Genomic DNA, 72,089 nt, shown 5'->3' with positions numbered 1-72,089 from the left:
CCTTTACTAGAACTAAGAGGCTCAAACCTGTTCCAGCATGACAATGCTCCTGTGCACAAAGCGAGCTCCACGGATAAATGGGGCAGTGGTGGCTTGGCGGTTAAGACTCTGGGCTACTGCTTAGAAGGTTGGGGGTCCAAGCCCCAGCACTGCCAAGCTGCCGTTGTTGGGCCCTTAACCCTCTCTGCTCCAGGGGCGCTGTATCATGGCTGACCTTGTGCTCTGAACCCAATTTCTAACATGCAAAGAAAAGAATTTCACTGTAATGTATATGTGACCAATAAAGACTCATTAAACGGTGTGTTTTGGTTGGACCTGAACTCAACCCCACTTTGGGATAAACTGGAATTTGAGTCTCCTCACCCAATATCAGCGCTTGACCTCAACCTCACTAATGCTCTTGTAACCACACTCCATAATCTAGTGGAAAGACTTCCCAGAAGCATGGGAGTTTGTTATAACAGCAAAGGGGGACTGAATCTACAATATAATGAGATGTTCAACAAGCACATACGGGTGTGACTGGTGAGGTGTCCACAAACGTTTGGCCATATAGAGTGTTCCTGGAAACGCATGTCTAATCTTGGTCAGTAATTCTGTAAAGAGATGAAAGCTAAATGTACTGGTGGACGTCCATTCTTACAAAAAAAAGGTTCTTCAGTGGTTCTTTTAGGGACGATTAGATCGTTAAGTATTTTAGACTCCTGGAAGGGTTTTTCTTGGAACCCTGTATGATAAGGAAACTGATAAGCTTCCATAAAGTCAATTGAAGGCAGAGTTTAGTTATCCTTTGGTCATGCAGCTTTCTCTTAAATGGGATTTACGAGAAGGATTTAACCATTTCTCCAAGTGAGCCACCTGTTGAGTTTCTCCTCATATTCAGATTTGACTTCAGTTACTCATTCCTGGTAGGTCTCTACAGCTGATCCAAATATAATAGCTTAAAAGTTTCCCCCCAGTGGCTTCCTGCATTAGATTTAAAACCCTAGCAATTGCTTATAAACCAAAAACGGACCAACCTTGGCCATACCTAATAGCAATGGCCAAATCCGGGGACTCTATGTGGTATTTTGTTTAACATCACTTTTATAAATTCCATGAATGTGAATGTAAGGTTGAATGGGGCAACATTGTGGCTTCATCAGTTATACACCATGTAGATTATAGTATTGGAACAGACCAAAGCAGATATTTCTAAAACCTCTAAACCAGGATTTTATAGCCACCCCTCCCACCAGTGTACTGGAACAGTGCCAGATGCTTCCTAGCATTGTGCTTATGTAATACCATTAAAAAGCCACCATCATTTAAATATGAAAGCCTCCCCTCCCTCCGCTCCCTCCTCTCCCTACTTAAATACAGAGTAATTTGATGAATTAGCTCTGCGGTCTCTATGTCTGTTGAAAGATCTGTGGAGAGGTAATGAGCAGGAACATTTCTAAAAAATAAAAATCATCTATCACTTCTGTCTCTTGTTTGTCTCTGCTGGGATCATGCTGAGTGATGTGCAGCCAGGAAAGGATAAAATGCTGCGTGTCTGACAGAATGACAAAGACCTTAACTGATGGTATTTTGGTTTGTGTGTGTTCTAAGGGCATATCTAATTCATAATTATTGCTGCTTTTAAGCAGAAAGGCATTTACATTTTCATTTATGGCATTTTGGTAGACAGCCTTATCCAGAGTGACAAATATCTCATTTTTATACAACTGAGCAGTTGAGGGTTAAGGGCCTTGCTTGCTCAAGGGCCCAATAATGGTAGTTTGGTAGTGCTGGGATTTGAACTCACGACCTTCCGATCCGTCCAACATCTTAACCACTGAGCTTCCACTTCCATTCTGAATCATGATCTGAATTTTTGTATGAAATATTACTTGATCAGATCTGTCTTTCTGCCCAGCTTTTAAAAGCAGTATACAAGAATCTTTTGTGGACATTTCTCAAACCACCCCTCCTTTTACTTCATACTCTGCTAGAACACTATCAAACATTACATCATCTTCCATCCTTGGTGGGAGTGTTGCAAACCATAAGCAGTATTAACTATATAGCTAATCTGATTGGTCAGAGGACTCCTTCATTGATATTCATGGATATTTCATATGTAGCAGATTCGAGGGCCTAGTCAAAGAGGTGGTCATGGGCCTAGACAAAGAGGTCAGAATGGGCCTAGTCAAAGAGGTAGGCATGGGCCTAGACAAAGAGGTAGGCATGGGCCTAGTCAAAGAGGTAGGCATGGGCCTAGACAAAGAGGTAGGCATGGGCCTAGTCAAAGAGGCGGTCATGGGCCTAGACAAAGAGGTCAGAATGGGCCTAGTCAAAGAGGTAGGCATGTGCCTAGACAAAGAGGTCGGAATGGGCCTAGTCAAAGAGGTCGGAATGGGCCTAGTCAAAGAGGTGGGCATGGGCCTAGTCAAAGAGGTAGGCATGGGCCTAGACAAAGAGGTAGGCATGGGCCTAGTCAAAGAGGCGGTCATGGGCCTAGACAAAGAGGTCAGAATGGGCCTAGTCAAAGAGGTAGGCATGGGCCTAGACAAAGAGGTAGGCATGGGCCTAGTCAAAGAGGCGGTCATGTGCCTAGACAAAGAGGTCGGAATGGGCCTAGTCAAAGAGGTCGGAATGGGCCTAGTCAAAGAGGTGGGCATGGGCCTAGACAAAGAGGTTAGGATGGGCCTAGTCAAAGAGGTGAGCATGGGCCTAGACAAAGAGGTCAGAATGGGCCTAGTCAAAGAGGTAGGCATGGGCCTAGACAAAGAGGTAGGCATGGGCCTAGTCAAAGAGGTAGGCATGGGCCTAGACAAAGAGGTAGGCATGGGCCTAGTCAAAGAGGCGGTCATGGGCCTAGACAAAGAGGTCAGAATGGGCCTAGTCAAAGAGGTAGGCATGTGCCTAGACAAAGAGGTGGTCAAAGAGCCTAGACAAAGAGGTCGGAATGGGCCTAGTCAAAGAGGTGGGCATGGGCCTAGACAAAGAGGTTAGGATGGGCCTAGTCAAAGAGGTGGGCATGGGCCTAGACAAAGAGGTTAGGATGGGCCTAGTCAAAGAGGTAGGCATGAGCCTAGTCAAAGAGGTAGGCATGAGCCTAGTCAAAGAGGTGGGCATGGGCCTAGACAAAGAGGTGGGCATGGGCCTAGACAAAGAGGTGGGCATGGGCCTAGTAAAAGAGGTGGGCATGTGTCTAGACAAAGGGGTGGGCATCAGAAGAATGTAAGCAGAATGCAATGTACTGTCATTTCAAATGAAATCCAGGCCATCATTGTTGACCATGTGGTTAACACAGGCCTTACCATGGCAGAGTCTGCCAGGTTAGTTCACCCTAACTTACCAAGGTCAACTGTCAGCTCCATCAACTGTCAAGCTCCATCTTCAAGAAAACCGATAAGTCTGCTAACTATTCACTATACTATTATGGTACAGTAAATTGCATTACTGTATAGAATAGTGAACAAAATGTAATTATCACACATTTTTAATGGTTTACAGTAGTAAAATATTAACAGCATAGACACGAGTTTTCTGTGGTGGAAATAGTCAGCGCATGGAATGGCATAAGGCAGTCTGAAATAAAGCCAGTTATTGAGGAGAGCAATGACACCTTTGCCAATGTGGCATCAATCAGCCTTCCAACTATTGCCTGCCTTTTAAAGAAGCACCAGGTTTCTATGAAACAAATTTACCTGGTGCCTTTTGAGAGAAATAATGCCCGGGTGAAACGACTGCGTGCAGAATATGTTCAGGTACAGCGCTATGTGGTACTGTACTACAGACCAACAATGTCAACTGTTCTTGGTAAAGAGCTAACCAAATGATGTTTTTAGAGGGCGATTGAGCTAGATGTTGAATGCTAGATGCTGTTGTTCATGGTGCATAAACAGTGAGGATATTCACTGTGATGATGATGAAAATGTATGACGAAATGTTGAAGACAGGCTTGATGTTAAGTAATTGGAGATCATGTCCATTTACAGTAAATTGTTTACATTTATTTTTTTTCACATTGCAGCCACAGTACTGTTGTAAAAAATACTGTAAAATAAAATATTTTCCCTGCACAAATGACTTTTGATGTGTTCTTAGGTCATAATTTATTTGCTGTATAAAGGTTTTTATTATGGCTTTTGTCAGTTTTTCAGATAATGTAAGTGTAATATCTATTGTGATGACTGCGTATACTGTAACATTCATTCAGAACCAAGGGTGAGTCGAAATGTATATCTTGCATTGTTTTCTGTTGAATTAACTGATTGTTAAAAGTACTAAATTGAAGGAAGATTCTGTTCTGTTTTTTGATTACACTAAGGGGCTTTTTTCCCAGACGGGGATTAAATTAAGTCAAAACTAGGCTAATTCTACTTAAATGAATCCAGATTTGAAAAAAAATGGCTTTTTGAGACTTGAGATTGATTACTTCTACACAAGAGAGTCACAGACTAAGGTAAATAAGGACTAATCAGCTGCTCTTTGTGAAGCCTGATTAGTTTAATGATGTGCACATAGTGCTGACATGAGGACACTTGAAAAACCCTAACAAACAGTATCGTTGTGTGGAACTGGAGTAAATCATCCAACCAAACAACGGACAAAGGTAAAAGAAAACATTCAAAGAATGTCTGTGAAAAAAATCTCTTGAAGCAAATTGTTGCAAACCACCCGAATATTGAGAACAAACAGCATGACTCATCAACTGAAAACAAGAAAAAGAATGCCTGGAGTAAAATCTGCAATGAATTCAACTCAAATGAAAAAGTAAACAAAAGGACAGTCCAGCAACTTCAGGTAAGATACTGTATTCATCAAGTTGGCCCACTTTACAAATCAGTTACCTTGAAAAGTTTGTTTTGTGTAACGCAACATGACGGGACCTAAATATATTTGTGATCCAGAAATATAACAAACAGTATAATACTGTACATACTAACATCATTTCAAAACTGCCATCTTCTTAAGATCCTCTGGAAAAACATTTAAAAATACAGTTAAAGAAGATAAACGCTGTTGCTCGCAGGGAGTGTTTCAAGACTGGTGGTGGACCTCCAGGAAGACCAGAGACTGATGACCTAGGAGACTTGTTGACTGTGCTCATCAATATTCCAGCAATCCCTGGAAGGTTTCGCAGATGATGACCATCTGGACAGTTCAGATGGGGTGCCGATCCAGTCCTCATTTGTTAGGCAACATTCATTCAACATGTGCCATCCTCACACTTCAGGGAATATATAATGCTCTCCATTATCTCGTTTTCTCACATAGCAAAAATATGTAATAAAAACAACTTAAATATTGTTAATGCATCAATACAATGATTTCTAGTTGATCACCAGAGCTTGGGTGGCCTGAGACAGGATGCGGGTCAGGAGGGAACATGTTGACCATACATGAGAAACTGGACATGGAACTTCATGAGCGCAAATAAAAAAAGTATTTAAAAGAAGAACATGTATTGAAGATGAAATTACTTCATGTTGAGCTAGCTATGATGGAGGAGGAGGTGAGAAACATGAAGCAGCACCAGTGTCGCACTGGCATGTCCGTTTCTGAAAAAAATAAAAAGAAATTTAAAAAAAAATTCTTGTTTGAGATTCTTTGTGATAAATGCTGCAAAGCAAAAGCATCTCTGCAGGCAAGTTCATATGTCTTTGTTGGCCTCAACTACAGGAATCTCTGGATCATTGTCATCTTCTACTTCAGAATCTGGCCAGCCACGCTGTTTGATATAATCGTGAAGCACTGCTGTTGCAATTATCATAGTACACCATCTTCTTGGTTCAAAGTGCGAGGTGTTTCTGAGACATTGGAAGCGGCTCTTCCGTACACCAAACGTGTGCTCCACTAGACCTCCGTGCACTTGGTTGTACCGCTGTTGCTCAGGTGTGACTGCATGGAGATAGGGGGTGAACAAGACGTTGGTCTGTGCATACCCACTGTCCCCAAGTATGGTTCCATTATGTTGGTCTCCTTCCAACTGAGCATACAAAGAGGAGTTTTGGGAAAATCCTCGAGTCATGAGTTGTACCTTTCCACCATGCAACATTGTTGGAAAACTGCATAGTTTTTAGGATTTCTGTACTCTTCAGCATCTGTTGTAGAGGCACACTTTATGGGAACATGGCAACCGTCAATACAGCCAGTGACTCCAGGGAAGTTAGCATAGTCATAGAACTCCGCCTTGTAGATGGCTTGGGCAGCAGCGTCAGGGAACTTGATGTATAGCACTTCAGACTTTTTGCACACAGTGGGTTCACTTATGCCACGCAAATCTGCTGTTTCATGATGGAATGTTCCACATGCCAAGTACCTCAAGGTGATCAGTACTTGCAGGAAAGAAAGAATAGGCCTTCCCCTGAAAGACTGAGATGAAAGCTTTGGCTCAAGCAAACAAATTCTGTCAGCTGCATTTTGTTTGTACGTATGAAAACGGTCACGGAAGTTTATTTCATCAAAACGCATTCAGTGGGTTGTTCCTGTCTATAATTGCCCTTCTGTCTGGTCTTGGTGGTGCTCTTTCATCATCAGTTAATCTTGAGTTATTCCTTCACTTAAACCTAGATTAGCTCTGATCCTCCTTCTGGAAATCTGGAAGAGATTAAAATTTAAGATCAGGGAAACTCTGAGACTATTTTAAACCATGTCTGAGAAAGGCTTTTTTTCAATGAGTCCACATTAAATGTGCTTTTTTTTTTTTTTTTTTTTTTTCTAAGACGAATGTTAATCCCTGTACTAAATGTTTTCATTACATGTTACAATAATCTTGTGTTTTGAAACAGTTATTTTGTGGAAAGAAAATACCACTTACTTGTGAAAATAGTGCCAAAGCAAACAAACAGAACTGTACTATCATCAGTCCACTGGGAATGAGTCCCAAACCACACACCCTCCTTAGGATATAGGGAACATTAAATCATCAGATAACTTTTTGCAATCAATGTAGACGTGTTCCAAACCAGACAACCTGCACACTATATAGGCCACATAATCTTATGGAATAATTCCCTAAAATCAATGTGGACGTGTTCCAAACCACACACCCTATTCACTATATATGGCACAAAACCACCAGCAGATAACTCAAAATCAGTGTGGACATGTCCCAAACCACACATCCTAATCAGTTGACTTGTGGGCATGTCCCAATCTACACAAGGCACTCACTATATAGGCCACATAAACATAATCAAATAACTTACTGTGGCTCTGTCCCAAAGCACACACTCTGTTCAACATATGGGCTACACAAAGACAATCAGATAACTCGCAGCAATCAGTCCAATGTGGACATGTCCCAAATGATGCATGATATTCACTATACAGTCCACATACATACCATAATCAGTTCGTAACCATTCATAACCTCATTAGTATATATCTTTTTAACTGTACAGTCTATTTGAATATCATTAAAAGTCTCAGTTTTATCAGCTTCCTGTGGTCGTGTACCAAACCACACAAACTATTCACACAAACTCATCACAAACTCCTCATTACTAGCAATGGCACGTTTTAGCTGTATGATAAATATGGATATAAAATGTAATAAAGCTCTTTATATTTATCGCTATACTGAGAGTTATCTCTGTTTCTCTCGGCCACTCTGGGCATTGCATCAGTCGCTCCTGTTGTCTTATTGACTCAGCTGGTGTACAGTCCTCTGTGTGTTCTTATCGCCCCTGTTTAAATTAGACAAGAATGATGGATCTTTGCTGAGAAATATAATGTGACAGAATATTTGACAGTTTCATTCACTCTGCAGATTTCCACACTATCTTCAAAAAACAGCTGAACACTGAGGATGCGAATGCTGACGCTGAAACATCTGAATGCAGAGGACACGAATACTGATGCTGAAACACCTGAACTCTGAGGACGTGACTACTGACACTGAAACACCTGAACTCCGAGGACGTGAATACTGACGCTGAAACACCTGAACTCCGAGGACGTGAGTACTGACACTGAAACACCTGAACTCCGAGGACGTGAGTACTGACGCTGAAACACCTGAACTCTGAGGACGTGACTACTGACGCTGAAACACCTGAACTCTGAGGACGTGACTACTGACGCTGAAACACCTGAACTCCGAGGACGTGAGTACTGACGCTGAAACACCTGAACTCCGAGGACGTGAATACTGACGCTGAAACATCTGAACTCTGAGGACGTGAGTACTGACGCTGAAACACCTGAACTCCGAGGACGTGAATACTGACGCTGAAACACCTGAACTCCGAGGACGTGAGTACTGACGCTGAAACACCTGAACTCTGAGGACGTGAATACTGACGCTGAAACACCTGAACTCTGAGGACGTGACTACTGACGCTGAAACACCTGAACTCCGAGGACGTGAGTACTGACGCTGAAACACCTGAACTCCGAGGACGTGAATACTGACGCTGAAACATCTGAACTCTGAGGACGTGAGTACTGACGCTGAAACACCTGAACTCCGAGGACGTCAGTACTGACGCTGAAACACCTGAACTCCGAGGACGTGAGTACTGACGCTGAAACACCTGAACTCCGAGGACGTGAATACTGACGCTGAAACACCTGAACTCTGAGGACGTGAATACTGACGCTGAAACACCTGAACTCCGAGGATGTGAGCACTGACGCTGAAACACCTGAATTCTGAGGACGTGAGTACTGACGCTGAAACACCTGAACTCTGAGGACGTGACTACTGACGCTGAAACACCTGAACTCCGAGGACGTGAATACTGACGCTGAAACATCTGAACTCTGAGGACGTGAGTACTGACGCTGAAACACCTGAACTCCGAGGACGTGAGTACTGACGCTGAAACACCTGAACTCTGAGGACGTCAGTACTGACGCTGAAACACCTGAACTCCGAGGACGTGAATACTGACGATGAAACATCTGAACTCTGAGGACGTGAGCACTGACGCTGAAACACCTGAATTCTGAGGACGTGACTACTGACGCTGAAACACCTGAACTCCGAGGACGTGAGTACTGACGCTGAAACATCTGAACTCCGAGGACGTGACTACTGACGCTGAAACATCTGAACTCTGAGGACGTGAGCACTGACGCTGAAACACCTGAACTCTGAGGACGTGACTACTGACGCTGAAACACCTGAACTCCGAGGACGTGAATACTGACGCTGAAACATCTGAACTCTGAGGACGTGAATACTGACGCTGAAACATCTGAACTCCGAGGACGTGAATACTGACACTGAAACATCTGAACTCCGAGGACGTGAGCACTGACGCTGAAACACCTGAACTCCGAGGACGTGACTACTGACGCTGAAACACCTGAACTCCGAGGACGTGAGTACTGACGCTGAAACACCTGAACTCCGAGGACGTGAGTACTGACGCTGAAACACCTGAACTCTGAGGACGTGAATACTGACACTGAAACATCTGAACTCCGAGGACGTGAATACTGACACTGAAACATCTGAACTCTGAGGACGTGAATACTGACGCTGAAACACCTGAACTCCGAGGACGTGAGTACTGACGCTGAAACACCTGAACTCCGAGGACGTGAATACTGACGCTGAAACATCTGAACTCTGAGGACGTGAGTACTGACGCTGAAACACCTGAACTCTGAGGACGTGAATACTGACGCTGAAACACCTGAACTCCGAGGACGTGAGTACTGACGCTGAAACACCTGAACTCCGAGGACGTGAATACTGACGCTGAAACACCTGAACTCCGAGGACGTGAGTACTGACGCTGAAACACCTGAACTCTGAGGACGTGAGCACTGACGCTGAAACACCTGAACTCCGAGGATGTGAGCACTGACGCTGAAACACCTGAATTCTGAGGACGTGAGTACTGACGCTGAAACACCTGAACTCTGAGGACGTGACTACTGACGCTGAAACACCTGAACTCCGAGGACGTGAGTACTGACGCTGAAACACCTGAACTCCGAGGACGTGAGTACTGACGCTGAAACACCTGAACTCCGAGGACGTCAGTACTGACGCTGAAACACCTGAACTCCGAGGACGTGAGTACTGACGCTGAAACACCTGAACTCCGAGGACGTGAATACTGACGATGAAACATCTGAACTCTGAGGACGTGAGCACTGACGCTGAAACACCTGAACTCTGAGGACGTGACTACTGACGCTGAAACACCTGAACTCCGAGGACGTGAATACTGACGCTGAAACATCTGAACTCTGAGGACGTGAGCACTGACGCTGAAACACCTGAACTCCGAGGACGTGAGCACTGACGCTGAAACACCTGAACTCTGAGGACGTGATTACTGACGCTGAAACACCTGAACTCTGAGGACGTGAATACTGACACTGAAACATCTGAACTCCGAGGACGTGAATACTGACGCTGAAACATCTGAACTCTGAGGACGTGAATACTGACACTGAAACATCTGAACTCCGAGGACGTGAATACTGACGCTGAAACACCTGAACTCCGAGGACGTGAGCACTGACGCTGAAACACCTGAACTCTGAGGACGTGATTACTGACGCTGAAACACCTGAACTCTGAGGACGTGAATACTGACGCTGAAACATCTGAACTCTGAGGACGTGAATACTGACACTGAAACATCTGAACTCTGAGGACGTGAATACTGACACTGAAACATCTGAACTCCGAGGACGTGAATACTGACACTGAAACATCTGAACTCTGAGGACGTGAATACTGACGCTGAAACACCTGAACTCCGAGGACGTGAATACTGACGCTGAAACATCTGAACTCTGAGGACGTGAATACTGACACTGAAACATCTGAACTCTGAGGACGTGAATACTGACACTGAAACATCTGAACTCCGAGGACGTGAATACTGACGCTGAAACACCTGAACTCCGAGGACGTGAGCACTGACGCTGAAACACCTGAACTCCGAGGACGTGAGTACTGACGCTGAAACACCTGAACTCTGAGGACGTGAATACTGACACTGAAACATCTGAACTCCGAGGACGTGAATACTGACACTGAAACATCTGAACTCCGAGGACGTGAATACTGACGCTGAAACACCTGAACTCCGAGGACGTGAGCACTGACGCTGAAACACCTGAACTCCGAGGACGTGAGCACTGACGCTGAAACACCTGAACTCCGAGGACGTGAGCACTGACGCTGAAACACCTGAACTCCGAGGACGTGAGCACTGACGCTGAAACACCTGAACTCCGAGGACGTGAGCACTGACGCTGAAACACCTGAACTCTGAGGACGTGATTACTGACGCTGAAACACCTGAACTTTGAGGACGTGAATACTGACGCTGAAACACCTGAACTCTGAGGACGTGACTACTGACGCTGAAACACCTGAACTCCGAGGACGTGAGTACTGACGCTGAAACACCTGAACTCCGAGGACGTGAGTACTGACGCTGAAACACCTGAACTCTGAGGACGTGATTACTGACGCTGAAACACCTGAACTCTGAGGACGTGAATACTGACGCTGAAACACCTGAACTCTGAGGACGTGACTACTGACGCTGAAACACCTGAACTCCGAGGACGTGAGTACTGACGCTGAAACACCTGAACTCCGAGGACGTGAGCACTGACGCTGAAACACCTGAACTCGGAGGACGTGAGCACTGACGCTGAAACACCTGAACTCTGAGGACGTGAGCACTGACGCTGAAACACCTGAACTCTGAGGACGTGAGTACTGACGCTGAAACACCTGAACTCCGAGGACGTGACTACTGACGCTGAAACATCTGAACTCCGAGGACGTGAGTACTGACGCTGAAACACCTGAACTCTGAGGACGTGAGTACTGACGCTGAAACATCTGAACTCCGAGGACGTGAGTACTGACGCTGAAACACCTGAACTCCGAGGACGTGAGTACTGATGCTGAAACACCTGAACTCTGAGGACGTGAGTACTGACGCTGAAACACCTGAACTCTGAGGACGGGAGTATTGACGCTGAAACATCTGAACTCTGAGGACGTGAGTACTGACGCTGAAACACCTGAACTCCGAGGACGTGAGCACTGACGCTGAAACACCTGAACTCTGAGGACGTGAGTACTGACGCTGAAACACCTGAACTCTGAGGACGTCAGTACTGACGCTGAAACACCTGAACTCCGAGGACGTGAGTACTGACGTGAATACTAACAGTCTCTGAACTAAAACACACACTTTACTCCATTAGTGTCAGTTGATCAAGGTTGTATTAACAGATGGTATTACTGTATTGGTTTTACTGTCACTGCTAGCAGCGGCGTTTAGGCCCGTCAGTTAAACGTTTCCTCTGACAGATGGATCCTGTGTCTCCTGTACTGTACGTCACTTTGCATGAAAGCACCCGGCAGATGAATAACGTGTGTAGGTGCTGCGCTGATCTCACAGCCATATCTCAATTCCACAGCCTTCAAGCTCTTGACCTAGTTTACTTCCCACACACGGCAATCCGTCTGCTCGACTGACGAACTGTGCAAGCTAATATTTCATCATAAATGTCAATTAAGCCTAAAATGGCTGATGTAAATTAAGATGTATGAGCTTCATTCGCTTCCATACTCGACCGAGTCGTACTTAATGACCAAATCTCTCAGTTAGAGGACGTTACAACAACCGCACATGCTGTCCATCAGCCAAGACACGTCTGCTTCTCACGCCTTGCACCGACGCTCCAAAGTCTTTTGTAAATAGTCTTTCGGAGACTCAATTTAATCTCAAAGTCTTTCAGGGACTTCATTTAATCTCTGTTGTCTTTCCATGTTTGTGTGAAATTCATATGAAAATGACTTCTCTGTTCATTCAGAGACAGATTATCGGTCCGGAGTCCTGATTCCTGTCCAAAGATTTCCCAGACTTCTTGTTTTAACACCGTGGCGTCAGTCAGAACTCCGATATCGCTACAGCGGCCGAGAAACTGAAACGGAGCTCCGGATAATAAGGAGTCCCGGTTATTGATATGGAAATCAGTGGCACCTTTTCCAACACTAAAGAAAACCTTGCTGTTGATCTGCCCTCCAATTACTCCTGGCTTCGTCTGGCCCTGAGTGTTTTTATTTATGCGGGGAAATAATTAGGCCTCGTTCAGAGAAGAGCACGCGTACACTCCACATCAATCGTGTGAAAATATCGAGCTCTGTAGTTTACGCTTTATGAGGCTTAGCCCGCTCTTTGTGTTGGATTTCATTAGGATGCGCTGACATTTTAATTTATTAGGCACACAATCACGGGGCTGCGTCTACAGTCAGGATCGTTTGTTAGCTTTTTAATTTGGCTGTGAGGTCGTGTAGGAAAATGAATTTAAACATGAAAGCAATGCGCACACATGGTCGTTAAGGTAAAAGAGCGATTTTTTTTCTTCTTCTATAGCTGGAGCCGAAAGATGTTCCCTTTATTCATTTCTTAAACATTCAGGGGAAGATAACTCCACTGACTGACAATTACATGCCACTAAGGCTTAGTTGAATTCAGGTCATTTCTTGGACAATGTAGTTTCTGTGTGTGTGTGTGTGTGTGTGTGTGTGTGTGTGTGTGTGTGTGTGTGTGTGTGTGGGGCAGAGATATTCAACAAAGGCTTTAGTAGAAAGGAAGAGACGTGGAGAAATTTCCATTTTATTTCTCCAGAGGTGAGAGCCACCTCGCTGCAGAGCCGAAAGATAAAATGTTTATTACATTAGGGCTTTAGGGAACAGAGACCAGATTTAAAGAACGATTGTATTTTAACCAGAGAATCTGGCCTCCTTTTATTTTATTATTTATTATATTTTTTTTGCTATCGATTTTGACTTAGACAGCATTTAAAGTTCGATCTGAGCCTCAATCTGGCGTATCGGAATAATCCCTACCTTATCAAGTTTTCTAAAGTTAACTGTCACTTTAGAATAAAGTCACACAAACGCCGCCTGACATTTCGCTTCGGTGGGCCATATTCGGGGTGGAGTCGGGATTTAATGCTGAAATTCGGACCTCGGATGTGAGTACAGACGTAAAGGTTATTCGGGAGTTATGTGAGAGATACACACGGGGTGGAAAATTCTGAACAGCACTTGAAGTTCAGCAGATGAGCGCTCAGTCAGCGTATGTATGTGATATGACGTCATGTAACAGGATGTTATTTTGAGATGTGCTCAAGTGCTATTCTATTCTATTCTATTCTATATGATGCTGAATAATGACTGTGGAAGCCATTTTGTTAAGTTTGCAATGATAAAGCTGACGATTACAGCTAGGACTGTTCTTGCAGTAATACACTAGTGATATACTAGACTCCTATTAGTATTTTTTTCAACACTCGGCATCTTCTTATTCATATATAAAGATATTAGTCTTTTATAAATAGTGTTTACTGGTATCTTTAAAGGCGGTGGTTTAGACACTAGGGAAAAACTCCATCTTCTGGAGCACAGAACATTGCCTTAAGCATCTACTGACCCCGACTCTGAATACGAAGAACTTTCCCAATGTAAACACTGCACTGATGTTTACGATGTTTAGATCATACACTATGGACTTGACTGTTAGCACGGTGTTAACTCCTTGACACATGTGCTCTGAATATGGCCCGTAGTGCCTGGTGTTACACAGTTAATCTGACGCTTTTATTCCTCCAGCTCTACCCTGAACACACTGCAGGATGGGTTTGTTTTTGTTTGTTTGTTTGTTTGTTTTTGCAGCTGTTTCTTCTTATTTGTTTTATTCGTACCCATTAGGCTATGGTTTTTACACCAGCTTGCGGTGGCGTCTTGCTAGTGCTAATCCTCTGTTCTAAGCCATGCTAATTTGTGTCTTTCAGATTCCTAGGTTGTTCCTTATCCTTAGTGTCTGCTAGTTCTGTTGTTATGTTTGATATTGATATTGATGTCCAGTATTTTGCACGTGTTTTGGATTGGCGAACAGACCGTAGATTTGCATTTGATTAGCTCAGGGGTTCCTGGGCAAACGATCCTAAATGGACATTATGAATCTGCGCAACCCCAAGCCTTGACCACCCTACGTGTTTTGATTCTAGATTTGATCATTTAGGACTACTGTAACATTTGAATTTCATACTTCAGCTCACATGTGAACAATAAATGAAAAGAAAAAAAAAACATTATTTACCGTCAAACGTGTACATTCATATTTAATAAATGTTTGTTTAACACGATCACGTTTGTTTTCTCGACTTCAGCGGTTGCACCGAGTCAGAGTCACTCTGCTGTGTTGAGGAGCTAGCAGCGCAGGAGATAAAGAAAAAGACTGAAATAGCACGTACACGCTTCATTTAAATATGACTCCCAGTCACGTCTCAAAATAGTAGCACATGAAATTCCTCCTTATCGTATAGAACGATATCTGTAGTGTAAATTTGTAAATAAATAAATTGAGTAAAACAAAATAGGAGATTGAGAGCTTCTCTCATGACCTCATTTGTAAACGGAGCGACTCCACACGGCACGGCGTCATGGCCGCTAGTTTAGGATCAGCCTGTCTCTGTGTGTTTATCCTTTTTTAATGAACCACATACACGAATCAACAGTCAATAAAGAGACTTTCTGTCAAGTATGCATGTGCAGGGTGTTTATTTAAAATCACCAGGCGATCAAGCAGACCGGGACAAACCCGGAACCTTGACTGAAACCGCGTGAGCTTCAAATAGACGATCTTCACATCGTGTACATAGGATGGGTCGGAGAACATGAAGAACATTAACAGAGCTCAAGATCTTGGAATCAGGAACTAGAAATGTTACAGGGACAAGAACAAAAAAAGAAATAAATTTCCATTGTATGTTACCGAAAATTTCAACACAATCACTCTAAATTGTTCCAGAGGGAAAACGTTCTTTTCTAAACAGGTTAATTACAACATTTTGCCCGTTCCAGTGTGATTTCAAGAAAAGGATAGCCTAAACCAAACCAAACATTTTCCCAGTAGGCCTAAAGACGTCCCGTCCAGATTTCATCACTTCCTGCCTGGCTACCGAGGATCTCGTGTTAGACAGCCACGTTAGCCAGGTTTATGTAGAAGGACCATCTGTGTAGAAAGTATGTTTCCTGCAAGAAAATACTGTCCTGCAGTATGGAAATAAATGTAATGCTCATTCTCAGACAGAGCAAACAGAAAACACATACAGTTGTAAATATCAATACTCGGAGGGAAAGAAATGATGGAGCGCTCACGGCTGCTTTCCTTTTTTTTTTTTTCCCTTCACCGTGGGGTTTTATTGCTGTCTGTGGAATTGAAAATGAGAACCAGGAGTGCTGTTTGATTTGTTCGCGGCTTCCAGTATTTCCCACTAACTGCTTCTGAAGCAGCTGTCACGTCACTGCAGGAAAGAGAAAATTCGCAGCTCCATCTGCAAAAGTAGCAGTTAGGAAACCAATCAGGACAGCTACGCGTCGATTTTTACACACGCCTGAAAATATAGCTTAGTATTACCGAGTGAACTCGTGACCTCGCGTGATTGCTTGATTAGATTCGTGAGTCGGGCCTTGAGAAGGAAAAAGGGGAACCGGTGTGGGTGTGGTTATGAAACAATCGAGTATGATTGGTGGGGAAAATGATGACGAACCAAATACTTTAACCGGCTATAAAACGTATAACAAACGCAGGAGATAACTAGAAGGTAATTAAGCTCGTGTAAGTGTGTGTGTGTGTGTGTGTGTGTGAAGGCCATTAGTATGTGATAGCACAGGTGTGATGGAGGCATAAACAAAATCCCGGAGGTGCTGCCATTTCCTCCCGCTGATCTGCTGGGCAGCATTTAAATTCCCTTTGTGCTGGCAGACAGAGGATCTTGACACTGACATGAGAGGAAGAAATTGCAGTTAAGGGACTCCAATCATTGCTGCTCCTCTGCCTTTCATGTTGATTGAAATTGCAGCAGAGCCGCACTCAAAGTCATCAAAGGAAACGTGGGACAATTCCCGATTTCAGAGAGCCGGCCTGTCACAAGACTCAGCAAAAAAGAAAAAGAAAATTGTTCTTATTTTATAACCTTCATCATTTCCACTTTATCCGTCACACACTCTTCCGGATGCCCCTGACCACTTCATGTATACTAAAATACGTAACGGATAACCATCTCACTGGGCCGTTAGTGTATTTCATATAAACAATTAATTCTGACAGACATGAAGAAGGATACAATTCACATTGGGTTGATATTTAGAAGGTCGTGAGGCTTTATACGAAGGAATACCTAATCAGTTTCTTGCTAAATAGGACTGACTTGGTTATTAAAACATATTCCACAAGACAGCTGTTTTCTTTTTAACACTCGGACAATAATAAATTACAATGAACGAAAAAGGTCAACGTTCATGCAGGGAAAAGAAAAACAAAAAAAAAAAGCTTTCTGAAACCTAATAACTGCACAAAACTAAAGGGTGCGAGGTAAGGCGTGGTCATCAGTGTCGAGAACTGAAAGAATTCAACATTCCTTTTGCCTTTCATTCATTCATTATGGCCGTTCTTGTCCGTATATTCACCAAAACATTACGTCCTTTTATCGCTCGTTGTCAAATAAAAAAAGGCAATGACTCCCATTTATCGTTCTGTTTATCGCTTCTTATCCACCACGTTCCTCGGGCTCCGTTTCTTCTTCTTCAGATTTAATGAGAATGTGGTTTAAGATGACTTGATGGGTCTAAAAGGATAATGAAGTCACGTTGTGAAGGATGTAAGCTGAGTCGATCGGTTATCCGTTTGGATGACGGTGGTTATTGTTCCTGGAGAACATGAAACTCATGCTGCAGTGGCCTGACTCCTCCCTGTATTTAGAATTTGTCTGTCTGGATCATCCACAGTTTACATGAAGTGGTAGAGTGTGACGCTGAAGATGACATGCTCTGTTGCTCTAAATCAGGGGTATTCAACTTACCTTTTAAAGCTTAACCATTATCGATTAGTTCCTAGTCACTTCGCTAATTAGACCAGAGAGGATGAATAAAATAAAAATCTGTGAAAAACGCTCTCCTTTCTGAGCTAATGTCCCTCAGCTTGTAGATAGTCTCCAGTCATATGAGCTGCTTTCAGCTAAATCATTCGCATAAATGCATGCAACTAGTCACTATATATATATATATATATATATATATATATATATATATATATATATATATAATATAAATTTTAGAAACCTGGAGTCCACGGCTTATTTTATTTCTGCATCTGGACCATGGTCTGCCGGTTGATGACCCCTGATCTAGGTGAACAACAAAATCATGGAGCTAAAAACTTCAGTCTTCAGTTGAAATGATGTGGAGGAGTGTAAATTGGTGCCCTGCAATGGACTGGAAGTCCACCCAGGGTGTATTCCTGCCCCACACCCAGTGTTTCTGAATGAAATAGCGTGACTGCTGAAGTTTGAGAAGCTGCAGTCAGTTTCGATGATGAGGCAGAGTGAGAAAATGGTGTCATAGCCACTGGACTCTTCAAGAATCATGCTCATTTTAGATGACGTGGTAGGCGGTGACATTGAAGACCTGGTGGCTGTAGTTCCAGGTGAACAAGAAAAGCCTGCGATAGCCACTGGACTCTTCTTCTCTGTGTTTATAAATCCGTTTTCTATGCTGTCCTTGGTTTTTTGATGAGCAAGTTTGAAAATGGCCCTAAGAAAATTATGTCCTAGCCACTGGCCTCTTCGTCTGTTGTGTTGATTCTGATAATGTGGTAGCGCATGATGTTGAAGATGACCTGGTGGATCCTGTTCCAGGCAAATAAGAGCATTGTGTTGTAGCCCTGCAGCACCTCCACCCTATCCTTACCACTTGTCTCTTTATGAATAACATGGTAGAACATGACATTGAAGATGGCCATCATTCCAGGCAAATAGGAAAAATCTGGCACTGAGATTCTCTGTTGTGTTTTTATGAATCGTCTTCAGTTTTGATGACATGGTAGAGCGTGACATTGAAGATAACCTGGTGGCCATTGTTCCAGGCATAGAGCGCTCTCTCCCGAGCGTTGTAGTCGAGCATGGAGATGTGGAAGTATGGGTTGTGAAAGGGGATGTCCACATACTCGTAGCTGGACGTTTTTGTGTCATAGGAGTAGTAGACCTTTGCCCCAGTAAGGTGTGAGTTGGTAACATAGAGTGTTCCACAGATCATGAACGACTCGCCAGCGTTGCGTTTGGAGTACTCTGTGTTCCAAGTGCTAAGCGGCTCCAGCGTCTCAGCCTCCAAGCGAGAAATCACTACATTGCCTGCATTCTGGTTAGTGGCATAGACAGCCCACAGCCCCATCTCATCAGCCATTAGATCAATGTCTGAGAAGCCTCCCCAGGTGTACGGGTAGACGTTGTGGAAGCCAGCGTACTCGAGTGCCCGCTGAGCCAGCACACGGCCTGTCTCAAAGCTGTATCTGACCACAATGTTGCTTTGCTCTTTGTTGTAGTATAGCGATCCATTATACACAACGTGATTGGTCCCCGCCCACTTAAATGGAAGGTAGTACGTTCGAGACTCTTGACCCGAGACAAAATCTGCCATGGATTTGTACTCTCGCACCACCTTGCTGTTGGTGTATGTGTCCATGTACCAGACCTGCATGAAACACAAAAGAAGAGATTGTATAAATTCGGGCAGTGGTATCAAATACCTGCATTGCATAATAGTCCTTGAGCAACACATTGTCTGCTCATCTACTCAGCTTGATGCTTAAATTGGATTCTATCCTTAGAAATTGGTTTATTACCGCACTTGAACAACAGCAGCAACCAAAAGACCAATGGTAACTTTGAAGTCGCTGGAGAGGTCCACAGCTCAGATGTTCACAGCACAACCACAGCCCAAACACTCCACAACGCCAGGATTTATGGAAGAGTGTCAAACCATATAAAAAGAGCTGTTTTCAATCAACTCTCCAATTTTCTCACCCAGAACAACCTCCTGGATACCAAGCAATCAGGCTTCGAAAGCAGTCACTCCACAGAGACTGCTCTGCTTTCCGTCACTGAAGCCTTACGACTATCAAGATCAACCTTCAATCCTACTCGACCTCTCTGCTGCTTTCGACACTGAATCATCAGATCTTCCTGTCAACTCTCTCCAGCCTGGGCATTGGGTATTGGTCTCCACTTGATAGATCGCTTTGCATGTATTTCCTCATTTGTAAGTCGCTTTGGATAAAAGCGTCTGCTAAATGAATAAATGTCAATGAAATCCTGTTTGGAGTTTGCCAGTAGATTAAAATGGAACTTTTTGGGCTTGACACAAAATGCTGTAGTGGCTAAAAACCCAACACTGCTCATCACCCTGAAAATAACATCTACCTGTACACTGTGGAGCATGGTGGTGTTTGCATAATGATTAATACACTCTTCACACACTCACTGAATTTTGGTGGATGGTCTCCTCTAGGCGTGTTTTAATAATGTATTTAATGTCGCTTCATGAGATGTTCCATGAGAAGTGTGAAAAATGTCTTTTTATAACCAAACCCTGATTTCCAGAACCGTACCCCAGCCTTGTTTTGATAGCTCTTTTGTTTTGCTGATGCTCTCATCGTCTTTGTTTTGATGATGCTCTCATCGTCTTTGTTTAGATATGATCTCTGAGCTTTTCCAAGAACAGGTGTATTTATATTAATATCACAATTCAATGACGATTCAAGAGACCAAGGAGACCATACTGTATTTAACTAAGACTTCAACCATGGGTTTCTACCCCTGCTCCACCTTGCTGGTGTTCGGCATGTCCAGCACAGCGAATGTTGTGTAAGCTGGTCAGCTGAAATCCTGAAAAGCCATCAAACAATGTGTTTTTATTTTCTTTCCTCCTTTTTCTCCCCAATTTGATTTGGCTAATTCACATCCACTAGCTAACTCTCCCCTATCACATGACATCTACAAGCCAGGAAAGGTGGGGCAAACACATACATCCTCTGAGACGTATGACACCGACCTATGGTACCTACAAATGCTAGCAGGCAATCCACCAGGCCTAGGAAAAAAACCTTATCTTTTTTTTTATTCATTTCCATGGCAGTGTGTTGAGAGAAAGAAACAGTCTACATTAACAAACTGACCATCACTCTTTAGCCAAATGCCTCTAATTTCATCACTCCTGCTCAAACCACAACACAGCAGCAATGCTCTAATGACAGCAATGAGCCCAGGATGACCTCAGAAACAGACTAAAATATCAAACATTTTGGATTTGTTGAACACTTTTTGGTCACTATATAATTCCACGTTTTATTTCGTAGTGTTCATATCCTCATTATTATTCTAAAATAGAAAAGAGTCCAAATGAAGACCTTTGATATGCAGGGGTGTACAAACATTTGACTGGTAGAGTACATAGTGTGTACAGGACAGCTCCAAAGCCCAGGTTTGCCTCATGAAGGTAGTATAATGAAGGAGTCATTGAGCTGCTCAAATTAAATCAGTTAATTCGCTAGCCTGAACAGCAGAACACTTTAATCATAATGCATTATTGATTTGTTGATGCTGACATTTAAACAGATAGCTCTATTATATTGTTTTGAAAGATAGCCATCTACACAGGAAGTGAGTGTTTATGTACCGCATGACCACAATTACCACACCATACAAGAGTAGGTCTTATTCATTCCACCAATTATCTCAGATCCCACTGCTCCAAACCATTAGGGACACAAAAGAAAGAAAAGTGACTCACTCTGTTGTTTCTTGGAGATGCCATTGGGTCGGTCATCCATGCACCGAACCGCGTGCCTGACGTTTTTATGGTCACGGGTCCTGTGATTTTCATTAATTTGCCGCACGCTGCGAAAGAATGGAACACACCGATAAGATGTAGGCCTCCTAACTAGATTCCTGAAGCCAATTTCATGGCGGTGCTGATAATGTGTGTTGCTGTGTTCTGCATATTAAAACAGAAATATGAAACCACTTTAACACATTTAAACCCCTAGACCAGGGCATGATTAGCACAGCTATCAATAATGCATTGAAACATCTGTTGGATGTGCTTTAAGTAGTTTCTTAATGCTGGATACATTTTTAGGAAATGTTATATTCTGTATATTTATTAAGGCTATTTGGCGGAATGACTATTAGTATATTTATGAGTGTTATGATGGCTAGTCTAATGGAAGAGCAGTGATGCATGATTGCAGTGATATTAAAATGACAAAGGTAAATTAAAGGTACTTTACAACAACCTATGTGCACGTTTCAGATAAACAGCTTCCGAGGATTGCCTGTCCCAGCCCACTATAACTACACCTTAAAATGTAATCAATAAAATACTTCAAATGCCTTACTGTTTTTGCATTAACGTTTGCAGATTTAACATCACATGGCCTGAAACATCCTTTTCCATTAGTCATATATTATAGGTTATGCAAAAACATGCTGTACACTATATGGCCGAAATTATGTGGGCTTCTCCAAAACCCAAAAAACACACAGGAGTTTACTGTAGAATGTCTTTGTATGCTATAGCATCAGGATCTCTTTTTCTCACGGAACTAAGTGATCTACACGGAACCCGTTCCAGCATGACGATCCCCCTGTACACAAAGCGAGCTCCATGAAGACATGATGTGTTAAGTTTGGAGTAGAAGAACTCGCGTGTCCTGCACAGAGCCCTGACCTCAACCCCACTGAACATCTTTGGGATGAACTGGAACACCAATCTCATGCCAGAGCTTCTTACCAGACATCAGTGCCCACAACCTCTTGTGCTCTTGTGACTGAACGGACAAATCCCCATAGCCACGCTGTTGTAGCAGCAGAGCAAGAACGACGCCATGTTAATGCCCATGGTTTTGGAATGGGATGTTCAGCGGTCAGGTGTCCAAATACTTTTGGCTGTATAGTGTATGGTTTATTTCATATCACTCAACCCTGTTACCTACACACATTCAGCCCCATGAATTATTTGGAATATTCAACAGAACGTTGCATCATACAAACTTCCTGGAGATCACAGGAAGAAGAAAAAAGTACGCTGTTTTTTTCTCTATTTTCAGTGATATTTTGATATCGACTGAAGGGTAACTTTGAAAGTACAAACCTTTAACACAAATGATATACTGAAAGTTAAAGTATTAATTTAATAATAATAATAATTTTGAAGCAACTATCATGTACCCAATGACACTGTACAATTAGAAGAAAAAAATACAGAAAATTAAACAGTGATAAAAGTAAGTGAAGCTTAAACATTTAACATTTAAATGACACAGTTAATAATGAAGGTAAATAAACGAATATAAAAGGGCAAAAATGCATATATGTACATAAATCTCCGACAAAAATTTAGCAGTCATTGGGGTGTGAGCAAATGCATGGTGGAAACGATGAGTTTTTACAACGTTGATAGAGAGGGGGAGAATTCCACAGATTACGAGCAGCGACACTAAAAGCCCTGTCTCCTACAGCTGGGAGCAGGAGAGTGTCAGAGGATCTAAGCATGTGTGCAGGTGTGTATGGTAGGAGGAGGATAGATAAGTAGGTTGGGCGAAAAGCATGCAGAACGTTAAAGCCCAGAAGAACTATCTTGCACTGTATATGGAAGAGAATTAGGAGGCTGTGTAACTTTTGGAGTATGGGTGTTCTCGTGGTCTTGTAGCAACTGAGTTTTGCACATACTGAAGTGTGTTAAGACCCTGCACTTCAGTAGTCAAGCCTGGAGGTCAGCTTGACTAGCTGAAAGCTGAAATTTCTTCACTGTAGAGCAAAATAAAAATTGCCTTTGATTTTCCAATACTTTCACAGGGGACTGTATTTATGATGAATAACAACAGGCCAAGAACTAATACTTGAGGAACACCATGGGATAGGCGAGTCCTAAACTGATAAGTCCAAAACCTATCAATTAAAACATTTTTTGTCTGTCAGAGAGATATGATCTAAACCAGGAAAGGTCAGTAGCAGTAAGGCCAACCATTTTTTTTTCAAGTCTGTGCAAAAGTATGTTGTGGCATACTGTGTCAAAAGCATATACAGCGACCCCCCTGACCAACGCAGCTAGCATGTAATTTATAGCCTTGACGATGGCAGTTTCAGTACCGTGGTTCTGCCTAAACCCTATAGACTATAATATAAACTATAATACATCAAACATGTCGTTGGAGGTGATGTGACCTTTAAAGTGAGCTCCTACAGTAATCTCAAGTATCTTTCCAAGAAAATGCAGGTTATAAATTGGTCTGTAGTTCCGGGGCACCACAGGGTCAAGTCCAGGCTTTGTAGGAACTGGTGTAATTGAAAATTGGTGGGAACAGAGCCAGATCCATGCATAGCATTGACAGCCTTGTTTATTCACCGGTATAATGAAGGAAGACATGTTTCCGTCTGTAATTTATTTATTCATTTTCATGAGATTCATATTCAAGTGATACATTTTCATGTGATTCATTTACGTATGATTCATTTACATGTGATTCATTTACTCATTTGCTTCTCTTTAAATCCAGTTTTAGACTGTGATATTACAAAGGTCTTTCCAGATTATTACTTGCTACACTGTATGAGATAACCCCAGTAAAATTGCTTGAATTCTATAATATAATTTGTTCACCATGTTAGGTTTAAATCCTCTAAAAACAGATTCGCAATTAAATAACATTACATCCTTCAAAGCATTGGCATGTTCTGCTTACTCTCACAATCCTCCAAACTCCCACACACCCAAAGTCTCCATAAACAAATAAGACAGCAGTGTATCCTACAGAAACCGAACGCTGTCCACAATGTGAAAACAACTCAGAGAGTAAAGCTGAACTAACCAACAAAATTACCAAGACTGATAAACAGTCTGCACACAATAATAAATATAATGTCCTTACCTTTTAAAGACTTGTAACAAATAATATAACAGCGTAGCACGTAAAGCCGAGGAGATAACACTAATAAAATTAAATAAACAGAAACTCTAACCGGTCAGAGCATCAAAACAGAGAAGCACATTAATACAGAAGTAAATTTAAGAGGAATAAGTACACAAAATCTAGGTGGAGTAATGCAACGACAATATCTTCAATAAGAATCCGAATTCTGTAGAACTGGAAGGCCGAGTGCAAAAAATAAAAATAAAAGAAGAGCGAAAAAGACTCTGCTGTGTAGGTGACGCGGTTTACCCCAATATCACGAGTTTAATGTAGTCTCCTGCTTCCTCCGCTGAAATAAAGTCCTTCTGGACACCGTTATATTTAATGCGAAGCCAAGCTGGATGAGGTATTCCATAGCGAGCACCCTCAATACCACGAAGTTGACGCCGAACCTCGTTAAACGCGGCCCAGGCCCGGGCTGTCTTGGCTGTGTAGTCAGGGAAAACCGAGATGATCAAATCCCTCACTTTAATCCGCTGGAGCTCTCTCACGGCGTAAAATGTCAACACAGTCACTGTGATAGTGGAATCTGCACACAATAGCTCGTGGTCGTTCACCAGGCTTGGGCTTCGGCTGAAGGGTCTGGTGGGACCGGTCCAAAACCGGCTCCTTCTCCAGACCAAACGCCTCTTTTAACAAGGCCACTACAGCAGCGGTTGTACAGGTGTCAGCGCCCTCTGGAACTCCCACTATCCTAACGTTATTGCGCCATGACCTCGACTCCAAATCCTCACATTTATTCTCTAATTGAGTCACGGTCGCAGTGAGGGACTCGATAGTAGTCTTCATATGAACTATGTCATCGGTGCAACCGGAGAGCGTGTGCCCCATTTCCCCAACAGTACCTTTCAGTGTTGATAGGGTAGCCTCGGTAACGACTTTATCACTAGCCAGCTGTGTTTTCACGGCCTGCACGTCAAGCTGGATAGTGGACAGCGCATCCCTGAGAGTCTCCTGGAGCTCCTGTTTAAAAATATCGGCGATGTCCTTCCTCAGTAAAGCCAGCAGCTCGAGCCTGAGTGCGGCGAAGTCAGAGACACCGCTCGGCGACGCGGATACAGGGGGAGAAGGGGACTCGCTCACCGCGCGCACACTTGGCCTCAGTCGTGTCTGAATGCTACCACGGGTTTTCGTGTCCTTTCCAGACATTTTAACGTACCACAAAGTTAAAATTGCAAACAAGGAAACAGAGTAGAATATGTCAAAATATATTGTATGACCGAAAAACGCAAATTAATTACAATTTTCAAGGAAGACATGTTTTAACCAAGGCAGTTCACAACAGGTCCAGGTTACCGGTGGTAGCTTTAGCTGCCTTAATCGGCTTAGCGATGTAACTCTCCTCAACAGGTGTAAAATCATAGAATATCCTTGGGACAGGCTCATTTGCTGGGAAGGAAGATTGCAGGAACTGGAGATACATATATGTTCTATTTTAACATATGTTCTATTTTAACAGAGCTCTGGAGAAAGTGTGAGAAAGAAAACTTAGCATTTCACAACAGTTTGTTGAGGGTTGTTCTGGCTTTTGGTCCCTGAGCACTGGACGTTGGAGTGGTAGTCCATCTTGGCTTTCTAAAGTGTTTCTTTGTACTTTGTAACTTGGTTTCTGTAGGCGAATGCATGGACTCTCAGGCCTGTCTTCCTGCTGAGGTGTTCTAGTTGGCAACCTGCTGCTTTCATACAGTGGAACTCAGAGTGAACCAGGGAGAAGGATGAGTGAAGGTCACTGCACGTGTTCTGAGGGGACCTAGTCGATCAAGGGTAGCGGAGACAATGTTGTTACTGTTTAGCGGATGTCCAGAGCATCTGGTGATGGAGTGGAAAACGGAGAAATAGGAAACCGCTTGAGCATGTTATTTATGACTGAGGGGCGAGTGTGTACGTTTCCAAAAGTGATATTGTGGTGTTTTAGGTGTTTGCGTGATAGAGACGGAATAGACAGGTCACACAGAACAGCCTTGTAATGCTAGATGGCAAAATCCATGTGACTCAGGTTAAGAGGTGTGAACACGCAATATTCATGAGAAGTGTGATCTTAGTGTGATATAGTGTTAGCTGTATTGATGTAAATATGAAAGTCTCCTAAAGCAATACTGCAGGGTACATAGAGTGTACTCAGTGAGGTAAGGAGCGTAGATATAAAACCAGGTGACTTTTTTGGTGGGCAGTAAACTAAAACAACCAGCAGTGACATTCAAAGCAAGGCAGTCAAATGATGTTACATGGATATCGGTACAGATTTGACCTTATAACAAGAGCAGAGCAAAACAGAACAGAACAGAAAGCCTGCCTCCATGATCAGTAGTGTGTGATTTATCCAGATACCGATATTCTGGGGGTGTGGCTTGGTTTAATGCAATAAAGTTGTTCGTTTTTATCAGGTTCAGGGCTGGAGGGTTATATTAAACTCCAACATCAAAGTGTAATTCATCTTTGTAGAATGATTGAAGCATCCACGTAGAAGATCAGAGATCTTAATGGAGTAATGGCATGGAAGCAATTAAAAAAGAAATGCTAAGACAAATACTAACGACAATCAAATAAAATAATGGTACAACCAACAAAATGGCTAAAAAAAAAAAAAAAGAAATGGACAAGCAGTGACTATAAGACACGCCATCGTCTGCTTAACCGGAGTGATCTTACGGTAAATTCTTACAATGTCCTTAATGTCCTCATGACATTAGCATGTATGCTAGTTAATCACATTTTGTGTATTCTATGCTAAAACCCTCAAACCTGTTACTTTCACCTGTTAATCTCTGAAAATCTGAAACCTAAGATATGACTAGGTGCCAAGGCTTCAGTGACCTCTGACCTACTGTACTGTAGTAAAATCAGCCTGGAATACAGCAACAGTTCCTATGTTTTCTGAGAGGTGTGAAGCGTTAGCCATAGATGTAGGTGTGTTATTCATCCCGGTAATGATATTTAGCAGTACAATGCTTATTGGTGATGTAAACAGAAGGGAAATGATAATGATGATGACATAATGACAGTAATAAGAGAAATGACAGTAATATCAATGATGTTTTGCGGTCTGTTTGCAGCGTCGGTAATGATGATGGTTGTGTTTATAGTAATGACTGCTGCTGCGAATCCAGGCCACACCCTCAAATAAATGAAGAGTGATTGTGACGCTATATAAATGGAGAGATCTCTGAGAATTTGAGCGGAGGTTCTGGGCTTCTGACTTGCACTAAATGGCCACGCCCTCTAATAAAAACTCTTCTGTAGGAGCTGAACAGTGTGGAGGGGACAGGAATGTGGTAGTGTACAAACTAAGAATTTAACTAGGAAGAAGGTGAAGCTTCAGACGTGGTCTTCCTCCCAAACCGTCAGAACTCTATTCATTGGCTGTCAGTTTTGATGACAGGTGTTCCAGTGAAAAATAAGAGTGGTGTTTGAATATGGGAGCTCTAAAGGATGGTTTTGTGGTTAATGTAATAAATTTAAAGTAAAACAGGACAACATGCTAATGAAAGAAATTGAAACCAAGTCCCCCAGGGAGGATTTTTCCTGTCACTGTGCATATAAATGACAGTGCTCGTGGTAATGACTATATTACGTTTACACAAAGTGACATGACTTACTAAGTTTACTCATGCAGCTGCGCAGACGGCTCTCGAGGCTCATCACTCGGTGGTAAAGCTCGTCATAATCATACGCCCCCAGCTCGTCCTGGATCCCCGTCAGCACCGCCGACAGGTTCCTGATCTCCTCTTTGAACTGCGAGATGAGCTTAGTGTCTGTTTTGTATTGCTCCAGCACAGGGATCAGAGGTTGCAGCTCATCCATTCGATCCTTCAGCTCCTACACACACACAAACACGCAGATTTGTATTAATATCTTGAACAACTGCTAAATGCCTACACCGAACACTAACCCTAACATCCGTACCAAAAAGGAACTGCTTTGGCTTTTTTAAAAAAAATTTATTTATTTATTTTTTAAACACAACCTGTACTTTGTTTTAAAAACACCCCAACCAAATGTCCGTAAAAAATGAAAACTGTCCCTTATTTCCAATACCATTCGTTGTGTCATTAGATTTTCTTTTTAAAAAATCTGAATTTGTTCTCTGAAAGCCAGACAAAAATAAATCTTAAATCTAAAAAGGTGTTCCACACAGCTCAGGTCTGGGTCCATTTCTGTTTGTAATTTATATTAATGCTATTGTTTTTTCTATAAAATACTGGTATGTAAATCTGTACCCAGACAATCCTGTACTGGAAAACACTTTACCTTCTGCTGTGAAAAGAAGTACAATGTAAAACATAAAACTACATAAAATCACATGAAACTATATGAAACTAATCATTCATGAATGTCTGAATAAGCAACTAATGTGACCGAATGGTGTCAAAACATCTTCCGAGTACTTGGTTCAGTCTGCTGAAATACATACTAGTCCATGCAGCATTTCATGGTGTTTTTTGTGTGTTTGATTTTGCCGAGGCTTTTTTCAAATTTTTTGCGTGGATTTTTTATTTATTTATTTTTTTAGTTTTTTTTTTTGCATGGAAAACTACTTGAACTGGCGAATTTGCAGTTGCACGAAATAATTTCGCACGCTCTTTCACAGTGATGTTTGATGGTAAATGAGACCTTTTAGCTGTACTCATGTTCGGCGCACGTGAATCGAAGAGGGCTTTGGCTGAAGGCGCATTGTGATGATGGCACGTCACGCGTCTTGGCCCAAATCTGCAGAAAATCTGCGGTATGTTGAGAAACTGCAAGCCCCTATGGATTTTTGCGGCGTTTCCTTGATTTTGAGTTCATTTCTGCTATCGCAAAATCGCTGAATCCTGGAGGGAATGACTTTGCTGGGTCTGCATCCAGACTGCAGTCAGCCAGGTGATGACCTCTGCTCTAAGCATTGAAAACCACAGAATTAAATTCATTTCAAATGCAAATGAAATCCAGATTTATTTCTGTGGATGAAATGGACTATAATACTCTAAATATCTACCCTAACTACCAGCACTGAAAGAGTGACAGGAAACACATTGCCTGAATATGAGGCAGTATATTTGATCTCATGAACGTATTGATTTCCTTTACAGAAACAAAACAATAGTTTCCTTCTGTTACAGCAGGAGGATGATAGTGGAGACATCTGTCCTCTGAGCTCTTATTATGGCGATGTGCTCCACAGGCATGCTTTCATTACCACTCTAAAATCTGTGGATTCCGTTTATCACTCAGAGCTCTGATTTATCACCACAATACGCATCGGTGCATGCTGCATGCTAAAGTCAGCTGCACCACTCTGGCGGCCTAAATTAGTTTCTGTTTATTTACGAGGCTCTTATTGGTTTACATCTGGATTGACCTTGAACAGTGGAGTTGACCAAACTCACGCTGGTGGCTGGAGCATTCTTCATGTCTCAATATGATCTGCGAACACTCAACTCACTTGCATAAGTTGGTGTATTTAAAGAGGCATCGTTTCAAATCAGTTCTAATATCCATTGAAAATTATTATTATTGACTCTATTACTTAGTCTATTGGTCCATTATGTCTATAATTTCATATCATCCATCCATCCATCCATCTCCTACCGCTTACTCCTTTTCAGGGTCACGGGGAACCTGGAGTCTATCCCAGGGAGCATCAGGCACAAGGCGGGGTACACCCTGGACAGGGTGGCAGAATTTCACATCATTCTTTTTTTAATTAATTTGTGGGTTTTTTAAATAATTTTTTATTATATATATATTTATATATGTATTTATTTATTTATTTTTTTACATTTTTTTATTATTTATATTCTAGATTTGCTTTCTATCATTTCTCTTTTGTTATACTTAACTGTGTTGCAAATGAGGTTTAAAAAAGTTTGTAATTGAATTGAACTTGTATTGGGCTCATCAGAGCATAATTGACTCTTTTGGCACGTTTTCATTCAACTGAATCAGTTTCCGCAGTCGAGTCGATTCACTTTCTCACTAGAGTTCACTTGGAAGTGGACCAAGACCACCTCCCTCAGATGCTTTTGCTACCAAGACCATTTATAGCCATTCACATCTTCCACCGTGATTCCCCAGACACGTTGTTTCATACCACTGTAAACATTTATATGAAGAAAACTGCTAATTTACGATAAAGTTTACCTTGAAGTTTCTGGCCATGACGGTCTTGCGGTCTTCCTCGATCTGTCTGAACTTTGTCCTGAGCCCCTTCATCTGGTTCTCCATCTTCATGACGTACTGGAAATCCCGCTGAGTGCGCAGATTCAGCACTTCAATCGACTGCGACATGTTCTGGACCTGCACCATCCGTCACTGTATGTTAGCACGTAGCACCACTTATCAATTCCCATCAGTCCTCTGGTACTCTATTTCTTACTCTAAGGCACTAATTCATCAAGGAAAGCTGAATCAGGCGTGTCACAGCCGAGAAAATACCGCTATGCAATACGGAGTACTGCTCTGCTGTTACACAGGTTAATATCCTCCAACACAACTCGTTCAGTTTGTCACACATTTATCCTGAAATGGTCAATATGGAAAAATAAACGACCAGGATGTGGCTTGAACAACAGGCAGTTAAGATGTTGGTTATGACTAGATATAAAATGAATATTTACCTCTTTAAAACTAGCTCTAGCAATATCTTAGTATGTTAGCTTAGCTAGCAACCTGAATACTGAAAATGCATTGTTGCCTTATTAGAACATTTAAAACAACAACAACAACAACAACAAAAAAAAAACTTTTATGTAGAATATATTTTTTTCCTCCAAAGGCCATTTCACAATGGAAAAATTTGGTGATAAAGCAGATTTCCTGTTCCTACTCTAAAGCAGATTATTTTCCTACCACCTCTCCTGACATTTTTATTCCTTATACACCACAGCAATTTGACAATGATTATTTTTTATTCATTAAAGAACGACACATTGTACTTTTTATTCTGTTATACATTCACATTGAATGTTGTGAAACACCCACAAAACAAAACTTAGTGTCATCTCACGGCAAACCAGTGACTCCATTTCCCAGGATGCACCACGAACTACAAACATGGCCGATGACTACAACTCCCAAACTCATCAGACACACCTGTTCCCAATTACAATACAATCAGACACCACACACACAAAAGTATATGCTCAGTTATGTTTTGTCTCTGCCGTTACCAAACCTTGATACCTTGTTTGTTTATTCTGGTTTTCAGTTTGTTTTTGACCTTGTTTTTTTTTGCTTGATCTCTGCCTGTCTTTGTTTATTGATTACTATCTGAACCCTTGGACTTGTTTTTATTAAACTGCCATATCTGCACTTGCTTCCATCCTAACCCTCATTGCATGACCTTTAGTTCCTTTTGTGATATAGCAGCTATAAGCAGTTATTTCCTCACCAGCCTGTTTTTTTCTCTTCCCTGAAGCTATCAAAACGAAAAGAAAGTGTAAACTCCTCTGTCCTGAAGATGTCGGAAAATGGTACCGAGGTGTTATTTAATGTGTTGAGATTGGAGACTTCTGGAGACTCCTTCCGTAATATTAAATAAACATCTACAATCTGTAGATTGATATGCATGGAGGCATTTGTACGCAGGAGACCAGAAACTTTATTAAACGCCCCATAGCAATTGCACAAACACGTCTAACAGGAAGTCCAAAAAACAGCAACCGAGCTTGACCCCAGTTGACACGCCCACAGTATGTCACGATTGGCTGCAGGATAAAATCAATTATCTACATACCCATGTGATGCAAAAGCTAAAAGTGAGTAACCAATTATTCTTCACATTAACACATCTCCAAATTCACAACACACATTAGTTTTTTATTTACTAGAACATCATTTAAACAACATACATACAGAAACAGCAACAGGTTCAGTTAGGATGTTCTGCTCAGCATGCACTACACTTTCAGGCACAGTGTCATTGTCTGGCTTGGCTCCTGGATCTGATGGTGGATCCTCAAGTTCAGTTTGTGTTTGAAGTGGAGGAGGTTCTTCTACATGAAGAAGATGTTAGTGATTCTTCCTGTATTCGTTACTTTAAGACTCCACAGTGTAAGATCTGGGCTCTGCAAAGGTGCTTATTATTACTCCAATCTTGTCATGGCCTTTTGATGTTTGCAGCCAGACCACTTCAGAGTCGTGCAGTGGTGAGAGAGTGATTTGCTCCTTTTGTCGTAAAACACTTGTTGCGTTCGTCTCTTCTTGGAGAGCTGGGCTTTGACTGTCACTGTGTTCTTTGATTTTGGTATGTTGGTGCAAGTTACCCTGGACAGTCTCTGTGCGGGTGAACCTAGTATCTTGTCCGAGAATGTTGTGGATGTTCAGACACTTCCCTTTTTGTGGTTTGGAGGAAGCGTTATGCACTACGGACTGCCCTTTCTGCAAGACCGTTCACTTGGGGATATTCAGGACTGCTAGTGGTGTGACAGAATCCCATGAATGTGCAAAGTCTCTGAAAGCCTGACTTGTGAATCTGGTTGCCATTGTTGGGGATCAGATTTTGAGGTATGCCATGCAAAGAAAAGTGTATTTTGAGTGGGTGTTGAGTGGGTTCATTTCAAACCACCTAGAGTAAGAATCCACTAACACTAGGTACTGTTGGTTGTTCCAATCAAATATGTCTACAGACCATGGCAGTTTTGGGATGTCAAGGCGGTGCAGTGGTTCGTTCTGTTGATGAGGTGTCAGGGAATTGCATGTGCTGCCAGACTGCACAGTGTTGTCAATGCCGTGTGCTCTATGCTTAGTTGCTCTAGCTCCTGGATGGCCTTTGTGCAGTATTTGTAAGTACTCAGTCTGTAAGGTTTCAAGGCCCTTGTTCCTTTCATGATGATTCCATTATTAATGGAAAGTTCATCTCTGAAAGGGAAGAAAGGTTTCAGTGACGCTGACACACTCAAATTCATCCTCTTTAGTGAAGTGTTATGTTGTTATTTTCCTGGGAGCACATAGAGCTGCTTTCCTCTTTTGTAGGTGCGTGTCAGGTTAAATTTGTGCAATGTCAGTATCATTTGTTGTAAACGTGCTGGAGCGGTGTGCAGGGTTTTTTTTATTTATTTATTTATTTTTTATACAGAATAGTAAGTAACAAGGGGTTAATTGTCCATCTCTACCATGAGCGGTTTTCCACAGATGTAGTTGTAGAACTTCGATTTTGGCATATCTCATTTCCATTTCAGTGAGGGTATGTGAAGCGACAGTAACTTACAGGCTCACCGTTCTTTAAGCATGCTGCTCCTTAGCCATACTATGACACGTGATAGTGACAGGTTTGCTCACGTCTAAATACCGGTGGTCGTGTGACGCATTGTTTCAGCATGTCAAATACTTTCTGCTGTTGCTGTGTCCAACACCAAACTACATCTCTGTGTAGTATTGTCTGATAACTCACTGAAATTTGGAATGAATTTGGCAAGGTAATTAGCCGTAGCTAAGAAATGCTGCAGGGTGGCTTTATCATCTGGCAGAGGCATCTCTGTAATAGCCTGTAGCTTGGCTGGGTCAGGGTTTATTCCATGTTCCATGATCCACATAACTGACTTCTTTGAGCCTGAATGTGCATTTGTGTGGGTTCGGTTTCAGTTTGACCTGCCGTGCTCTGTTTAGGACATTTTTTAAAAATATTCACCATGTTCCTTTGCTACCTTTGCTACTCATTTGCTACCTTAATGGGCGGCTGTGGCTCAGGTGGTAGAGCGGGTCGTCCACTAATCGTAGGGTTGGCGGTTTGATTCCCGGCCCACGTGACTCCACATGCCGAAGTGTCCTTGGGCAAGACACTGACCCAAGTTGCTCCCGATGGCAAGTTAGCGCCTTGCATGGCAGCTCTGCTACCACTTGTGTGTGTGAATGGGTGAATGAGACTTTGGATAAAAGCGCTATATATGTGTAGACCATTTACCTTTCCACCAACGATTATGTCATCAACAATGGCACATGGGTAACCTGCAAAGATTCGCTCCATTGCTTGCTGGAACACTTCTGATGACGAATTAATGCTGAAAGCTAATCAAAAGAAATGATATCTTCCAAAAGGCGTGGAAAAAATGGCGCGTACGGAAGATGCATGGTCTAACCTGATTTGCCAGAATGAGCTTTTAGCATCTAGCACAAAAAATAAAACAACACAGTAGTGTCAGACGTTGGTCAGACACTGCAACAACACAGTTCCCTTTGTTTTCATCACAGTGACTCCATAAGCCACTAATGTTGCTGTTGACTTGACATGAATGGTCCCCCTGTTTCTCACTACTTAACATGTGTCAAATAAGATGACACTACACATTGCTCCTGTGTCAACTTTGAGCTCCAGTGGTTTGCCATTTACTGTCACACTACAGTGAATTACTTTTGTTTGTTAATTATGCTGTGCTGATTAAAGGTGTCAATTTCACTAGCGCCAAGATGCAGTCCATCAATATGGAATGATTCATCAGTGCTGCCTGTGCTCATTATCTTTTGATGTGGATCTGCACTGGGACTTGAAACGGTTAAACTTTTTGCAATGGTGGCACTGTTGTCCAAAGGCTCGGCACTGTCCCTTCTCTGATGGGTGCTGGGTGATTCCCACTGCAGTTTCTGCAGTATGGTGGACTTCATCAGCACTCGTGGGCATGCTCCGTGGCGTGGCCAGCGCAGTCTGTCTCTGATCAGTTTGTCTTGTATCAATAATGTCCCAAAGTTACATGGTTTTGCTTTGTTTCTCAGGCTACTCACATACAGTATGCCTTGATGGTCTCTCCAGGTTTTGATTTCTGGTATTAAATGAATGCCTATCCATTGTGACGTCTGGCTCTGGGTTGCATACGTCTCTGCATTTTCCTTTCAAACATTTCGGATCCTCTTGTGTATGACCAAAAATCCTGTCTATATAACAGCCGGAATCAACAGCGCATATGTGAACAAACGCTGTCTTTCCATTGCCTCTGCTCCCGTAGGATCAAGCAGTACGTAGACTTCAGATTTATCTGGCTTGTCACCGTGAGCCGCAGCAACGAGTATATCTTATTCTTGTTCAAATTTCCGCCAATTCTTTGCTATACTGCCATCAAAGATCAGAGGATCCGGTCGAGAAAATGGTTTAGCCATTATGCTTTACGGTCCCTTTTCTTTGTTCTGAAACCGTGTAGACTGATATGCACAGAGGCATTTGTATGCAGGAGACCATTACTAACAGCCGCAGAGCAACTGCACAAACGCATCTAAACAGGACGTCCAAAAAACAGCAACTGAGCTTGACCATAACTGACACCTATACGTTTTACATTTATTCATTTAGCAGACGCTTTCATCTAAAGTGACTTACAAATGAGGAAATACAGGCAAAGCGATATATCAAGCGGAGAAGTACAATACAGGTAGACACACCCAGAGTGTGTCGCTATTGGCTGCACAATAAATCATCAGTTATCTTACCGAAAAGTTCACCTCGTCAAGGATTGGATATTCTTCTTTGTTAAATAATACGTTTTTAAAATCCATTTGAGATTAGACTTAGCGTCCAACACACACGTTCTTGTGAATGAGCTGCTACTGTAGATGTGATAACATATCGGAGCGAGCGCATTAATATCAACCTGTGATTCTTGCTTTATTGAATAATAAACAGCAGTAGAATATTTAGTAGAAAACAATTATAGGTAGCATACTCAGACGGTGAAATTACCATCAAAACCGAGTTTTGTGGTAACTATCCGAGTGACGTGGAGGTTAATGCGGAAACGCAGGACGTCAATTCAACTCTCAGAAAGATCTAGAACAAGATCTGTGGCCTTTGTGTAAAATAAAATGAATCAGCCACAATAACCAGCTTTTATTTCTATAACCAACCTGTACATTTGATTTAAACTCTCAGGCATTTGTCTTCATGTTGAACATCTTTTATAATCATGCTGTAGTTTTTGTGAGAAATTGCGTCTTCCTCTGCCTAATACACCCAAGCCAGCACTTCTTTTCCAGTCTTGCGGTAATGAATGTTTAAACATCTGGTGTGATGAACTGCCTTTGGACATCTTGAGTGTTTCCTCCTTATCTTACACCAGGCCTGGCCTCTCAGGTGGCAACATAGAGAATCCATCAATCAGAAGCAAGGGCTCATTCAAAGGCAATAAATAATATGGAAATGTTTATAAAAGTCGGTGCTAATATTAGCATATTGTGCAGATCCACTGAATGAAGTACATGCTATTAATCATAAACGTAGCTATTAAGAACTCTGTCTAGAATGAGTCTGATACTGTGGAACAAACTCCACTGACCAGGCAGCATGGTCATTCTGTGCTGGCCGGTCCCTGTATAGGGGGTGTGGCCTCTGCGCTGGCCAATCCCAGTGAAGGTGGCGTGTACACTATGCCTGCCAGTCCCGGTGATGGAGTTATGCAGATAATGCATTGTGTTCTTATTATAATACATAAACAGAGGACTTGTAGCAGTAATATCAGCAATACACCAACACCATGAATCCCCAAGCTGAGAAGAAGAAGACCCAAAAATGCTCTTTCAAGTGAAATGTATAGCAACACAACACGGTTTGAATCCGACTGAACTCACCGAAGTTTATTCAATTCAAAACATATTCGTGTAACGCCAGAAGTGCTTCTTATGAAAGACAGTGTGCAATTAATTCATTATTATAATTTTAATCTTATCAAAACTTTCACCAGCCAGCATTATACCTACGCCAGCCTTACATGATTACACCATAGTCCTTTATCAAAGATATAAATCCTGTAATGTCTCATCAACCTTTTACACGTTTAAAACTGAGTGTTTAATAGAAACATCCTTCATTCTGAATCATAATCCATACCTTCACTTTTCAATCATCCCACATGATCTATTTCAATCATTTACACACGTCGGGCCTCGTATCATTTAGTGAGGCTGTGTGTAAATGGTTTTGTAGGTCCACAACCGAATTAAACATTCATGCCACTTACAAAGGATTTGGTAAAAGTGATGTTGATAAAAACTAATCAGCCATAAATGATCAAACAGGCTTCCTTTCAGCCGTTCCCACTAACTAGACGAAACCGTGAAAGAGAACCCCCCCAGCACAGCATGCACTAAATCTTCCAGTAACGCAGCTCAGCCTTTCCAGTCCGTACTTTCAAATTCAAACGCTTCCACACTACAACTGCGTGTGTGTTTTTGATAACTGATGAAATAAAGACTTGCTCGGGGTCTTTCTTGTTTAGTGATGAATCAAACACCAAAAATTCAGTGATATAATTGGCGTTTTCACTTGGCCGACAGCCATTACACCTGCACACTCTGAGCGAAGCACACGTTGTGTTTTTGTCTGGTTCCTCTGCGATCCGTGTTGTCGTACTCGTACAGTAATGTGTGGGTTTTTTTTTTTTTTTTTTTTTCCCAGCTCTGTTCAGTTTCATACCAAGTTGTCACTTGCTCTATTGTGTTGTGTGTCAACAATTTCTGCACTTCACCTGATCCTCTTCTGATGAGTGTGTGTTGGCTGGCTGGCAGCTGCTGGCTTCCAATACCGTGTAGTTGAATTCTGACACTCACCAGGCTGTAGCTGTGAAAGTGATTTGTCTGACCTGTCATAGCATTACTTCTGGCATCGCTGATGTTCTGCTCTTCTCACGTCCATGTATGCTCGTGGTTGACAGCTGTAGAACGTGCAGGTGATTTGAAATTGTCGACAGTGACGTTGCGATATTCCAGAAGACTCGGATATGAAATCTTGTGAGCCACTGTCGCCGTTTTGCGGTAGGAATTTAAAGATCTTTGTTGCTTATGTTGATATCCCATTACTTTGTGGATAGTCTGGACTGTGCTCTGGTGATATGAGACGTGACATAGCAAAGATCTGAAAAGCCTTTGTATTTGTATTGAGGTCCATTGTTGGATATGGTTGTTTTGGGTATGCACTGCCTGGGGAAACCTGTGCTCTCCGCTTGTGTATTACGCTTACGATTGAAGTTTACAAAGTAAAACATCGAGCATGGCAGTCAACACTGATGTGATCATATAGCCAGTACTGTTCTAGGTGGACAGATCTGTGGTGACCACCTGCCATGGCCAGTTTTTGGATTTTGTGCCTGAGCATTGGCTCTTTGGTATCTGACGGTCTGTGTTCGAGGAAAATGGAGTTTCTTGCACATGCTAATAGCTAGCCAGAAAATATCTTGAACTTTGTTTCTGAAGAAAAAACTATTTTCTCAATCAAAACTATTTTTGCATCTACGTCCTCTTATTTACTGTTAACGCATGACAACAGCACCACCAATGGTCGTAAGTAAAGATACACATAATGTATGAAGAAGCAAGGCTGGGGGTGTTTTTGTGCTTTTTATTTTTATTTTTTGAATTGCCTTCGCACGTATTAGTTTTGCACAGTGATGCTTGTTGGTAAAGGAGATCTTTTAGCTGCACTCACATGTGACACGTGTGACACGTGTGAATCGAAGACGGCTTTGGCTGAACGTGCATCGTGATGACGTCACATGACGTGTCTCAGCCCAAATTTGTGGAAAACATGCTGTTATGTTGAAAAATCGCAAGCTCCTGCGAATGTTGTGGAGTTTCCTTGATTTTGCAGAACCTGCAGTCATCTGTGTTTGCTATTTAGAAGAGACACGGATAATGTTTTCTATATGATTTTTCGATTACTGTGTTTCTGTGTATGCAGAATAGTTTTGATGAGACCCCCTGCTATAAGGCTCAACCAATCAATAACGCTTTCCTAAGCGTGATGGCAAGTTTCTGATAGGTTGTAGTTTTGTTTGGGGTTTTTTCGGTCGTCCAATAACCAGTGTGAATACATGATAGAATTTCTGCTCTTAGTGAGGTGGGAATTATGATCATTTCACCCTGAAAATAATACCATGCATTTCTGACCGTTTGCAGAACTCCATGCAGCTTTAGAGGCATTTACTGTGTATCTTTCCTAAGGCCTTTAATGCGTTCCCCCCAAGTCAACTGCATGGCTTTCGCAATCTCCTTCTGGATCTCAGCCAGTTTAGCATGACTGCACTTTGATATCCATGCTTTCGCTGAAGCTGTCCCCTTGGTCTGACAGTGATATTTCTGGAAACTGTATCTGCAACAAATATTGCCTTACTGGGTTTGTGGATGATTGTGAGATCATATCAGTGGAGCTGGAGTATCATCTTCTATAGTCAGGGAGGTGAAGATGAGCAGTTTGCACATAATTGCCTCGAGCAGCTTGTGGTCACTGGCTAAGGCTGTGTGCATATCGAAACAAAGGCATATACAGTAGCTCCATCGTTATCATGGTGTAATTGTTCTTGCTGTCTGTGAGGGATAGGGTAGTGGTGAGCAGTGCTTAAGGCTTTGGGCTTCTGATTAGAAGGTCGCGAGTTCAAATCCTTGTATTGCCGAGGTGCCACTGCTGGGTTCTTGAGCAGGGCTTTAACGCTCATCTGCTCAGTTGTATCCTGTCTCAGTTGTAAGTCATGAGCAAATGTAAATTTGAATGCAGAGCCAGTGGACTTGCTTTCTTGCGAAGAAGGCCATATTTCAACGCATCAGCTTGTGGGCAGAGCTCTTAGCTGGAGTCATATGAGCCCTAGAACTTTTGATATGATGACATCTTTAAACTTTTTGAGTCATGTTCTTCATCCCAGATGATTCCTTGATTCCTTCAGGTGATATATAATTGACCAATGTCGATGTGAACAGATGCCTTCTCGCCGCGATGAATTGTATTTTGCTGTCACTTCGTCAGTAATCTATGTTTGCGTCCTCTGTGCTGTTTTGGTTGGAATTACAGATTCTCGTGACGTTTTAACATTTTGAAAATGTCCCCTTCACTGAACACGACTCATGCTGAAGCTCACTCTGAAGCACACTCCCCCAGCCCACACAAAACTTTTGATGAATGGATTCCAAGAAAAACAATAGGGTCCCTCACCATTTCTTCCCAGCTAGTGTAGCTACAGTATTTCATAAGCAAGTGCAATTCACTCACAGGAGATCCTAGCACCTTGCACGCCAGATGTTTCAAATTGATTACAACACATTTGCATTAACTTTGCTTCCCGTCCCCATGTGTTGTACATGTTTTAGTTTTTTTTTTTTTTCTTTCTTTTCACCAATCCAAAGTAGCCGGAAACTGCATTTATTTCATTCCCACTTTTTTAAACCCCACAAATCTTAAATATTTAGCATCCGATGTATTCATGATCTCATAACTCCTGCAGTATCCTTATTTTTTTTTATTATTTTTTTTTATTTCTTTTTTTTTTTAAATCTCCTAACAGCATTGTGTGTACAGTACGTGAGTGTAAAGTGTGTGTTGCGGTACCTTCTCCAGTAGCTGGCGTAACTGTCTACTCTTGGCATCTCTGGAACAGAGGTTCTGCTCCGGAGCCACTACAGTGCAGATACAGCGACCGTCTGCATCCTGAGCTGAACTGTACACCTGCCAGCCCTCCTTCGGCCCGATCGTCTGCAAACACACACGACGTATATACGGTACGTTACGCTTACACACTAGTGACAATGTGTATCTATTTCTTCATTGTAATTTCCGATTATATGCGTTTGAACGTTGTGCACCACAGCGTTAAACTAGCACAAATTTCAGCTATATCCCAGCATTTGAACTTTATATACTCTAGCTTGATTCTAGCTCAAATAAATTGTATATATGCTACATGCTCACCTGTACACGAGACATTTTAGCATTGTTTCATGCACTGTATCGAGTAATTGTTAGACATCAGATAGGTGTGCATCGTACATGTCGGACTTTGCATGATTTTTCCTCCTGGGACAAAACAGGTGTTTCAACTTGTTTTTAGCGAGAGAAAAGTTGTCCAGAAAACCAAAGGTACAGTCATAAAACGCTACTATAACTGGGCATGTCCAATATGTTTAGTGTTTCACTGTCAGGAAGCACGCTAAGGAAGGGAAAACCCATTAAAATGATTATTACAATTGCATACAAAGTTCAAGTCGGGATAGCGAGAGATCAAACAAAATCTTTTGGAGAAAGAAATGCTTTTGATTTTCATAGACAGAGCGGTACCTAGGCTGAAAGGAAGAAATTGTTCTCTCTTCTTTCTCTGGAAAGCGTGCAGTTTTTATACATGCCGTTTAAATGCCGTTTTATCATTAGCAATCACATAACATGACTTCGCCACAAAACATACAGTGTTCAATAAGTATGAACGTCTACTCTCTGACGACATCCAGGCCATTTTTATGCAATATAAATGCAGGTCCATAAGTATTTGGACAGCGACACGATTATCGTAATTTTTGCCTCTGTGCACCACTACAACATATCTGAATTGAAGCAATCAACAAGTGACTGAAGTGTAAACTTTCCGCTTTAAATTAAGGGGGGTTAACAAAACTATTGCATTAACGGTTAACGATTAACCGTTTAGGAATTACAGCCATTTTTTTTTTGAAGCGTCCATCCATTTTCACAGGCTCAGAAGTAATTGGACAAGCTAACATAATCATAAATATTAGGACTCATTTTAATACTCCGATGCAAATCCTTTGCGGTCAATGACTGAATGAAATCTGGAGCCCGTGGACATCACCAAATACTGCGTTTCCTCCCTTGAGATGCTTTGCCAGGTCTTTACTGCAGCTACTTCAGTTGCTGCTTGTTTGTGGGTCTTTGTGCCTTCAGTAAGTGAAAAGCATGTTCTACTGGGTTGAGGTAATCAGACATTTAAGAATGTTTCATTTGTTTGCTTTAAGAAGCTCTTGGGTTGCTTTCGCAGTATGTATCGGGTCATTATCCATCTGTACTGCGAAGCAGCGTCCTATCCATTCTTCATAGAAAGATTTCTAATGAAAGTTAAGCGGGAATTTTCCTTGCCTCTATTTGAGGCCTTTTTGATTGCTCGATCCTCCTCCTTCAGCCTGTGACATATAAATCAACGTTAGCCGTCATTTGGTAATTTATTTTTAAAGAGTGTGATTTTAGTTAGAAATCATGTGTACGATGAAGAAGAACTCATCAACCGTGACGATCCATCAACTATTTACAAGGAGTAAGGTTACCATAAACGCTAATAATAACAACTTGTGCTTTTGTTTGCTTTTGTACAGAAGAGTATACATTTAATAATGAGAATCATATGAAGAGTCCGTGTGTTGCACGATGTATTGGTTTCATTGACTGCCACGTGTTCATCATCTCATTACTGCTGCTGCAGTGTTAGCATCCCGTTGGGAATACCATAAAGTTCATCATGATTTCCATTTCTCTGAATTCTTTTTTTTTTTGTCCAAATTCTTATGGATAACCAGTGAAAGCTGCGATGTTGCAGATGTGGCCATGTGACGTGGAACCTGTGCATCGTTCTCTTGCACGTAAAGCAAGTAGTGTTGCTTATGGCCTCAAGATGAGACAGGAGCATTTATTGTGTTGGCTGATGAAATGTTTGGGAGGAAATATCTCATACACATGGTACAGTGTTTCTCTTTCTCTCTCTCTCTCACTCTCTCTCACTCTCTCTCTCTCTCACTCTCCCACTCTCTCTTTATCTCTCTCTTGCTCTCTCTCGCTCTCTCTCTCTCTCTCTCTCTCTCTCTCTCTCTCTCTCTCTCTGTATGTTTCAGTCTCTTTTACTTCAGTGTAGCTTAATCGGCTGAGTCATGAACTGAGTCATTGACTCTGTTCACACCTGTTTTATTTTAGATTTTATTTATTAGATTTTACCCACAGACCAATACATGTATAGTACAACGTGTTGATCTTTCAAACTATTATGCTGCATTTTTTTTTTTAGGTTTATTATGCTTTTGTTTTGCTTTTTTAATTCAGTTCTGTTTCCAAATTTCAGATTTTCTTTATTTGATACTGATTTTTAAAAGTAGAGTTTCAATCTTATGATTTATTTTTTTGTTGTTTCGGTTGGTTTTCTTCTGAATTGTTTAAGGTGGGTCCTGTTTTAACCCTAACCGTGGAAACTGAAGTGACATCTTTCCTGCTCGTTCAGCCTTGATCTAAACTCCATCTAGCTATTTCATGCAGTAGTTAGCATGTGGGCATGCTAAGTTCTGGGCTGCAGTGAGGAAATCTCAGTCTTTAGCAGTTGCACTGGATGTGTTTATCAGGTGCTGTAGAAAGTAGGAGTGATAGGTCAAAGTTAAACGTGGGGAAAAGTATATTAATCAATGATAGACGCTCTACTTCGGTACCTCTGCGATATGATCCTATGCTAATGAGTGTATTTTTTTAGCTGGAGTCAAGCCCACACAAGGCCGCCTTGAGTGTCAAACTTTCCTGCCATCTACAAAAGCACCAGAGACTCTGAAAGTGAGCAGGTGCTGTGTGGAAGATCAATACCAAGACAAATTCTCATTCTAACCCTACATTCAGAGTAAGCAAGCAACAAAGCACAAAGACGATTTTCTTTGCATTTCTTTTCTACATGGGAGCTGTGATTTCAGTCAGTTACTGAAAGATTAGATTATTTTCTGAATTCTATTGGGTAAAGCACACAAAATCCAAACGGTTGGCTCGAATCATTCCTCGGACCAATCCTATGACACGTGGTCCAATGTTTCTTAATTTCCTGGTTCCCATTTACTGTTTGACACACATCATCTTATCCTGTCATAATCAACCTCTAAATGTGTATAGAGAAATCGTGAAGAAAAATAAACCAGAGATCGTTAGCTTCCTTTGCTAATCAAGTAACATGTACAGTTCCCTTCACTAATATTGGCACCCCTGGTAAATATGAGAAAAGAAGGCTGTGAAAAATTGTCTATTATTTAACCTTTTGATCTTTTGTTCAAAAAATTCACAAAAACACTCTGCTCTCATGGATATCAAACAATTGCAAACAAAACACAGGTTTATCAAATAAAAATCTTTGTAATTATAGGTGTGCCACAATTATTGACACCCCTATGAATTCATATGAGAAAAATTTATTTGAAGTTTATTCCCATTGATATTTTATATTTTTTTTAGTACACCTGGGTGACTAGGAACAGGAAATTGTTCAACCATGACTTCCTGTTTCACAGGGGTATACATATGAGGTAAGAGCAAGGGATATAGCTGTGATGTGTGGCAAAAGGTTGTTGAGCTTCACACAATGGGGCGTGTCTATAAGAAAATGGCACAAGTATTGAAAACGCCCATTTCACCATCAGGGCAATAATTAAGAAGTTCCAGTCGACTGGAAATGTTATGAATCGACCTGGAATTGGACGCGTGTCTATATCGTCTCAACGCACTGTGAAGAGGACGGTTCGAGTGGATAAACATCTCCAAGGATCACAGCTGGAGAACTGCAGGAGTTAGTCGTGTCTTGGGGTCAGAAAGTCTCCAAAACTACAATCTGAAGTCACCGACATCACCACAAGCTGTTTGGAAGAGTTTGAAGAAAAAAGCCTCTACTCTCATCCAAAAACAAACTCGAGCGTCTTCAGTGTGCAGACACGACTGGAGCTTCAAATGGGATCGGGTTCTACGGTCAGATGAAACCAGAATAGAGCTTTTTGGTAATAAACACAGAGGTGGTTCTGGAGCACACAGAGAGGTAGCCGTATGGAAAAGTCCCTCATGCCCACGGTTAAATATGGAGGAGGATCTTTAATGTTTTGGGCTGTTTTTCTGACAGAGGACCTGGACATTTTGTTAGGACACATGGCATCATGGACTCTATCAAATATCAACAGATATTAAATGAATACCTGACTGCCTCTGACAGAAAGATTCAAATGGGCCGTGGTCGGATCTTCCAGCAGGACGATGATCCAAAACATCATCAGAATCAACACAGAAATGGTTTACTGACCACAAAATCAAGGTCCTGCCATGACCATCCCAGTCCCCTGACCTGAACCCCATAGAACACCTGTGGGGTGAACTGAAGAGGAGAGTCCACCAGCGTGGACTTCAAAATGTGAAGGATCAGGAGAGATTCTGTATGGAGGAACGCTCTCAGATCCCTCACCATGTATTCTCCAACCTCATCAGACGTTATAGGAGAAGACTCAGAGCTGTTATCTTGGCAAAGCGAGGTAGCACAAAGTCTTGACTAAAAGGGTGCCAATAATTGTTGCACGCCTTTTTTATATGCGAGTATTTTTGTGATTTTTTTTTTTATACAAAAGATCAAAAGTTTAAACAATAAAGACCATTTTTCACTGCCTTCTTTGCTCATATTTACCAAGGGTGCCAATATTAATGATGAGCACTGTAAATCAAACAACCGATTTTCACACCGACTATTTAATTGTGTTTAACTACTTAGCTTTAGAAGACACACATATTTAGCTACTACAGTTTTTCATCTGAGCTAAAATAAAATGACACCCACAAACAACAACAGTAGCAGTAATATGCAGCTATAAATATTTACAAAGTACACCAACACATTCCAGTGACAGATAAAATGATAAATAAATAAACAGATTCTTACTTTTTCTTACACTAGCTCTGTTGAGTTGTTCATGTTGCCAGGGAGATGCCACTGTAACAGTCGTTACTCAATCTGACACTGACGCAGTATTCTAAACAGATGAAAATGTTTTTTCGTACAACTGTACTAGAATGATTACCTCATTAACCTCTCACCTCTGCTGTTAATTATTCTCACCTGTAGCTTGTTATCTCTGACTAGTCTATCTTTTTAAAGTCTGCATTACATAGCTGTGTATTATCTAGTCTGGTCCTTGTAGTAGTTCACAATGTAAGTCTTGTAGAGGTGCTAACCCCTGATCTGTCTGCGTGGTGGTGATTAATTATGAATTACCCGGCTCTATTCTGCTCTGCTTTTGCCCTCCTGTGGTTTGACCCCCTGTCAAGTGAACTGACAACAATTCACACTAATATGTCTCAAGTATGCACATGTAAAGCATGCTCTCTCTCACTCTCGCTCTCCTCTGTATCTCACACCTCTCTATCTGTCTAGCTGTCCTTCTCTTTCTTTCTTTCTTTCTCTCTCTCTCTCTCTGGTGCATGCTGGGAGTTGGTGGGTGAGAGTGGATTGTGGTGCGAGAGTGAATGAGCATTTTAAATTTGCTCATTCAATGAGCATTTTAAAGTGCTCTGAATGGTAAACAGCTAAGATCAAAAACAAGCAAACGTCAAAATTGATTTTATATATCGCCATGTGGAGCTGTGGTTCTCGTGGCTGAGTGCAGGGATGGGGGATCACCTGAGCGGTAGACCCTGTCCTCTCTCACTCTGTGACGTGGTGTGAGCAGGTGTTAGTGGTGGTAGGAGAGTATGTTGGACGTGTCGGCATCACGGATGAACAAAGCTGTGGTGGTGTTTGTAGAGGAAAGGGAACTCGTGTGCCAGCTGACAGAAGATGAAATAAAGCTAAGTGCAGAGCTTTATTCTGTTACTCCTCTGGGTGCGACAACAACAAAAGCTACTGTGTTAAATATTCCCCATTTTCCCTAATGAAGAAATTGAGCAGGAACTGTCTCCTTCGGTAAAATAATGAACAGTGTAGTCCCGCTAAACTGTAAAAACCCTGCTCATGTTTCTAAATGAACCCGCACTAGATATCTCATTCAGAGTATTGCATAAGGGAAAATCATACATGCTGTACACCAGCACTGGGAGCCTCAAGAGCTTCAGCTATGGAGACATTGAGCACAAAAAGTTCATCTGCCTGCATAGAGTACATGAACCTGTGGAAGCTGGACCTAGCAGGGTCAGGCCAGTGAGACAGGATGGTGCGAGCTACAGTCGGATATTGCCGGAGGGCAGGACACTGACCAACACGCTGTGGGGGATAATGTACTGAACAGTGGTGAACAGACAGGTGAGGAACAGGTAGATGGTGAACGAGTGGATGTGAGGAATTAAACGATGGGTCAGATGTGCAAACGTCTGCAGAGAAAAGTGTACAGGTGGAGAGGGCTGAGGAGCCCTCAGCACAGATAAACACACAGCGCAGTGGGGGGGGGGGGCAGACAGCGCAGGAGAATCAGTGAAGTTTCAAACAGAGCAGGTGGAGATTTGGGGGAGATCAACAGCTCTACACACTCAAGGAAATAACAGACTTTTGGTAACTCGATCAAGGTTAGGAAAGAGGAGGAACCACACCCACAGTCTGCTAAGGACTCATCAGAGGGCTCAGTCAGTGTGGCTTGTTTGACATGTGGAGGGAGAAAAATCAGGCCATAAAACAATACACATGCATTAAAATTACTGATACAAGGATCACTGGAGCAAGACTGGACATGTTTTATGTCACTAAAACAAACAGTAGTAGAGTTTTTAAAGCAGTCATCTTCCCCATTGGTTTTTCAGATCATCATATAGCCACAATAGATCTAACGATGTCTGTTTTTTTTTTAAATCAAGAACCAAGATGACATTCAAGCGCTGACCTGTAATCTAAGTACTTTTGCTGGAGCTTCTTCAGCATGCCTCAAGTGGGACAAATGTGAGAGCTTTTTAGTAGGGCAGTGGCAGGGACAAGGGCCTCCCATTTAACCAGGCAGTAATCAGTGGGCAAAAGCTGTACTGAAATACTTCGGAACAGCAGACTTTCAAAAAAAATAACCGGGAGGGGTTAGTGGAGAAGGTGTGCTGTCACAGTGGACTTGGGTCCTGCCCCAGCTGTCTTACAGGGAAACTTTAGTGGTCACCAACAACCTGATCGCCTCCATGCTGTGGCATCATCTCACCATTATCAAACCCCCGGAAACATCGATCAGGGAAGTCCAGAGGAGGATTGTGATTTTCTGGACTGGACAGCACTGGACTCATGCCTCTGTTCTCCATTTGCCGCTGCAGGATGGGGGTCAGGGCCTGACCTTAGGACTGTGGACAGCTGCTCCATGGAGAAAGGCTGGTATGGCCTGGCATGGCTTGTGCCTTAATCCAGTGCATTGAAGACTTGACCTATGACAAGCACCTGTTCATGCTGAACTTGAATGAAATGGACCTGTCAGCAACAACACCATTCTACCAGTCTGTCCTGAGCGCCTCATCCTCAGTGCTGAACATCAGCAGGACTCCTGCACAGCCCATCCCAAGAACAGAAGAAGTGCCACTGTTCCACAATCCACTGATCCAGTCCAGAATGTTTTCATCCACATACATCTAAGAGAGAGCAGGAATTACAAAAATCAAGGGGTCTGATAACAACTGGAAGACAGCAGGTGAACTGTGCACAGAGAAGGGGGTACAGTCAGACCATCTAATGCAGAGACTGTTGGGATAGGTGGTCTCATGACTGCCCTCCCATTTCAGGGAGGCTCTGGGGCATGGCCCTTGAGGAAGACAGCAGCCCCATTGCTCTTACAAAGCTCCGCAGCAGTAGAGGATTACCAGTGGGGATCGTTATTGTCCTTCCGAACACCACAACTAACAATGCTTGAAAATGCCTCCAAGAAAGTGCTGTACGGGACCTCACTGTGCCTGTCACAGACTCTTCCCCATGTGAATGCTGAGTCTATCCCTCTCTATCTATCTCTCCCTCTGTCTGTCTTTCTCTTGTTATTGCTCTGTCTCACTCTGTATCTTGGTCTCTTTCTTTTTCTCTCTCACTGTACGTCTCTGTCTCTTTCCTTCTGTCTCCCTTCCCTCGGCCTCTCTTGCTGTTTTTCTCTAACTGTGTGTTTCTCTTTTTGTCTGTCTATATCGCTCTGCCTCTTTCTCCCTTTGTATCGTTCTGTCTTTCACCTCACTGTTCTTTTGTCTCTCTCTCTGCCCCCTCTCTCTTTCTCTTTTGTACTCCAGCCTTGAAGAAGGTAACACACTCTTTTGTCCAAGTCATATCCATAGCTTCCTTGCTATAAAAGCGGCAGTGGCAAAGGCAGCTGATTCCCCGGTGACACTCGCTGGGTAAAAGATGGATGAGCTCTAACTCTTGCTCTGCCTTGAATTCCTCCAGCCCTAATTTAACAGGAAATGTGTTTTGGTGTGGAGTGCGAAGGGGTCTCTTTCAGATCACAGAGAGAGAGGGGAAGAGGGAGGAAGAGGGTGGGACAGGCTTGTCACATTGCTCTGTTAATGCCCTCCGCCCTCTCTCTCTCTCTCTCTCTCTCGCTCTCTCTCTCTCTCTCTCTCTCTCTCTCTCTTCCCACACTGCACCTGATCGCTCTCTCCAGGCTTTGATCTATAATTCGGAGGTGGAGTTGAGATGCGAGGCACATCATGGCACAGAACAAAAGCAAACGATTCAGGTGGCTCCACAATTACCCCAGTGGAAAGATGAGAGAAAGAGAAAGCGAGAGAGAAAAGAGAGTGAAGGATGGGGGTGGGTGGGGGGGTATGGGAAGTGGGAGTGGTTTTAGCTCCTGTGGATGTACCTTACAGGACAAACACACTTAGAGTTCATCATCTGTCTATCCATCATCACCCTCCTACAACTGACCACACAACCACACACACAGTTCTTCACACTCAATATACGCCTGTCATTCACAATTGGCCCTGTTGCACCACTCTTTCCTCATTTATCTCTCTATCGCCCTCTCTCTCTTTACTGGAGAACAAGCTGTCTATCTGTCCTGAACACATATACGGTACGGCATTGTCTCCAGCGTTCTTCTGATACCGGACAAGTGGAATTTCATCAGCATATGAAACAATAACATAAACATAAATATAAACGATCAAAGCTAAGTTTATTGCTTCGTGCACTGTGCTGTTGGAAAGTAATAACCTTCTGAATTATTCAAGAATTATTCAGTAAATATAAGCAGAATGATGGAGCTGCTTCACCCAGTCGTTCATCACGCCATTTCGTTTAAAGGGAGAGAGAGAGGGAGAAAAAAAAAAAGACATTGTAAAGGTCTAGTGATCTGGCAGAATGGACACGACTGCATCCTGACTGATGATCACGCCTTTTAAACGAGTTAACATTTTGGCTCTGAGGAGGGACTCCGTTTCTCGTCTTTGAGCTTTCTCTACGGGTTTGTAGCTGCTCCTAAACATCACCATTTATCATCGTGAGCCTCTCGTTTTTAATACAGTTACCGAGACCCGTGCTTTCTGCTCTAACTGCATGGAGACGGACATTAATGACGCTGTGACAAATGGGATGACAAATAGTAAAGTTAAAGCGCAGCAACACAGTGAGACGTCCGTGCAGACTGTGTGTGTGTGTGTGTGTGTACTGCATTTCTCCACATCTTCATGTTTCATATTTTCCCCACCAACGGAGAGAGAGAGAGAGAGAGAGAGAGAGACGGCATGTCGTCCTAATGATTATTATTTTGTCGTGTCATGCTTCTCATCAATTTTTCCTCCAAACAAAAGCCATTAGAAGGTTGTAGAACCTGCAGTTTTTATTACTTACTCTATTTATTCTCCATTGCTCCTGCTCTTTCTCGCTGGTGTATCAGCATTCACTACACAGTGTGTGATGTATTATCTGTCCAAACAAGCCCGTGTAGAACAAGCACAAAGTGAGAGTGGGAACGAGTGCACTAACAAACTTACACACTTCTACAGGAACCAGAATTGATTTACAGAACCAATTTTAATAAGCAGCGTGCTCGAAACATCTACAAAAATTCGGCACAATGTTAACGTTAAGGAAAGACGTCGACGTATTTTCATCCGGGCTCAATGCTAATTTAATGATCTTAATATAAACAGTACTCCTTTTAAGAAATAGTTATTGCAGTTAGTCATGTATGTTCCGCTAAACAGTACCTGTATAAAATAAATAAATAAATAAATAAATAAATAAAAATTGGTTATGTTGATATATGAACACTTTACCCATCGCACACTATCGATGTAAACAATTAACATGGCTTGCTAAGTGCCACGCTAATGTAGCCAGCTAGCATTATTTGTGGTTGGGACTGAGTTTTGGGTGGGACTGAGTTTTGGGTGGTAGCAGGACTGTCACTGTTTTGACATGCATTCCTATTTGGGCTTAAGGAAAATGCAGTGATGAGAGTGGTTTACCTGTGGCTGGTCCAAACCGTACCACAATCGTCTGTAGGCTACTCCGACTGACTTACATAACTATATATATTGTTATGTCTGAGTTCTGTGTGGATTATGTCATTAATGTTAGATGGCTGGCTTGTTGCTAATAAAACACGCACTTTCATGGAGGCATCAGTGATTTTTCACACTTTGTAGCTCAAAAATGATAGTCATTATTGTACGAAATAAAAAATACATGAAGGTCTATGGAAACACTCTCCTTTCTCACTGAGCTTTCTGCAGCTAAATAATTTACATGAATCCATGTGATTGGCTGATAACAAGGATCTGCTACAGAAACTGCGATTAGAGGTTAGAGTTTTGAAAAACGAAGTTGCCGAGCTACAGGATTTATTCTATAGTACAAAGTACTCGGTTTGGTGTGATGAATTTACTGGATCCGCCAGTTGACATCACCTTATCTATAGGCGGTACTTATTTATGCCACTCCCACTAATTATGTAACATAATGTCCCTGGAATTTCTGACACGTCGAAGGTTTCTGCTTATTACTGAGAAAACATGAGGCCGAATCCCGATGACTACACAGCCATTCGTGAGTGCTGAGACACATAATTGGAACTAATCCATTGCTGGGTAAAATGACCTTGTGCATATCTGTATGTGTGTGTGTGTGTCTGTCTGTCTGTCTGTTGATGAGTGTGACCTTGTGGATGAAGTGGCAGTGTGTGTATCAGAGGAAGGACATGTTATGGCTTACTCTCCTGAATGGTATTACATGATCTAGGTAACAAGAATGATATCACAAATAACCATTTAAAGGACTTGTGGTTTTTGGTATGAAATGTAAAATGCTTCGCTACAGAGCCCGTCTTGCGTCCGTGAGTAGTGGGAGGGAGTACTACCTGCTGACCACGTTTCACATGTCTACGACTTATGGTTTGGTCTGTACAATTCGATATAAGACAGAAAAAGAAGAAGAAGATGAAGAAGAAGAAATACAGAAAAATCCTAATTACAATAGAGTCCTAGCATGTTCGGTGCTTGGACCCCTTAAAATCCTAACAAAACAATAAGTTTCCAGCAGATTTGGTGCTTGGACCCCTGAATATCACGTTAAACAAATAGCGCTGCAATTGTTCTAATAACTCGAGTACAAGTATTAAATACTAATTTAGTTCAAGATTCAGTTCAAGATCCCAAAACCAAACCTCTTTGGTTTACCACACCATGCACCAACCATTAAACAATAACTACAGAGCGTAGAACTGCTGTGTCAGTGTGAAAAACGAGAAAAAGTCAAAAGTCTAGTCCTTCTTATTATGACTTTGTGTGTGGAATTCCTTTAAAATATACTTCAAACAACAAAGGAAGTTATTGAGGAAACACTATTTCACATATTTGACCTTGCTGTGACCTTGACGATGTTCGGATCTGTTCCAAAACCGAATCAGTTCCAGATCTGCTAGCTACAATAATAATTCCATATAAATACTACAAACAATCAACCACACATTCATAAGATTTTGCTCTAGCAAAAAACTCAGACGGATGCACAGACATCCCAAAACATTTTTAACTCAGTGTCCTGAATGACGTGTATTTCTAGCTCTTGCTGGCTCTTTTTTTGTTGTTGTTGTTGTTGCTTTCTTCAATTTTCTTCCAATTTGGTCATTTTGCCAATTCTTACCTACTAGATAGCTCTCTCATATCTAGCAGTGGGGTAGGGTGAAGGCTAGCATGTGTTTTTTTGCGTCATACTGCGTCACAGGGCACCGTAACACACTCGGAGGAAAACGCTATCTGCCCTCTTCCACATACATGAGCTCATGATTGGCTGGTGTCACTCTGTCCGTCAAGGCAGAGAGTAACAATACCCAAGCAGCAAGAAAAGAAGAGTTTTTGTGATACCCATTTCTCACATCTGCTCTGAATAAGGAGAGTCAAAATCCCATTTACAGGATTGGAACTTGATAATGGGAATGTCAATGCCGGATAAAAAAGTTGTACCTACAATTCAGTCGGTGTCATCATCAAACAGAGTAGATATGTGATTTTATACAGCGGCATCAGGTGTTGGGAGAAGTGACATGGCAGGTCAGCATTCAGATCACTGCTGCATCTTGACAAAACGCTCCAAAACAAACCCGGTTATTCCGACCGGATTGGATGGTCATAAAAAGCAGAAGGAGGACAATGACGAGACAAACTGTGGGAGACATCACTGTCTAGGAAGGACGCGCACACTCTGGCAATCTTTTATAAACCACAGACAGACAGAACAAGCTCAGAAAGCCAACAAGGCTCCTGGCAATACTTTAAGCGCTGAGACCGAGCGCTTAGCGTGTTTGAATATAACCCCGATGTGTTCTCCACTATGCTGCGGTTCTTTAGGCAGGTGAGAACACAGCAGTCATATTCAGGTCTGAGACAATCTGAGCGAGACCTTCATAAGATTTGGAACAACAACAAAATGAAAAAATAAATGCTGAACGTGATACAAAATGGTTTCAATTTTGGTTGAAATAATTATCATTAAAGTTTATCCTCATTAATCCATTTATTGAGCACCGGCGCTGTGCTCTGCATAATTTGGGTAACTTCTACTCATTTGAAGAAGGTTTATTTATATTTTTCCATGACTGTATTTCTGACTGATGAATATGAGAGTTTTATGAGGATGTTTTCGGACCTTTTCACCTTTTTTGTTTCATTTCATTACAGGCCATGTGAAACCAAACCAGAATCAAGCTAATCAAACGTATTAGTTTCATTCTGATTCAAACTCTGCAAATGGAGTAATCGAAAAGAAAGCACACGTCATCATCAGCGTAGAACCCAGAAGCAACCAGCCCAACTGGCCTACATAGCCAAAAATTAAATAAAAAAATAGAAAGATTACTCTATTCATCACTAAAAAGAGATGGTGGATAAAAATAAAAATAAAACAGATCGAAGTCTAATCTTAGAAAAAGGTTTCTTAAGGCTTCTTTGGATAGTTAAGGGTTCTTGGATTTCCAGTGGGGTCGTACATGGAACCTTCTCTGATAGAGAACCCCCCCTGTTGTAGGATCTATATGTAACTATGTTTCTCTAAGTACGGGTTAGGGTTCTATATTTGTGTGTAGTGTCGTGGGAAATCCCAGCATACATCAGTGTGACTGAATTCTAGCAAACAGCCAGAGATTTCTGTTGGCTGCATTTCATTGGCTTTGTACTTTCAGGTGACAGTAAGACTGAAAAACATCTGGGTTACACATGTAAGATGTTGCGTGAGCTTCACGCTGTGGGACACTCCCTCACGTGTGACCGACATCTGAAGCTTGTGTAACATCATGCCTATTTATAGGCCTGCCGTGATCGGGTGACGTGGGAATTAAGCGTGTCATCGGCCTCTATTATCTGAAGCAAAGACGTAATTCACAGGCATGCCTCAGTATTACAAAGCTACGCAACGTTTCGTTCCCTTCTCAAGGAACAGGGTAACCCAGACGTTCCCTTTCAAAGGGAACTCAACATTGCGTGAGCTCCACGCTATGGTAAAGAGAATACCCATTCCGTCATACTGAGGGTACGGGCTGTTCAAAAAGATCTGAGCCTGAGGGTCACTGCAAGACACTCGAGTCCAGGGTGGAATGTATATCCAGGCTGTAATATTGAGTGAATGTGTGTGGCATAAACCACCCTGCAGCAGCACACACATCCTGTAAGGATACCCTTTGGACAAAGCCTTTGAGGAGGCGACCCCCCCTAGCGGAATGAGCCCTTATGCCCAGAGGCGTAGTGAGACCGTGTGCCTCATAAGCGACAGAAATTGCTTCCAGTATCCAATTAGAGATGCGTTGCTTCAACACAGCATCACCTCTACTGTCGCCGCCAAAGCAGACCAGCAGCTGCTCCGACTTACGCCACTGGCTAGAGTGGTGGATGTAAGTCAGAGAGCCCTTACTAGACACAGTAGGGGTAATTTCTCTTGTTCTGGTGTGAGGAAAGGAGGAGGGCAGAAATCCTGCAACACTACCGGCTGGGCAGCAGATGTAGGCACTTTAGGAATATAATCTGGCCTAGGATACAGGAAGGCCTTGGCTAATCCAGGGGAAAAGTCAAGGCAGGAAGGGGCAACAGAGAGTTTAGATCTCCTACTCGCTTGAGACATGTCAGGGCCAGCAGACGAGCTACCTTTAGAGTCAGAAGCTTCTCAGAGGCTGACTCTAAGGGCTCAAATGGGGTACCTGACAGACCTTCCAGGACCACAGAAAGGTCCCAGGAAGGTATGCGTGGTCGGTCGGGTTAGGGCAGCGGCTGGCCCAGATCCACGAGGCTCTGAAAGCCAACACCCTTTGGCCGAGAAGAGAGCGAGCCATGAGCGGACCTGCCTAATCACAATACGTGCAGTCAGACCCCTTGAGGGCTGCCCTGGCATGCTACACCCTAGACATCCCCTCCCATGATGAAACAGGAGCTGACGGCGCGGTTCACAGGTGCCGCTGTTATATCACCTATATAAATTGGCATGATGTTACGCAAGCTTCAGATGCCGGACACGTGCGAGGACGCTTCACACAGCATGAAGCTCATGCAACGTTGAGTTCCCATTGAAAGGGAACTTAAGAAAGCGTAAATATATTTCTCCAAAACAATGTAGAACTCTTTTCATTTAGGCAAATCTCTTACTTTACCTTGCTGTCTGTCCACAATTATCATGTATAAGTAGCCAGTTTATCAAATACAGTGGTACAAAGAGTGAAACATATGTCACTTCATGAAAATCTGTAGTGTACAAAGGGTTTCCCCAGATCTCTGTTTTTTTTTTTTAAGAGTTAATGCATCAACATTCGCCTACCCTGGAAAATTTACTTGACAGTTTGATAACAGGAGATAATGCTCAGCACTGACAAACCTGAGCTTGCTAGTTAGGCTGATATCTCTATTTTCACAGTAAAACATTCACTATATGTCTCTTACTCACAGAAGCAGTGATAATCCAAAGCCTGCCAAGATTAATCACAATGATAGCGGAGTAAAGCTATGTGCTGAGAAGAGAGAAAAGAAGGTGACAGTGGGGTTTTGGTTTGTAATGTCACCATCAAGAGAAAATCCAAGGCATTGGACGCCTTTGTTGTATAGAAGCAGGTGAATAATGGAGTTCCTGAAGTTTCCATGTGGTAGACAACACTACATGATTGAGCAAGTCAAGCTGATCTCAAGAGAAATTTATGAGAATTCAATAACCCAATGTGAGTGATTTTGTATGAAATTTTTAAAATCATAAAGTCACAAGAAAAGGTCATAACACTAATACCTCCCCTAAAACTAACCTTAACGATCGTAACTGTTTATACAAGTTAAGAATTTCCAAATGTAGACCATTTTAAGACGTCAAGAAGAAGAGTGTTCAATAATAGAATGATAATAAACAAAATTATACAGCAGCACTGTTGAATTCTGGATTCTTATTGGTCAGGAGGTATCGATTAATTAACGGTTGACGGATTATTGATCAGCGTGCTCATTTTAATGCATTATCGTTTCTAGAGTAACACAAATCAATCACAGGGACCTGTACGGTGAACGCAACACAGAAACAGATTAAAGAATGTGTGTAATCGTTGATACAGTGAAGTTTTCTTTAAGGAGACATTTATGTAACATTTACGGAAGGAGTCTCCAGTGTCAGCGCTTTGTACCAGTCAGAGGTAAGCTTTAAGTTTTCTGAAAACTTTCAGTTTTCTGACATCTTCAGGACGGAGGAGTTTAAGCATCTTTGCGGTTTCTCGGTAAGAAGTCAAGCTGCGTTTTTCCTTATTATTAACATCAAGAGAGAATAAAGTGAGGGATGGTGAAGGAATGAAAACGGGGACTATCTTGTTTCAAAGACATTCTCTGACATTAAAGGTACCATTGAACAGATAAAACGTATGGTGTGCCGTTCTTTAATAAACAGAAATGTGTAATCGTTGACGAATCGCTGTGGTATAAGCGGAATAAAACACTTCAGGATGTGCTATTGTGAGAAAATGATCAACTTCACAGTGAGAACAGGAGGACACATGTAACGTTCCCTAAAAAAATCTGGAAAGCCTTTTCTAAAATAGACAGGTATGGACAATATACCGCAGTATACCATGTAATCAGTTAGTACACGGACACCTCTTATTTCCATGACTGTAATTTTCCTTGATGTTATATTTCCACTTACTGACTGCATCAATTCATCACTCAGCCACGTCCCGTGATGCGCTTCCCCTTGAGTCACATGCATTACTTGGCGTAGTTTCAGCACTCAGACAGATGCAGGCTTATATTTACCGAGTGTCTCTTACAATCAGTGCTTAACGAGGGTCGCTGACCCTCTGTCCACATAATTGTGTAATTGCATTCAAGAAAAATATGACAGGGGGAAAAAAATGAAATCCTGGACACACACTTTCTCTTTGAGAGTGTTTTAAAATGATGGATTTTCCTATCCAAGCTGATTAAAGGTTAAAGGTTAAACATTAAACGTATATTTGTACGTTCAACTGTTGTAGCTTCTTTTTTTTTATTTATTTATTTATTTATTTATTTATTTATTTATTTATTTATTTTTAATACAGCTAGGTTATTTTCTGGATGATAATTACAGTGCTAACTATAGCTTCTTTGGAACTAGGAAGCCATTTTGTTTTAGGGTAATAAGGAAAAAGAAGAAGAAGAAGAAGAAGAAGAAGAAGAAGAAGAAGAAGAAGAAGGTTTATTGTCATTGTAACATTGTAATGAAGCTTCATAGTGGACAGCACCGAGCCTCAGTGTCAAAACGCATCACCATCTTGGTTACCAGTAGACCTGACCTGTTTTAAGATGAGCCATTAAGCTAAGATTGACAACTTCTCCAAGACAATACAAATAGCAATGGGTAGATTTGGTGAAAATATATAGATATAAAACTAGAATCTAAATATACAGATATACAACTGCATTTCATTGGATTCAAACAATAGCTAGCTAATGAAAAAAAATATTAGAAACCACTGTGAAATTATTAGTCAGAATCTGCATTCGGTAGTCAGCACTGAGTATTCAATTAGCAAGTGCTAAAGCGCATCTACATGAATATGAAAGTAAAAGCACAAAGAAGATTCACAAAGCTAAATGGGTGCCATAGGAACCAAGGAATGTTAGCTAAGGCTAACTAATATTAACTAACTAGCGTTATTCCTAATCTCTTGCATGCTAGCTAGCATGTTAATAACTCTAGCTAAATGCTAACAGCTATTCATGATGAATACAAAGTGTACGTAGAAGCAGATAGACTACAGTGATGTGTGTTAGGGCTCAGTCTCGCTGTTACCTCTTGGAGGTCTGTGGGTATTTTGTCTATTTTTTTTGTTTGCTTTTGAGTTTGTCTTTATATAAAATCTTATAAAACTTCTCTAAAGTTTTACAGTTTTCCACCTGTTTTGACTCCAACTCTTTGCCTGGTTATCTCTGGTTAGTTTGATCCTTCCATTTCAGCCTGTAGATCTGAATGTGCTGATTCAAAAAAAACAAACAACATTTTTGTTGGTTTATCTGATGAATGAGATATTCCAATAAATGCAATAAATAAAGGTGGAGTTTGACAATCAAAACAAACATGAGATTATTTTTTATATCAAATTGAACTTCTTATTTAACTTACTATCTCCATTTCTATTGTACTGATCAACACCAACCAAAAACTACTCAAGTTTAAAGCCAGCACTTTCCAGACATTGGCCATATTACTTAGAATGAAGTTATAGTTTTTGACATTGCCATTAAAATAATTGAGCAACTTATGTATCCTTATGCAGGGGTTTTCAATCATCTCCACAATGTAGCTGCAGACTTTCGTTCCAACTGAGCAAGATTCCGCTAGTTTAATCAGTTCAGAGTGGTCTCCAATTAACTATCAAGTGTTCCTGGTATTTGGCCGGAATGAAAGCCTGCAGTCACGCCAGCCCTTTTTGGAGAAGATTGAAGAACCCTGCCATAATGTATCTGTGCACATGCATATGCTTTGAGGTACACAAAGTAGATGTCACGTATCGTTGGGTTCAGAAATGTGTCATGGTCAAAATTTGTTTACTGTATTCTGAGCATTGCAGCAAGGGGGCGCTATAGTCAGCTGAAAGATTCTGGAATCCCCTGCCTCTGCCTCTTCAATATATATATATGCACATTTATAAACGGTGTGCCTAAACCAGGATGTGACCAATCAGCCTACAACACATGTCTTTGAACTGGAGGAGAAAACCAGAGCACCTGGAGGAAACCCCCCAAAGCACGGGGAGAACATGCAAACTCCGCACCAGGGTGGAGGTGTGATTCAAATCCCAACCCTGGAGGTGTGAGGCAGACATGGTAACCACTAAGCTTCTGTGTAAAAGGCCTAGAAATTAACTGTCAAAGACACTGTCAAAAGAAAATGGATCAGATTTGTCCGAGCCAGTTGAAGCTGAAAGGTTTGGGGCGGCTGTGGCTCAGGTGGTAGAGCGGGTTGTCCACTAATCACATCGTCGGTGGTTTGATCCCCGGTCCCCAAGCCTCCACGCCTCCACATGCCGAAGTGTCCTTAGACACTGAACCCCGAGTCGCTCCTGATGGCAGGCTAGTGCCTGGGTGTGAATGGGTGAATGAGAAACAGTGTAAAACGCTTTGTAGAACTGCTACAGTTAAAAGGCGCTATATTAGTGCAGACTATTTACCATGTCTATACCAGGGACTGAGAGCGGCGAAAGCTATCCTGCTATTCTGGATAGCTCTTCGATTTTATAAAGCACTGTACTTCCCAGTTCAGGATTCATGATTCGGCAATGTTCTGGAAACATTTCAAAACGTTTTAAGGACTGTTTACAGCCCTCATGAGCACTGCACTTTATAACCACCACAGTATAGCACAAGCGCATGTTGAAGCAACGATTTGGACCAGCGTTTCTCATTTGCATAGGATTCATTTCAGCTCAAAATCACATGGGTGCGATGGTCGACCTGCACGTAAAAGACCTGTGTGAAAGTTTTACGTTTGTTTGGAATTTAGATTAGACGCGGTCTGATACTACAACGTCACCTTACACACTGAAGTGATATCTTGGCTATTAAAAAAAAAAAAAAATCATGAATATACTCAATTTAATCAAATATTTCCTAATTATAAAATCATAATAAACTAAATATAAGATTATGAATCCTATTTCTAGACACTTTTACTGTTTTCAAGCTTTACATGTTCTGATTCTGTTGCCTCGAAATGTTGCTCCTTTTCTATTCTTTACTAATAGAACGAGACTAGTTCAAGCTTGAAATTAGTTTTACATTTAAAAAAAAAAAAAAAAAAGAATCTTATATTTGGTTTATTGTTGTTTGCTAATAAGAAATGTTGGATGTATTTGTCTATAATCGACACTTTTTCACTTGCTAAGATGTCATTTTTGTAGATTGATGGTTATAGACGACTGTAGTGATGTGTGAGAACGCAGTGAGGAAAAATTTGTGCTTTTAGGAGGTTTTTTTTTTCTTTTCTTTTGAAGTCAAAAAGTATGTGGTGAATAAACCTAAAGTGCAGATACTTAAGAAAGAAAATAAAAACAGATTTAAGCACTTACTTACTTCAAACCTCTTTCTTTTTACTTTTATTTTTACTATAATTTATTCGGTAGACACCGTTGTGTGTATCGACATGCAAGCGGACAGGTAAGGTAAGAGGGTAAGCAGCTAAAGTTTAAGAGTTGAAGAATTTAAAGCTGTGACTTTTTTGGTAAGTTTTCAGACATCTTGAGGACAGGATTTCTCAGGGTTCTCGGTAACTTGCGTAATAAGCTGCAGGTTTTGTTTCGGGGGTTTTTTTTTACCTTATTAACTTCAAGAGAGAGAATAAAGAGAGAGAATAAAGAGAGGAAATAAAGAGAGAATAGAGAGATGAATGGTGAGGGAACGACTGTTTGTAGCTGCTATAACGTAAGTGACAACAGGAACTTTGTGTCATCTTCATTATGTCTCTGGATATTAGAATATTCTACGAGCCACGATACTGGACACTTTCCCACTAAAACATTTCAAACATTTCTGTTCTCCACCAACAAACTCGTGAAGTCGTAAATAATCTCACTGCGTTGTTTAAAATGAAATTACGAAGCTTAATGATCCTGTTTGAAGCAAGTACATTAAGCTTTTGACATGAATTTATGGAGAACTTGGGTGAGATATAAACATATGCTAATTATTACCACTGATGCAAAATTAAAGAAAAAGAAAAAGAAAAAGAAAAAAAGGCATAAGAACCTTTGGATGCCAAACACGTCTTGGATGAGAGGCTAAATCTGTGGTAAGATTTGTGTAAATGAGCCTAAATAAAACAATTTCTCTACCAGTTTTGGAGTTGATCCAGATGTGCATGAGATAATCTGATAATTCGGTACTTTAGACGATAATCTGATGAATCAGGTAAGCAGAGTGTGGTGTGCTGTGTGGGTGAATCACAACTCAAAGCAAATTCCTTAAACGTGAAAAGGAGCATGCAACAGTGCGAGATGCACGCGCGCACGCGGGTGTTTATAATGACATTGCATTTTCCAGTTGTTGTTTTTTTTTTCTTTTCTTTTCTTTCTTTTTTCTGTGTTTTTTTTTTTTGTTTGTGTTTTTTTTTTTATTATTATTATTTTTTTGCAAACGCTCGCGCACCTCTGCGCATATCTGTGCATGCAATCAAACCTGCAGCGTGAACCGGTCTCTCTGCTTATCCATCCATACACGCGTCACGAGCGCACTGCTCGCTTCCTATCGACTTTTGTTTTTTAAGTCAAACTTTAAAGCCGACCATCACACGCGTGCACGAGCATCCCGCTGCTGTAACGTAATTCAATACAACGCACGCACCAAAGAGTATACTGTACTGTACATGTGCGTCTTCCGTAGTTCACGTGAAGTAAGAATACAAACATACAAACTTCACCTTAGATGCATTTGTAAAATAACAATAATAATAATAATAATAATAATAATAATAATAATAATAATAATAATAAAAAACATATAGTCTATAGAAGAGATCGATATGGCACTCAACCCACGCGCTGGACCATCACTGTAGGAAGAGCGCTCATACGAAAGCTATAACGCGTCGTTGGGGTAAAGAATGCACGCGCCACGCTCACCATAGAGGGACACAATCCATACACGACGAGGAGGAAGATGGGAGTCGGGACGCCGAGCAGCGCGCGCATCCTGCTTCCGTCTCGGTCGCTGCTTCTGCCTCCTTCTCGACTCGTCCTGTCTCGTCTTGGCTGGTGTAGTCGCTGTGTCGCGCGCACTAACCGCACTAACGGGAGTGGCGGCGGCAGCGGCGGCGTCGCGCGCGCGCTGGGAGATGGATGCACTCCCGATCAGAGCGATGGCGCCGACCGGACAGGAGGAGGTGGAGGAGGAGGAGGAGGAGGAAGAGGGAGGAGGACGAGGAAGAGTGGATCCACGTGAATTAATTACCGAGTGAGTAGATGTACCGTGCGTTAATTGCTCCGTGGAGAGGCATGCAAATGATGATTATGCATTTGATAATCACGCAATTATCCAATCAGCCAATCACGTGTCAGCAGTGCAGGGCATAAAATCATACATGTCCACATCAAACTTCATAATGATGGTCGGGGGTGGGGTGGGTGTGTGTGGGGGGGGGGGGCTGGTTCTTGGTGCAAGTATTTGAGAAACTGCTGATCTCCTGAAATTTTCACTCACAACAGTCTGGAGAGTTTGCACCGAGAGGCGTCCAGAAACAAAACAAACAAACAAACAAAAAAAACTTCCAGATCTGCTGACGAGTACATCTTGCTGCTGAGAATGACCAGACTGATTCGAACTGCTACAGAAACTCAAATAACAACTCTTTACAACCGCAGAAAAGCGTCCATACCAAAACCACAGACAGTGTGTCACAGTGACAACGCAATAAGACAAGCTACTACAGAATAAAACAAAAGTAAAAATACTATAAAGGTCAGAAGAAAATGAGAAGAACAGAGTGCCGTTCAAAGTAAAATAGGCAATAAAATATATACATAATCTTACTTATGTAGACTTAGATCCTCCCATGCTACGCAGCATATCGGGCTGGAAGTTCTCGCCAACGTTTCCGTCTCCGGCCAGGCTCTCTGCGTCGTTCCATGTCTTCTTCAACGCCCGCAGGTCTTGCATGAACGTCCACGTGTTTCAGGGGTGTCCGTGTTGACGTCCGGCGCCTGGTGGTACCCATGGCATTGCCGTCTTCGCGATCCGATGGTTTGTTCATGTTGTTTTTGATTGATGGATCTTTAACCAATTTTGCTGGTGCAACTGAGAAGTTTTTTTTTGTTTTTTTTAAATGGCACAGGTTCCCGGCCCTGGAATCGGAGTACCCACTGACCTGCACGTATTAGTGTCGTCCCGGGTCGGGAACCTGTGCTCTATAACACCGCACTAAAACACATTTTCTGAAGCTTCTATTGATTAACCCATTGAGTAAGAACCATGTGCAGTAATTACCCCAGAGATATTCCATGCATGACTTCCTCACTGACTGTGTACATGCCTGATCTGCTCCAGAGCTCAGGGTCACATGGCATACCCGATCAAGAGATCCACTTGTATTTATTACCTAATGAATGAATCAGCGTACACTCAACATACTTTAGCAGGTCCACATGCATTAATTACCGCATGAAATGACCCCCATGAGAGGATTCATAGTCGTACACAGTTCTCTCATTGACTCTCTTCAGTAGAAGCATTTAAAGCTTAGTGAATGTCAACAATCAGTGAAACAGTTTTCTTTTTCTTTTTTTGTGTATTTTAACAGGTTTAACAAATTAGTGAAAAAAAAAATGTTGATATGGGGTACTCTGGTTTCCTCCCCCGGTCCAAACACATGCATGGTAGGCTGATTGGCGTGTCTAAAGTGTCCGTAGTGTATGAATGTGTGTGTGAGTGTGTGTGTGAGTGTGCCCTGCGATGGATTGGCACCCTGTCCAGGGTGTACCCCGCCTCGTGCCCCATGCTCCCTGGGATAGGCTCCAGGTCCCCCGTGACCCTGAAAAGGATAAAGCGGTAGAAGATGGATGGATGGATGGATGGATGAGATGTTGATATGATTGAAACATAATGGTGCAGTATGGTCCAACACGAAGCAGAGGTGGATTCATTTCCTATAACAGCAGCACGCTCTAAAGATTTTTTCTTTATTCCACTGACACTCACCATCCACTTTATTAGGAACACCTGCACGTTCAGGCAGTTATCTAATCAACCAATCACGTGGCAGAAGGACAAAGCAAAATATTATGCAGATACAGGTGAAAAGCTTCAGTTCACATCAGACATCAGGATGAAGAAAAAGTCTGATCTCTGGGACTTTGATCGTGGCGTTGTTGTTGGTACCAGATGGGCTGGTTTGAGTATTTCAGAAACTGCCGATCTGCTGGGATTTTCACACACAACAATCTCTAGAATTTATACAGAATGATGCAAACAACACTGAGTGAGCGACAGTTCTGAGGGTGGAAAGGTCAGAGGAAAATGGCCGGATTGGTTCGAGCTGCATGGAAGGATACAGTAACTCAAATAATCACACTTTACAACCGCGGTGAGCAGAAAAGCATCTCAGCATGCACAACACATCACACCTTGAGGTGGATGGGCTACAACAGCAGACGACCGCATCAGGTTCCACCCCTGTCAGACTTTTTCCTCGTTCTGATGGATCTGTCAGATTTCATGCGTTGTCCTGCTGCCACGTGGTTGGCTGATTAGATAACTGCATGAATATGCAGGTGTACACGTGTTCCTAATAAAGTGGACCGTGAGTATATATTACAGCTATTTGTCAACGATTACAGTTTTAAAAGATTAAAGCATAAAACATTGTGCTTTTTATCCATTTATTGTTACATTTAACGTTCTTGAAACAAGTTAGTTCCTGTTCTGCTCTAAGCACTCGTTCCCCCAGCGGCCGTTCTTTGTTCTCTCTCTCGAAGTTGATAAGACTCTGTAATAAAACTGGAGACTCCTTCCGTGAACGTTACAGAAGCGTCTCCATACATATCAACAATGACACACTTTTTTGGGGTGCTTCTTAACCTGGATCATCCGGAGTACGAGTCCCCGAGAACGAGCTGTTACTATGGAAACGATACCGTATCACAACGAGCGCACTAATATAAACCTGTGATTTGCAGCTGCGCTACTGTCAGAGCTGCTGTTCTACAAAACCTTCTGACCAATCACGATCCAGAATTCAGCAGTGTTGTGGGATACTAGTTGTTAATCCAGCCTGTGTTTAGTTGCATGATTCTTCACTTCCTGTTTCTGGTCCGCTGGTAGAAAGTTTCTTCAGCCGCACTTTGGCTCCTTGTACTTCCTTCTTGAGGCTTGGACAGGATTCCGCCTCACTTCCGATGAACGGGTGAAAATGTAAATGAACGAAGGAACGTCGGAGGGAACGAAGAACATAACACGAGGAGAACAGGAGGACGAGATCATCAGGCGTTCGCTGGTCTATCACTTTGGTGTGAATAGCGAAATCAAACAGTTTAACTCCCACTCCTGATAGACTATACATTATGCAGGAGGAGATGTTAAAGGACGAAATTACAATAAGCTACACACACACACACACACACAGACACACACATACACACACACACACAGAAGACATTCACCTCAAACCTACACTCTGTTTCACAGCAAAGAACATGAGCACAAATAAACCACAGATAAAACAAATGTATGCCATTTAATGTTCTCAAATAAGGCTGCTCATTCGTGATTGTGTTTTCACTTGCTATTATGTTTGTGTAGCTGCACGTGACGTTAGCATGAATTTCCATAAAAACTAAAAGATCCCGTTATGAAGCACTATGTACACCTTTATAAAACTGTTAGGAAAAGCTTGTGAGATAAGCGTTGGTTGAAAAAAATAATAATAGTTTAATATAATAATATTATAATTGAATTTTGATCACAAACCTTTCCTAAATTCTCTAATGTTGCTTCATAAACGTTATGCCGTGCTCATAAAGGCCTTATGTAGGTGTTATATAACTAATGATAGCGTTTATCGATGATCCTCATGACCATCTTGAAACCCTTTCTGCTCAACATCTGAAAACAGTCGGGACACACTGCGGTCCTTCTGTCTCACAGCACTTTCATGTCCTTTTAGTCCATTTGTTGTGTCTGAATCCGAGTGAAATTGATTCTTTTGGTTTGTTTGCTATTCGGTCTGATTACGTTTCAATGTTACGTATTCATTTAATGCAAAAGCAAAAAAAATAAATAAAAATACAAAATTGTCTGAGGGGCATGAAGAGCTAAAAACCCTCCACAAAAATCTCTTTCATTCATCGGTCAGAAATATGACGGTGTAAAAAAAAAAAAAAAACGTCTAAAAGTGAGAGTACAGAAATCCCTCTGAGAACACGGAGCCTAACGCAGAGTGCTAATGGTCTGTACTGCTTTATCAAACCGCCCTGCAGTAGCGTGTATTGTTGCGCTGTTTTATGTACATTATTACTGTGACCTTTTTGGAAAATGATCCCAGCATTAAAATATATACGAAAAAGCTTGAAATTATACTCATACAAACGTGAAGTGACGTGGATACGCAAACAAACGCTTGGCAGGTCATCCTGAAAGGTAGGAGTGTTTATGAAAACACCAGAGCTCAATAAATTACGAGAAAATGATATAAATCATGTTTATTTTCACTTTTTATTAGTGCAAATCTCCAGAAAAGTGGTGTTTCTGCAGTACTCCGGCTCTGCAACCCAATGCACACGACATGTTTTATTCGTTTCCTGCAGTCAAGTCGATGCAAATGCTTTCAAACACGAGAAAGCCGTCTGAGACCATCTGACTCTCAGAGCTGAGGGGAAGAACACACCATTCAAATGGACTAAACAGTGTGTGTGTGTGTGTGTGTGTGTGTGTGTGTGAGTGTGTGTGTGTGTGTGTGTGTGTGTGTGTGTGTGTGTGTGTGTGTGTGTGTGTGAGTGTGTGTGTATGAAAACAGCCTTAGGTGGTATTTGCAGAATATCTTCAGGATGCTAAGAATACAGAGTAGGGACTCTTATGGGGACCAGAATGGGACTGAGTCTCCACAAGGTAGGTGTGAAACCATTAAGAGATGTACACAAATATAGTTCCTAAAATATGATTACAAATACATAAACTCCTAAAACATTTTAAGTACCCATGAGGAAGGTTAATGAGGAGCAAAACCTGGTCCCCATAAAGACAGTTATATGGACCAGCTCTTCATCATACAATGTCTTCGGTCCATTAAGAAGGCGAGCGTAGAGGATGTGAAACACAAGAAGAACAGCATAGAAAACCATGCACAAAAACGCACACACGAACAGAGAGAGACAGAGAAGCCTCTCAAAAAGCTTTTAGCTAGCTCTACATGAGAGCTGGGTAAGTTTTAATTACACCACTGGCTGTGTAATTAATGGAGAGTGCTTTAGAGGACTGGTACTGCTCATCATGTACAAAAGCACACAGGAAGTCAAACTTGGTTCTGACTTTGCTACCATTTGTTTTTGTGTGTACATATGTTTGAAGGTACATCAAACAATTTTGATGTATTCACCCTCCCTTAGTGCTTGGTTTCCTTTAAATATGCCCTTCAAATGTGACTTTCCTTCTGTGGCCGTGCCCTTCAGATACTTCTTCTCAGGTAGTGCCTGTAGAATATATTCTCTCGCAAGCTCTTTTCTACAGAACTCCCCATACAAATGCTTTCTAGTTCAACTTCATCTCACATACTTCCCTCCCAAGAGGTCCCTTATACAGTGTTGGCTTTCAAATGTGCCCTCCTTCACAGTCTCATGTACAGTAGTGCCAATAACAATGCACCCTCCCTTGAGTTCCCCATAACAGCACTGCACCTTCTTCTAAATTCCCATCTACATAGCACTCTTCAAAATGAACCCATTGCGGACCCTTCCTAGATTTTCCTTTGTAATTCCTTCATACGGTAATAATTATTCCTTACATTTATATAGCGCTTTTCTATGCATTCATTGTATGGTAGTGGTGGTGGTGGGGGGTCTCCACAACCACCACCACCACCACCACTAGTCTATAGCACCTACCTGGATGATGCGACGGCAGGCATAGTGCACCAGAACACCCATCAAATGCCAGGTATTAGTGGAGAGGAGAGAGTGATGTAGCCAATTCAGAGATGTGGGTTATTAGGGGGCCATGATAGAAAAGGGCCAATGGGGGAATTTTGCCAGGACACCGGGATTACACCCCTACTCTTTAGGACCACAGACAGCGAGGACCTCGGTTTAACGTATCATCTGAAAGACGGTGCTGTTTGTACAGTATAGTGTCCCCGTCACTATACTGGGGCATTAGGACCCACACAGACCACATGGTGTACATGCACACTTCCTCAATGTTCATCTCATGTAGTTCCCTACCCCTTCAAATGTGCACTTCCTCAAGTTATTTTCCATTGTAGTGCGCACTCTATCGGGTTCGCTTATTAGGTAGTAATGTACTGTCGCTCACTATCTCATCTACAGTAATTCTTTTTGAAAGTAGTGATCCCCAAATGCACCATCCTCCGAGTTCCCTTCTAGACAAGGGCCCTTCAAAAGGAAACACTCCCCTTTCCTTTATAATTCCTTGTAGGAAAATGATCTTCAGATGCACTCTTTCTCAAGTTCCCTTCGAAAATGTCCTTCAAATGTGTCCCTTCGGGTGCTTGTGGCTCAGGTGGTAGAGCGGGTTGTCCACTAATCGTAGGCTAGCGGTTCGATTCCCGGCCCACGTGACTCCACATGCTGAAGTGTCCTTGGGCAAGACACTGAACCCCAAGTTTCTCCCGATGGCAAGCTAGTGCTCTGCATGTTCCCTTCTAAATATATCCTCCCTCAATTTAACATCTACAGCAGCGTCCTTCTGATGTGCCCTAATTCAAGTTACCCTTGACAGAAGTGCTCCCCAAATGCACTTGCTTTCTACAATAGTGTCCTTCCATCTATGGTAATGCCTTCCTTATCATCTTCTCAAATGGTCCTACTTCAAGTATCTTTTATGCTAAAGCTGTCAGTGTCTGCATCCTCCATGAACTCCATATCCCAGAATCCACCATGACATCACAATAAAGATTCCAGCTCAATTCTTCATCAGTCAAACAAACTACAAACCTTGTTACTTCATTCATTGGCATGTCTAATTTTAAAAGGCACACTCCCTAGAGTTTCCTTTGCAATTCCTTCTTAGATTGACCTTCACATACTGTACACACCCTTCTTCAAATCCCCTTCAAATATGCCGTACAAATGTGCCACCGGTTTTCCTTCTCAGGTAGTGATCTGCAAATGTAGCCTTCCTTGAGCCTTTAATACATCAGTCCCTTTACAATGCTTTTCTCATTCAAGTTCATCTCAAGTAGTTCCCTCTCTAGAGTTACCTTCCAAATGCACCCCCCCCCCCCCACCCCCACTTCTAATCTACAGCAGTGCCCTTCAAATGTGCCCTTCAGATGCACACTCAAGCTCCACTTGACAGTAGTGGTCCCCAAACACACCTGCTTCTAATTCCCTTGTACAGTACTGCCCTTCTATCTATGGTAGTGTCTTAATTCCCTTCCTCTCAGATGGCCCTATCTCAAGCTGTCATGTCACATGTCACTTCTGACACGAACTCAATTTCCCAGAATCCACCATGACATCACAACACTCCAGATTCCAGCTTAATTTATCATCAGCCACATGGACTACAAACCTCATCAATTGAACTCACTCGTAGGTCATTCTGATAACAATTCCAAGCCTTTGTTTACGCGTTTGCTCTTCTGGTTTTGATTACGATCTGTTTTGCTACATTGATTCTTGTTTTTTGTCCGTTAACACTGTTTGCTGCAGTCCTGGCCTGTGTCTGTTTTTGACTACATTTTTGGATTCGCTATTTTGAATTGCTTGCCTGTTTTAGTAACCCTACATTCATATCCAACCGGAACCACCTCACTTTTCTAATGCATCCTATCTATGGTTTCTTCTATTGGTCCTGAGTTCCTTCTATGATACTGTCTTTCAAATGCACACTGCTTCAAGTTCCCTTCTTTGTTAGTGATCTTCAAATGCACCCTACCCGAGTACCCATATGTCAATAGAATATAATGAAAATATGGTACAAATTGTTCTTTACCTAGTGGTTGGCACATTTGCCTTGCACTTCTGGGGTTGGAGGTCAGAGGCACCACCTCATGCTCTGTGTGTGTGGAGTTTGCATGTTCTCCCAGTGCTTTGGGGGTTTCCTCTGTGTACTCTGGTTTCCTCCCCCAGTCCAAAGACATGCATTGTAGGTTGATTGGAATTTCTAGTGTGTGAGTGTGCAATGGGTTGGCACCCTGCCCTGTGCCCCGAGTCCACTGAGATAAGCTCAGTGTGTGGGCTCCAGGCTCCCCATGACCTTGTGTAGGATAAGCGGTACAGAAAATGTGTGAGTGTGTGTATGTACAGTACATTGTAAAACATTCAGTTCACATCTAATACATGTCTTTAAAAGGTGCCATCATCTAAAATCTCCATTTCTGCTTATGCCCTTCAGACACACTCTCTCTTCAATTTCGTTCTAAAAGCTCTTCAGCTAACAGCATCTTCATCAGGGATGTTGCCTCCAGGGTGCACTTGCTGCCAAAACCTTCGGCTTTGTAAGGAAATCTGTCAGACATGATGTGTAACCCCAGAACATACACACACACACACACACACACAAACACACACACACACACACACACACACACACATATCCGACTGAATACACCACCACCCTGGCCTCACACTGTTCTGCTCTCCACCTGCTGGTGTAAACAAACACATAGCTGCTAATCAAGCTCACATCGCCTCCAGCGCCCAACACACACACACACACATACACACGCACACACACGCACACACACTCTCCCACTGAGGGAGTAGTCATCAGTCATCACGCCAGACATTCTGGAAGCGTTTTACACCCCATGAAGTTGGGGAAATGCTCAGACAGATGGGGTTTCTCGGAATGAGGGATCTGATGAGGTCAAATAAGAAACACAAATACAAAGAGACGTCCTGATTCATGCTGAGTCCAAAGAGGAAATCTCACCATGTAGCTCCGTTTTTTTCCATCTAAAGGTACTTCTGAACAGTAACTCTGCTTTAAACCACTCCATCATTGATTACTTTTTCAGAACAGCACCATATCAAGTGTTTCTTCTTTACATAAGGTATTGATACTGGTGCCGGTACAGTATGCCATATCAGTCCAATATTTGTGCTCCAGTACTGACATCTGACCCTAGTTGATACTGTGTGCCATAATCCTAGTGTATGTTGTCACTCTAATGACCAGATCACACAAAATGACAGCGATCTGGATGGATCGTGCTGGTGGCTGTGAAATGGTCTACGAATGGAAGTTATCCCATGGTTCCTGGTAGAGAC

General features: G+C 42.1%; 1 protein-coding gene across 1 annotated transcript; it reads right to left on the bottom strand.

Moving 5' to 3' along the window:
- Positions 1-18,112: 18,112 nt before the first annotated feature.
- On the bottom strand, positions 18,113-63,009 carry olfm3a (olfactomedin 3a). Its single transcript, XM_017450868.3, has 6 exons — positions 62,772-63,009; positions 41,062-41,205; positions 30,912-31,067; positions 28,388-28,607; positions 21,611-21,717; positions 18,113-19,513 (listed from the first exon to the last, which is right to left on the bottom strand). The coding sequence occupies exons 1-6, from the start codon at positions 62,838-62,840 to the stop codon at positions 18,836-18,838; spliced, it is 1,374 nt and encodes a 457-aa protein (XP_017306357.1). The 5' UTR covers positions 62,841-63,009; the 3' UTR covers positions 18,113-18,835.
- Positions 63,010-72,089: the final 9,080 nt, after the last annotated feature.

This window comes from Ictalurus punctatus, chromosome 1 (genome assembly GCF_001660625.3).
Source record: "Ictalurus punctatus breed USDA103 chromosome 1, Coco_2.0, whole genome shotgun sequence".
Classification (NCBI taxonomy): Eukaryota; Metazoa; Chordata; class Actinopteri; order Siluriformes; family Ictaluridae; genus Ictalurus; species Ictalurus punctatus.
The sequence above is the reverse complement of the archived record's forward strand: the minus strand, read 5'-3'. Positions and strand labels throughout refer to the sequence as shown.

Excerpts from the sequence above, each read along its gene's own strand:
- olfm3a (XM_017450868.3), bottom strand. The coding sequence starts at position 62,840 with ATGCGCGCGCTGCTCGGCGTCCCGACTCCCATCTTCCTCCTCGTCGTG. Across the intron at positions 41,206-62,771 it reads ATGGATTGTGTCCCTCTATG|ACGATCGGGCCGAAGGAGGG; the intron begins GTGAGCGTGGCG and ends GTGTGTTTGCAG. Across the intron at positions 28,608-30,911 it reads TCATGGCCAGAAACTTCAAG|GAGCTGAAGGATCGAATGGA; the intron begins GTAAACTTTATC and ends GTGTGTGTGTAG.